This window comes from Sparus aurata, chromosome 15 (genome assembly GCF_900880675.1).
Source record: "Sparus aurata chromosome 15, fSpaAur1.1, whole genome shotgun sequence".
In the NCBI taxonomy this organism is placed as follows: Eukaryota; Metazoa; Chordata; class Actinopteri; order Spariformes; family Sparidae; genus Sparus; species Sparus aurata.
In genome coordinates this window covers 4,030,453-4,102,541 of record NC_044201.1, presented here as the reverse complement: position 1 = coordinate 4,102,541, position 72,089 = coordinate 4,030,453, and the positions used below count along the sequence as shown (strand labels likewise).

At 41.0% G+C, this 72,089-nt stretch overlaps 2 protein-coding genes across 5 annotated transcripts; both read right to left on the bottom strand.

The window, feature by feature from the left end:
* Nucleotides 1-21,045: 21,045 nt before the first annotated feature.
* On the bottom strand, nucleotides 21,046-41,376 carry galm (galactose mutarotase). The gene is made up of 9 exons (XM_030441875.1): nucleotides 41,251-41,376; nucleotides 39,758-39,962; nucleotides 38,223-38,377; nucleotides 33,089-33,202; nucleotides 32,673-32,765; nucleotides 26,840-26,921; nucleotides 25,993-26,143; nucleotides 25,691-25,865; nucleotides 21,046-22,150 (listed from the first exon to the last, which is right to left on the bottom strand). Exons 2-9 carry the CDS (start codon nucleotides 39,942-39,944, stop codon nucleotides 22,073-22,075), a joined length of 1,035 nt encoding a protein of 344 aa, XP_030297735.1. The 5' UTR covers nucleotides 39,945-39,962; nucleotides 41,251-41,376; the 3' UTR covers nucleotides 21,046-22,072.
* A 1,121-nt stretch (nucleotides 41,377-42,497) lies between these two features.
* On the bottom strand, nucleotides 42,498-70,383 carry LOC115596630 (rap1 GTPase-GDP dissociation stimulator 1). 4 transcript variants are annotated; one of them, XM_030441871.1, is made up of 14 exons: nucleotides 70,085-70,381; nucleotides 63,547-63,651; nucleotides 61,043-61,165; nucleotides 60,360-60,485; nucleotides 60,031-60,159; nucleotides 59,428-59,553; nucleotides 58,843-58,986; nucleotides 54,179-54,310; nucleotides 50,894-51,028; nucleotides 50,449-50,574; nucleotides 48,478-48,617; nucleotides 48,190-48,316; nucleotides 46,116-46,244; nucleotides 42,498-45,565 (listed from the first exon to the last, which is right to left on the bottom strand). In XM_030441871.1, the coding sequence occupies exons 1-14, from the start codon at nucleotides 70,095-70,097 to the stop codon at nucleotides 45,438-45,440; spliced, it is 1,683 nt and encodes a 560-aa protein (XP_030297731.1). In that variant the 5' UTR covers nucleotides 70,098-70,381; the 3' UTR covers nucleotides 42,498-45,437. The 4 variants fall into 4 exon arrangements, with proteins under 4 accessions (XP_030297731.1, XP_030297732.1, XP_030297733.1 ...); XM_030441872.1 differs by lacking the exon at nucleotides 60,360-60,485 and having other exon boundaries at nucleotides 70,085-70,382; XM_030441873.1 differs by lacking the exon at nucleotides 54,179-54,310.
* Between the last annotated feature and the right edge of the window lie 1,706 nt (nucleotides 70,384-72,089).

Here is a 72,089-nt window from a genome sequence, read left to right as displayed (position 1 = left end):
TTAGAAGCGGCAGCTCCTAAAGAGACGGGGGAGGGACTCACGGCAGCACCCGCTGCTCGTTGAGCACAGTAACTGCGGAGTGATACGTGCTTTTAAGTCAGAGTCTCCAAACAACACAAAAGTCTCCAATAACACCACTAAAAGTCGCTAGATTTGTCGGTAGTCGCTTTTGACAAAAAAAGTTGCCAGAAGGATGATTTGTTTGTGTGTTATAATAGTCCAACCACATGCATTTCGACATGAGGGGAATTTTCGTGATTTTTTTATTTTTTTTTATTTTTTTTTTCAGATTTTTTTTCCTCCCATCCTGTAGCCTACTCGCGCCCCCCGGGAGAGTGTCCGCGCTCCCCCCAGGGGGGCGGGCCCCACCGTTTGAGAACCAATGCCCTAAATCATTCTTGCCTAACAGGCTCCCTGTCCTCCCTGACCTCGAGTCATCTGCATTGCCAAAAAGGGGGGAAAGAGAGATATAAAGCTATGGCCTCACTCACATTCTAGTTCGAGAGTTCTTGCATAGATACTTTTACAAACATGATTTAAAAACTCCTGTCATGTCCACAATTTGCAATAGAAGGGCCCTGGCAAGGCTGTATACTGGGGCACAGTGCTGAATACTATAACATGCTGGACTAGAGCTATTGATGGGATAATCCTCACATAGCCTTCACTACACTACAGGTACTTGCATAGTCCTCACTCTGGTCAGCAGCATCACTCGTAGCCGCATCTCTGTCTGCTGAATCTGCTCTCATTTCTGAAAACTTACAAAAAAATGTTAAGCTGTAGCCTACTGTAAATTAAAGATTACATTTAATAGTATAATCCCATTATTGCTTTTACAAATGTAAAACATAACTGGGCTACTAAAAAAATGATTTTCTAGAATGAAATTCTAGCAAAAAATGTATGTGATTTTTTTAAATGTTCAATACTGTATAGAGACATTCACCACATAGCCTACAGGTACCTGCTCTTTCATTGTCCTCCCTTTGGTCTGCTGCAGGATCCCTGAACACATCCCTATCTGCTATCATACCTGAAAATTAAATGTAAACATAATATTTTTTAGCTTACTTATGAATGTATACTTATAGTCAATATTGGTATCCCATTGCTATTAATACAATTAATTATGGGCAAGTTTGCCACTAACTTATGGCATTTTCACATGCCCAAACACTGGACCAGTTACACCACTCTAGTGTAGCATAAAAAAGAGATATCTGAAATATTTTATTTTCCTGCATAATCACCAATCTTTTCCTCTATTTTGCCATCTGTCGAGCTTCATTTAAACCCAACCAACTTTGGGGAACAACATGTTAATCTGTCTTAATGCTACTAACAAGGTGTGGAGACACACCTTGAAACTATGGTGAAACATTAAAAACCACAATACCCACAATGCCAAGTGGATCATTCCATGTCCTAAAATAATCACACACTGATTTTAACAAACAACAAGCTAACTACCTCTTCCACCATCCCTTGAGTTTGTCTGTCTGGTGGCAGCAGCAGTACGACTAGCAGCAGCAGCAGCAGCAGCAGTACCATCTTGATTATCATCATCTGAGAAGAAGTGTGTTAAATTATTTTAAGAACACACAATTCACACTACACTTGCAAGGTGACAACGATGCAATCCCATAATAACAGATCATCAAACAAATGACCCATTTTGAATTTAGTTTGCACCCATGTTAGTAGCCACTGACATTAGCTAGCTAGGTAACAACACATTGTTTTTCCATGTAATACATTACAGTAGAAGAGGCAGGCTGTGCAGGATCCCTGTCTGCTAGCTATCATGCATGAAAAAGAAATGTAAACAAGATGGTTTAACATTATAGCCTAATGTTAATGTTAGCTACTTTCCCCTCTAGAGGAAGCATAATGGTTGTTGTGGTGCAAAAAAACAACTGCTGACCCTCCGCACCGCTATCACACAAATCTGAAGAAATCTGGATTTATTGCTCATTTGTAAACACAACACTTATCAGTCTATAGGCAAGAATCTAAAGCTTTATATATTCAATTTAATTCAAATTCGCTTTATTGGCATGAATGCCATAACAACAGTATTGCTAAAGCACCAAGAACCAAGAAAATTTGTGTGCTGGCGGGTGAATCGAATCAGTTTACCAGCCACTGTGGCGGGTTCATTCCAGTCGGATCTGATCCAATTAATCTTAATGATGGATATCTTGGTTAGGGCATAACAGTGGGTTTTCCATGACCCTAGAGTTAGATCCGGTCAAATGATATGTTTATGATTGGACCAAAGTGTCAGTTTGACCAAGTTTTGTCGGTTTGGGCCAGAATTCCAACACTACTAGAACGTCCGTAAGCGATCATTGTGACCGCTAGATATCAAACTCTATAATCTCTCATGTAAATACCCAATTGAGTGAAGAATGCATTCATTGTGTCATGATATATATATAAAAAAACGAAATAACACCAAAATGTACATTTTAACAAATTAAATTACACATTTATCAATACTCATATCATCGCACATAGTAAACGGTAATTATTGCATATATTTACACAATATTTTCCGTTGTGTGATAGCGAAGAGTGGGAAAATAGTGCCAAGTCAAGATGTGCCATGCTAATAGATTCCTACCCAAAAAGACTGAGTGCTGTAATAAAATCAAAAGGTGCTTCAACAAAGTGGGATACACATATGGTGTTGTTTTCGCAGTTGAGTCCGCAAAATTCCTCCCAAAGACAATATTGACATTTTTAGCAAAACTGACTCATGGTCTTGACTTTGTCTCAAAAGGGGGACTGTTTGATATTGTTAATAAATTGTAAATTGTAATTAATTTAAAGAATGTGTCATTTGTGCAATTATGAATATTGGCCAAAGTGTAACAATACCTCTATCAGCCCAACCTAAACCTCAAAGTCTCTTTGAGAACTTACTGATGGACTTTACTGAACTTACTCCGTGAAGAGGTTATACATACTGCCTCTTTATTGTTGCAATTGAGTGTGTCCCATGTAAAAATGCTATGGCTATCTCAGTAGCAAAAATGTTTTGGAGAAGTAATTCCACGATGGGGGCTTTCACCAAAATTCATCGGTGATTATGGGTCTTGTTTTGTAAATAATGTATTTCAAAGTCTCTCCAAAAGCCTGCCTATAAACATAAAAACCCCTTTTTCCCTAGCATCCAGCTAGTGGAGGTATAGTGGAAAAGGCTAACCAGACCCTGAAGACAAAGACAAAATTAATGGGAAAACAAATTTATCATGGGTTAAGGTTTTACCACTTGCATTAATGTTTATGAGGGCCACCCATATAAAACAACTGGACTCTCTCCTTATGACAGACTCACTGGCAAATCTATGTAGATGACCAACACCATGTTTTCACAAAATAGGTTAACTCTGACAGGAATGGATGATGACATGTTAAGATATTGTTGTGCTCTTGAAGTCTTGAAACATATCTTCCCTAATGTAAAAGCTACCCTTCCTGTGCCTATGTTGGTAAAGTTCGACAGCATCCATGCATCCCATTGCAGACCCAGCATAACCAGACCCTGAAGACAAAGCAAACAAGATGAAGGGGAGAAAAAAATTTATCATGGGTTAAGGCAGGGCTGGACTGGGACAAAAAATCGGCCCTGGCATTTTGAGCCAAGACCGGCCCACCAGGTATTGATGGAAAGACAATGAAGCCTGTGAATGAAAACAAACTTTCTTGTGACAATGCTTATACAATTAACCTTATAAATGTGAACCTACACCATCCTCCCATAGGGTTGGGCAGCGTTTGTATTTGAACGGTTCCGATTCTCAATTTCGATTCCTGTTCTAAACGATTCTCGATTCCGATTCTTTGAGTTGTGCAGGTCAACAGGTCAGAGATTTCACAGGAGAATTTTTTCATTTGAAAAAGCCTTTACACAGGCCATTTTAATTAATTCACTTAGTTGATACAGTTTAATGTGCTTGCTGTACTGTAACTAGGGTATTCAATTACAACGGTCCCCAACTGTAACTGTAAAACTGAAACTTGCTGAAATAACATACATACACACACAATAGTCAAGATGGCAGCACGTGTATCTCCGCGAGCGTCTCCTGAGTTTTCAGTCTGCATTATGAGCTAATTCCCGACCTCTGAAACTTTGTTTTGACTCATCTCATCCTCACTTGTTAAACATTTGGATCAGTCTTTTTTCATACCTCTGCTTCAATTAAGGAACTTCTAAAGGCCGATCCGCTCACCTCATCCTCTACAATGGCCTCTAACAAAGCTCTTTTTGAGGCCATGCAGCATTTGAAATCAGAACTGTGCTCTCATATTGATTTGAAAATGAATCAGTTACAAAGAAGTATTAATTCATTGCAATCATTGCTGACTACCCTTGATGACCATATGACTCTGATCGAACAAAGAGTCAGTGGAAACGAGGACATGATAAACGATTTGGAAAAGTGAGTGAAAGAGCTGGAGAAACAAAATAATTACCTGACAGACAAAGTTGAGGATCTCGAGAACCGCATCTGCTCCTCAAATCTGCGGTTCCTGAATGTCCCTGAGCGTGCCCATGGCCATGATATGCTTGGCTTCATCCAGCAACTTATTCCACAACTCCTTGGCAAAATGAACTATCCATCGCTGAACGGGCTCATCGCACTGGCACCACACACAGGGAGGGTCTCCGGATCTCTAGTCCACGGCCAATACTGGCAAAACTTCTTAACTTCAAGGATAAATTGAAGATACTCCGACTTGCTCGAGAGTAAGGGGATCTCTCATTCCAAGGCTCGAGGGTGTACATCTACCCAGACTTCAGCGCTGGAGTACTGGAGAAGCCCCTGCAGTTTGACCCAGTAAAGAAAAAGCTCTGTGAGCTGGATATAAATTACTCATTACAATATCCCGCCTTGCTGAGAGTTATCCACGACAGAACATCCATCCTGTATCGTACTCCAACGGAGGTTGAGGCTTTCCTTAAAGTCTGTGATACCACCATGAGCTCCGCAACTTCTTCCCCAGCTTGATGCTTCCTTCCATGTGCGAGTAGAAACTGGCGTATGTGGGTAATGTTGGCGTTTTTCTTTCTTTTTCTTCTTTGCATCACACTCACCAGTTTCTCTACTTCATGCGCAGAGTTAAGTATAAATTTGAGCCGTTTAGACTAATCTCATGCGGATATATAAACTTTTTCATGACACTAACTGTTGAACAGTAAGGCAGCAGCTTTGTTTGCCGTTAACCGCTGTGGAACTGTCGCAAAGCGGAATCCGCAATCAACCGCAATCTGTCGTAAAGACTACACTCTCATTGAGGGACACTTTCTGTTCGAGTATTGACTTTTTGGTTTCCCTTTCGTGAAATCTTTATCGGGACTTATAAATGACTGTCTTATTTCTACTTATTTATTTATTATAATTATTTTTCCTCTCCTTCTTTTTATATATATTTTCTCACAACCCTGTTTGTTTGCTTATTTTCTCATCTAAGCTGATGTATCACCTGGGAGACTCCTTATTAATCAGCCCTCATTAACCTTTACCTTTGTTTCTCCCACATTAGTCCAAACCCCTTCTCACTCACTCGTTATCATCTTTCTTTTTCCCTATTCCCTTGTTTAATTGTCTGCTTAGCAGGATCCCTAACTGCAGGGACTTAACTTAACTGACAGTTTTTTCTACTCTTTTCTCTCTTTATTTCTTTTCTCCTACATCTCCTATTTCTGTAAGGTCAGCTCATTATGATGGGAAATAAATTGTCTTTGTTCAGCTCCTGTGTGTGTGTGTGTGTGTGTGTGTGTGTGTGTGTGTGTGTGTGTGTATGTGTGTGAGGTTGTATACCTGTGTGGCATGTGTGTGTGGACTTGTGTCTGTATGTGTTTGTGTGCTACTCTCCAGCTGCTGGTTCCCACCACTGCCCCCTGCTCTTCTCACATATTGTACAATCTGTGATGCTGCTTACAAGTTTTGGTATTTATGTATATCTCTGCTGTCACAATAGTGGATACTTATTTGTCTCAAATTAATAATGAACTCAGTTAAAGGTTTGCAAGTTGTTCACCTGAATATAAGAACCCTGCTACCTAAAATTGACCTTTTAAGAGTCTGGCTTACTTACAACAAACCTCATGTAATCACTCTCTCAGAAACCTGGTTGAACTGTAATATTTCTGACAATGATGTTAAACTTTACAACTATGTCTTATACAGAAGTAATAGAGGCTCTATAGGAGGGGGACTTCTGACCTATATCTCTTCAAGTCTGACTTCAGAACTAGCCATACCAACTGAAAATCCTTTGTATTTTGAATGTCTCTTTGTTAGGATAATTTTTCACGAGAACAAAAGATTAATTATTGGAAATATCTACAGACCTCCTAAATCTCCTACAGAATCTACAAATCATATGTTAGCTACCATTAACTCCTTAGACCACTCTGGTGAAAAAATTATTTTAGTGGATTTTAATTCTAATTGGCTTGACCGGTCATCTCTCAATGATCGCAATCTTTTTAATAGTATAAACCTCACACAACTTATAACTGAACCCACCAGGGTGTGCTCTAGCTCAGCTTCCCTGCTTGACTGGATACTAGTCACCCATCCTGATAGAATTACTCAATCTGGTGTATTATCGGATTCTTTTAGTGACCACTCCATTGTCTTTTGTGTTTGGAAGATTAGAATGCCTCATCTTCCTCCTAAATTTATTAAAGTAAGGAAAGCTAATAACATTAATCCTGATCTCTTTAACCAGGACATTTTAAACATAAAATGGGAGAGGTTTCAGTTAATACCGAATGTTTAAGATGCATGGCATTTCTTCTACACCGAGTTTTTTGAGGTCATAAACAAACACGCACCCTGGTCTACAATCAGAGTTAAGGGTAGACACCTACCCTGGATTAAAGGAGAACTTATTAACTTATTCAAACAAAGAGACAAGGCTTGGAAAAAATATCAAGCAACCAAGGATGTCTCTGATTGGAATACTTACAAAGATTTGAGAAATAAATGTACAACCAAAACAAGAAACGCTAAAGCCAATTACTATAAAGACTCCCTAACAACCAATTTTAAGAATCCCAAACAGTTCTGGAAGATAATCAATAGTGTAACTAATAAATCTACAAAAAACTTCACTACTCATATTAAAATGAATGATGAAATTATAAATGATTCAATATTAGTTGCAGAAGCCTTTAGTCAGCACTGCTCAGTCATTGGCAAGTCTCTGTCCAGTAATCACTGCTCTGACCTTAGCCTGATTAATGAAAGGTGCAGAAGCTCCTTCTCCTTCAGAACTATCACCCCAACTGAGGTTCAACAGGTCATTGACGGCTTAAAGTCCGTGTAAAGCGGCAAAAAAATTGTGTTATGAGTTTGTCACACCAAAGAAACATGTATCATTGACCACTGAGCCAAATTTGAAAGATTAAAAAAATTGTTAAGTATATAAAATTAGGTCTCTAAATCATGGAAAAACAAGCACTTCTTTCTGCTGTGAAACGCTGGGGGCGTGTCAGTTAGAGGCGCTGGAACCACGCCCATGCGGCGGGGGCTACACGTCATGTTAATGACGTCGGTGTCTCCCCAGGTGTTCCCCAGGTGTTCCCCTTGTCTATCTAAACCCGCGGACAGTTTATAATCATATAGATGCTGTTATAACGTGTATTGATTGAGATCCTGACCCACTAAACATCCTGGAAAGTGACGGAGTGAAGTTTTTCGCGCTAAATTACATATATATACATAATCACCATCAGTAAACAGGACGCTGTCTGACTCTGTCACTCGCGGGGACGGAGGCTGTTTTCTGGGGGACAGTTCCCTGTAGTCTCGGTCAGGAGGGCTGGCGGTCGCGGTGATTTATTTTCGTCAAACACTCGGTGAGTTAAACACTCTTGTGACAAGCGTGACAGACGCTGTTTTGTGAGCAGAAATGTGAGGAAGAGTCGGGAGGACAGGGAGGGGACGGACAGGAGGACAGACGCTTCTCCACATACAGCTGTGGGATTTGTTTTCCTCATAAGTTGCTAAAGACAGTTACAGTTACTACGTTACTTTTGTTCGGTCATGTAACGTTGCTTTGTGGGACATTTCTCTGTATTTAGTTGAGTGAAGGACCTGTGCAGTTAGACTGTCAGACCGACACGCCCTCGCTCCGCGCCTCCGGATTATCCGTTCACACTGGGACGGCTCACCAATAATGCGGCCCTGATACTACCGCCACATACCGCCGGTGGGACCCGCCGTCAGCAGGACGGAGAGGGTCGGCTGCGGCGCGGCCACATCATGCCGGTGGGACCCGCCGTCAGCGGGACGGAGGGCCGGCTGCGGCGCGGCGGCCACATCATGCCGGTGGGACCCGCCGTTAGCGGGACGGCGCGGCCACATCATGCCGGTGGGACCCGCCGTCAGCAGGACGGAGAGTGTCAGCGTCGGTCAGCAGCGGTCACATCTCCTCGTGGCGGAGGAGAGGATGCAAGCCGGGGATGGAGTTGACCAGCGTCAATGGACTCCCCCGTTTCCTTACGTTTCATCCGAAGGAAACTTAAATAAGATAACAGCGCAGTCACCCTGCACACTGTGGCATCCAGGAAAGATACAGAGCGATGTGGAGGAGACATGGCTGGTTAGCTGACTGGTTGGCTGGTTAGCTAGCTGCAAACTATTGTAAGCAATGCAATCCGAAACTGGAGAGTGAGTGGGAGAACCGCTGAAGCCGATGCGCTGAACGTATTTATACCACTTCCGCAGCAGGGCGGGGTTTATGCAAATCATGATTTCTGACCCGCCTATTAAATCCTGAACACAGAAATGTTGAAAAACTGTTTGTGAGCCTAGCTCCAAAATTAAATTCTACATGGCCGAATGGCTTTTACATGTTTTAAGTAAACACATTTATGACCCGTTTAATGTGTTTAGAAGAAAATGGCTGATTTTGGTTTACACGGACTTTAAGCTCTGGAGGCAGTTGTGGTCTAGATGGGCTGGAGATAAAGTTCTTTAAATTGGCCTCTCATGCCTTATCTTTTCTGCTGTCTGATCTATTTAATCTATCGCTGACCACCTGTGAAACCCCCTCATCTTGGAAACGTGCCAGAGTAACCCCTCTACATAAAGGTGATGACCCCCAAAATATCAACAACTATAGACCCATCTCAATCATCAATAATATTGCAAAAATATTTTAAAAACTTATTTTTAACCAATTATCCAACTATCTCAATGACTGCAATATTTTATCTCCACAACAATCTGGCTTTCGACCCAACTTCTCAACGACCACTGCTCTCACAAAATTCTCCGATGACATACTATCCTCCTTTGACAAAAATATGCCTACTGGTGCCGTATTCATTGATCTATCAAAAGCCTTTGATATGGTTAATCACTATCTCCTCCTAGACAAGCTGTATGCTGTTGGTCTCTCATCAGAATCAGTTTTATTTTCTAAATCTTTTCTTCACAATAGAAGCCAGTGTGTCTCTTTTCAGAGCACTCTGTCTGACAAAAGGTGTGCCTCAAGGCTCATCTTTGGGTCCTCTTTTATTTTCTATTTTTGTCAATGATCTTCCACAAATCTGCTCAGACTGTCAAATACATCTTTATAGATAGATAGGTAGATAGATAGAATTACTTTAATGATCCCAGACTGGGAAATTATTTTGTTACAGCAGTAGTGGGTCAGCAAATAAAACACTTCGTACATAACATAAATAGAATCCAATATAAACATAGTGTATATATACAGTGCACAGTGTGCTATAAACAATAAATAATAATATATACAACAAAACAAAATATACAAAATATACTATAACAATAATAATATATACAACAAAACAGTAGAGAGACCAGAGTTTTCTGTCAGGCAGAGGTGAGAGAGTTATTATATAAAGTGATGGATTGTGGCAGGAAAGATTTCCTGTATCTGTTGCTATGACAGCGAAGCTGAAGCAGCCTTCCGGAGAAGGTGCTCCGCTGTCTGACCAGTGTGAGTTGGAGAGGGTGGAGAGGATTATCCATGATGGATAAAAGTTTTTTCAGTGTCCTCCTCTCCACCACAGCCTCCAGAGTGTCCTGTTTGCAGCCAATCACAGAGCCAGCCCTCCTCCAGTTTGTTGAGTCTGTTGGTGTCACTGGCTCCAATGCTGCTTCCCCAACAAACCACAGCAAAGAAAAGTACACTGGCCACCACAGACTGATAAAAGATCTCCAACATCTTGCTGCACACGTTGAAGGATCTCAGCTTCCTCAGGAAGTAAAGTCTGCTCATCCCCTTCTTGTAAACAGCTTCAGTGTTAGATCTCCAGTCCAGTCTGTGGTTGATGGTAACACCCAGGTACTTGTAATCCTCCACCGCCTCCACATCCCTTCCCAGAATGCACAGAGGTTGGAAAGCCGTCTTCCTCTTTTTCCTGAAATCTATCACCATCTCTCTGGTCTTGCTGATGTTCAGCCACAGGTGATTCTGTCCTTCACTTATACACCCAACAACAGCCGAGTCGTCAGAAAACTTTTGCAGGTGACACGACCCGGTGTTGTACTGAAAGTCAGTGGTGTATAAGGTGAACAGGAAAGGAGACAGCACAGTCCCCTGTGGAGCTCCTGTATCACTAACCACCGCATCAGACAGAACACTGCCCATACGGACAAACTGTGGCCTGCCTGTCAGGTAGTCAGTAATCCAGGCAAGGCAAGGCAAGGCAAGGCAAGTTTATTTGTATAGCACAATTCAGACACAAGGCAACTCAAAGTGCTTTACAGGCACACACAAATTACATTAAAAGACAAACATTTCATTTAAAAGACATTAAAAATTGCATTATAAAAAAAAAAAAAAAAAAAACTCAGAGTAATAATGCAGTTCAAAGACTTCAGTTAAAAGCAGTGGCAAAAAGAAATGTTTTAAGTCTTGATTTAAAAGAGGTTAGTGTTGGAGCAGACCTGCAATTTTCAGGGAGTTTGTTCCAAATATGTGGCGCATAGTAACTGAAAGCTGCTTCTCCATGTTTACTTCTGACTCTGGGGACTGAAAGCAGACCGGTACCTGAAGATCTCAGAGGTCTGGATGGTTCATAACGCGGCAGCAGATCAGAAATGTATTTTGGCCCGAAACCATTCAATGCTTTATAAACCAACAACAGGACTTTGAAATCTATTCTTTGATAGACAGGAAGCCAGTGTAAAGATCTAAGAACTGGAGTGATGTGATCTACTTTTTTGGTTCTTGTTAGGACTCGAGCAGCAGCGTTCTGAATCAGCTGCAGCTGTCTGATGGAGTTTTTAGGGAGTCCTGTAAGGACACCATTACAGTAGTCGAGTCTGCTGAAGATAAATGCGTGAACAAGTTTCTCCAAATCCTGCCGAGACATAAGCCCTCTTATCCTGGATATATTCTTAAGGTGATAGTAGGCTGACTTTGTAACTGTCTTAATATGGCTGCTGAAATTCATGTCTGAGTCCACAGTCACACCAAGGTTTCTGACTTGGTCTGTAGTTTTCAACATTACAGACTGAAGCTGAGCAGAGACTTTAAGTCGTTCTTCCTTGGATCCAAAAACAATTATTTCAGTCTTATCTTTGTTTAACTGAAGAAAACTCTGACACATCCAATCATTGATTTGTTCAATGCATCTACTCAGGGTATGTATGGGATTATAGTCCCCTGGTGATATGGTTATGTAAATTTGTGTGTCATCTGCATAACTATGGTAGCAAATTTCATTGTTTTCCATTATTTGAGCTAGAGGGAGCATGTAAATGTTGAATAGTAGAGGCCCCAGAATGGAGCCCTGGGGTACTCCGCTTGTCATTTTCATCCGTTCAGATGTGTAGTCACCAATAGACACAAAGTAATCTCTCTCATTTAGATAAGATTTAAACCACTTTAGTGTTGTACCAGAGAGTCCAACCCAGTTTTCCAGTCGGTCCAGTAGTATATTATGGTCGACTGTGTCAAACGCAGCACTGAGATCCAGTAATACTAAGACTGAGATTTTTCCGCTGTCTGTGTTTGAATGAATGTCGTTGAAGACCTTAACGAGGGCCGTCTCAGTGCTGTGATGTGGTCGAAATCCTGATTGGAAAGCATCAAAACAGCCATTTATTATTAAGTAATTGTTCAGCTGTTGAAAGACAGCTTTTTCAATTATTTTACTTAAAATTGGGAGGTTTGAAATGGGCCTATAGTTATTCATTACTAATGTGTCTAGAGTTCTCTTCTTCAGGAGTGGTTTAATGACTGCTGTCTTAATGGCTTGGGGGAAGACACCTGAGAGAAGAGATGTGTTAACAATCTGTAGCAGGTCTGGAATCATGCAGTCTGAAACTTTTTTGAAGAACCCTGCTGGTAAAATATCCAGGCTGCAGGAGGAAGACTTCAAATGCTGTATAATGTCTTGAAGGTTTTTGTCATTAATTGGATCAAATTGTGTCAGGGTATTAGAGTTGGGTTTAGGTGGACAAAACGACAACACACCTCCAGTACCTGGTAGAGTGGCACTGACCGCTTGTCTAATGTTCTGAATTTTGGCAGTGAAGAATGATGCAAATTCATTACAGGCCCTGGTAGACAGATGTTCAGCTGCTACTGGCACAGGAGGGTTTGTTAACCTGTCGACAGTAGAAAACAAGGCATGAGCATTATTTTTGTTCTTGGTGATAATGTCTGAGAAGAAGGACTGCCTTGACTTTTTTAATTCTAAATTAAAAATGTAAAGTCTCTCTTTATAAATGTCAAAATGAACCTGGAGATTTGTTTTTCGCCACCTGCGCTCAGCTTTTCGACATTCCCTTTTTTCCATCTTGACAAGCGTGGCGTTTCTCCAAGGAGATTTTTTCTTACCAGAGACCACCTTCACTTTAGTGGGTGCAATGGCATTCATGACATTTGTAATTTTGGAATTGAAATGAAGTACAAGGTCATTGACAGAGAACCTAGAGAGGGGTGGTGTGGAAGAGAAAGCATCAATGAATATGTCACCAGTGTTTTCAGTGATGTATCGTTTTGAGACAACCTGAGTTTGAACATTTGTGTGCACTGATATATCACTCTCAAAGAAAACACAGTAATGGTCGGAGAGAGCGACATCAGATACCAGAACCTTAGAAATGTTCAGACCCTTTGAGATAACTAAGTCCAGGATGTGGCCCCTGTTGTGTGTGGGTTGTGTCACATGCTGAGTGAGTCCAAAGTTATCAAGGACACAGCACAGTTCTTTAGTCCATCTGTCCTCAGGCTTGTCGACATGGATGTTAAAGTCACCAACAATTAACACACAATCAAAGTCAGTGCAGATAAGAGATAGTAACTCAACAAGGTCATCAAAGAAATATGTGCAGTATTTAGGTGGCCTGTAGATGTTTAGAAATATAGCTCGAGAAGATGAGATTACCTGAAGAGCAACATATTCAAAAGAAGTAAAACTTCCATAAAACATCTGCTTGCATTTGAGTAACTCATTAAACAAAATACTAACACCTCCTCCTTTTTTATGCATTCTAGTTTCACTTATGAAAGAGAAATTTGGAGGACTTGATTCAATGTGAACAGCTGCACTGTTATCCTGGTCTAACCAAGTTTCAGTTAAAAACATAAAAGTAAGATTGTGTTTGATGATAAAGTCATGTATTAAAAAAGATTTTCCTGCCAGAGATCTGATGTTTAATAGAGCTACAGTTACAGTATCAAAACCAACTGTGCAGTTTTTTGCGACAGTTAGTGGCTGACGAGGAATGGGAGCTAAATTGAATGGATTGGCAGATTTAGTCCCGCATTTCCTGTTTCTCAACAAATTCACAATTTTTCTATTACCTGTAAGCACAGGAATTGAGGAGGCAGCCTGAACTCCAGGGGGCCCTGGCTTTTCTCGGGGGAAAACAGTAGTGATATCAACTTCATAGCCCGGACCCGGCACATATCAGTAAGCGTTAATTGTACTGTCAGCATGGACAGGATGTACTTCGCTGTTTTCAGACTGTAGAGGCCAAAGATTATTCAGAGGGGGCGGAGGGGCACGATGACGTTTTGGCGATGGTGGTTTCAAGCGTGGCAGATTTGGGCGGGGTGTGAGTCTGAGTCCAACATTGACCAGCTTTTTCATCTCATCCGTGAAATCGAGGAGGGGGGAAGAGGGGGAGAGGCTGAGGCTGATCCTGGCTGGAGAGGGCGGAGAGTTGGTTGGGGTTGGTGGAGAGTGGATGTTCCCTCTTGTTGCGACTGGGGGGGACTCCTCCTTGCGGAGCGAAGATGGCAGCAAGGACTCCTCCTCCTGGCACAGCTGACTTGTCTGTTCGAAGCTTATCTCAGGCACAAGTATTTCTCCTTCCAAGGGCTGTCTTATCAGTTGTTTTAGTTTGTTTTGCCTGGTGTCCTTGAAGGGAGGAACTGGTGTGTGGTGCACAGAGTAGAATATGTTGGAGGTTAACAACCTTACTCCTGACTTGTTAAGGCAGAATCCATCTGCCTTAAAGAGGTGTCTGCGTTCCCAGAAAATGTTAAAATTGTCAATAAAGTTCACCGATTGAGCGGCACATGTAGCTTTGAGCCATCTGTTCAACATCAACAACCTGCTGAATCTCTCATCACCTCTACGGACAGTTGGTAGAGGGCCACTGACAAACACCACAGTATCGAGAGATCTGACTTTGTTCAACAGATCAGTGAAGTCTTGTTTCAATACCTCAGATTGTTGTTTCACAACATCACAGGCCCCTGTGTGTAAGATGAGAGATTTCACTGTTGGATGTTCAGCGACAATGTCCAGAATTTTTTCTGAGACGTCAGAGACCATATCGTTGGTAAAACAGAGTACTTTGGTGTTCTTCTTGCTGCAAAAGCTGTTTACCTCCTTCACAGCAACATCACCCACAATCAGTGTTTGTGGTCCAGTCATTAGCTCTTTCTGTGGTCTTTTACTTTTGAATTTGGTCTCATAACTCTCCTTGTTCATTGACGGAGAGCTTGCACGGTCTTGATAAAGTGGAGCAAATCTGTTCTCCAGTTGTATTTTTGTTATTTGCGTAGGTACGCTCTTACTTTTTGTTTTCACCATTGTCCACGGTTGTTTCCGCTTTGGTACGGGCGTTGAGGAGGCACTCTTTTCAGAGGAAAGTGCAGGCCAACCAGTTGCATCACAGATCTCAGGACGCTGGGCTCTGCCTGTTACTCGTTCTCCCAAAAATGATTTAACTTTAGGCTTTGCTCCAAGAGTATTCCAGCAGGGATGATTGTTCATGGGCTTTTTATCCAGTCCCCTGAACTCCTGTTTTGTCGAGTCATTGTCGGGGCTAATTAGCCGTGTGTTAGCAGGCTCTTGTCTGCTGTTTTGATTCCATGGGAGAGTAGTTTCGTTCCCAGATAGTCCATTCACTTCCACATTTACTTCTATCCGGTGGATCTTGGTTTCCAGCTCAGCAATTTTCTGTAGGATGCTCTGAAGGTTCAGGTTAACAAGAGGCATTTTGGTGCTAGTTAGCTTTAGCTGCTAATAGGCTTGTGCTACTTCGAAGGCCTCGTTCTGAAAGTGCGGAGTTCGGAAGAAAATTTTTTAAAAAAGTGAAATAAGGCAGCAGCAGTCAGTTAATTGTTGTCCCAGTGGTTTGTAAATATCCAGGAGTTGCTGCCTGTAATCTTTCAGTGAAGAAAAATAATAACAGTGGAAAAAATAGCAAGCAGAAGCGAGAGCAAGCAGAAAAGCGTCTGCACCCAAGCAGATACTGTCTACTACAGTCAACCTACAGAACTTTTGACATGCAGGATGCAAATCATCTTTTCTTAAACCTGACCAAATATTTGAGTTGCCTAAACCTAACCAAACTGCAATAGAAAACAAAAAAAGGGGGAAATAAGTGGTAAACTTACAGTAAAAGTACAAGGAGAACAATATCCAGGAGATCCAACAATGATCTCCTCCAACAATATCCAGGAGATCATTGTGTCGTCTACACCCATCACCCGCAGCTTCTCCCCCAGTAGCAGTGGCTGAATGGTGTTAAAAGCACTAGAGAAATCAAAGAATGTGATTCTCACAGTGCCTCCTCCACCATCCAGGTGCGAATGGGCTCATTGCAGCAGGTAGATGACAGCGTCATCAACTCCCAAGTGGGGCTGGTAAGCAAATTGCAGAGGGTCTAGCAGGGCTCTCACCTGCGGCCTCAGGTTGGCCAAAACCAGTCTCTCCAGCACCTTCATGACGTAAGATGTGAGGGCCACTGGTCGATAGTCATTGAGGTCTGATGGTGTCGACTTCTTTGGAACAGGATCCAGGCAGGAAGTCTTCCAAAGCACCGGTATTCTCTCCTGACCCAGGCTCAGGTTGTAGAGGTGTTGTAGGACAGGAGACAGCTGGCTGGCACATGTCTTCTGGATCCTGGGGCTGATACCGTCAGGGCCTGCAGCCTTCTGCTGGTGGAGTCTCTCCAGCTGTCTCCTAACCTGGCCTGCAGTCACAGTCATGCGGGGGAGGCTGCTGGTGGAGGAGGAGGAGGAGGTGGAGGAGGAAGAGGTGGATGAGGAGGAGGAGGAGGAGGAGGAGAGGTGCTGCACAGGAGAGCTCACAGCAGGGGAGTGAGGGGGGAGGGGAGGAAGCATTTGGGGCAGTGAGGGTGTGTGGGGGTCTGGAGGTGTCATGGAGATGACAGAAGGCTGTGAGCTGAACCTATTGAAGAATCTGTTCAGCTCGTTTGCCCTCTCCAGGCTGCCCGATGACTGTCTGCCGCTCACCTTACACCCAGTGATCTGCTTCATGCCAGTCCACACATCCCTCACATTGTTCTGCTGGAGTTTGGCCTCCAGCTTCCTCCTGTAGGCGTCTTTACAGGCCCTCAGCATATCCCTGAGTTCATGCTGCACTCTCCTCAGTTCTTCCCTGTCTCCAGACCTGAACGCCCTCTTCTTCTTGTTAAGAAGAGCTTTCAGGTCATTGGTGATCCACGGCTTATTATTAGGAAAGCAGCGTACAGTCCGGGTTGGCATGGTGGTGTGTTCACAGAACCTGATGTATTCTGTGATGCAGTCGGTCATGCTGTCAAGATCCTCTCCATGTGGCTCAACAAGTGCATCCCAGTCTGTCGACTCAAAGCAGTCCTGTAGTGCGTCAGCAGCCTCCTGAGTCCACCTCCTCACGCTCCTAGTGTGGACAGGCTGCCGCTGAACAAGGGGGATATACTTAGGGGTCAGCAGAACCAGGTTGTGGTCAGATCTTCCAAGAGGGGGGAGGGCTGTGGGACTGTATGCATCCTTAGCATTTGCATACAACAGATCCAGTGTGTTACAATCTCTGGTGGGGCAGTCAACACTCTGGTGAAATGTTGGGAGGGTTGTGTCCAGTGAGACGTGATTAAAATCCCCAGTGATGACAATAAATGCGTTAGGATGCTGCGTCTGTATCTGGGCAACAGCGGAGTGGATGACGTCACAGGCCAGCGCTGCATCAGCTGAAGGAGGAACGTACACACCGATAATGATGGCGGACGTGAATTCCCCGGGCAAATAATAAGGCCTCATCCCCACAGTCAACAGTTCAATGTCCGTGGTACAGAGACGTTTCTTCACGTGAACATGTCCGGGATTACACCACCTCTCACTCACGTACAGTGCAATCCCTCCTCCTTTCTTCTTTCCGCTGCTTGACACGTCCCTGTCCGCCCGAACAGTGCTGAAGCCGGGAATCGCCACGCTGTGGTCCGGGATGTGCGAGTGAAGCCATGTCTCCATGAAACACAACACACTGCACTCACGATATTCCCTCTGAGCCTTTATCAGCGAGCGAGCTCGTCTGTCTTGTTCCCCAGAGACCTCACGTTACCCATGACGATCGCCGGTACAGCCGGTCTGTGTCTCCTCCTCTTCACCCTCCACCTCACTCCGGCTCTGCAGCCACGGCGTCTCCTCCGCAGCTCCTTCAGGACCTCAGGCCTGGCTCCGGGTAGCAGTGCAGGTTTACACAGCGCAATCAGCTGGTCGCGTGTGTAAACGATGCGCTTAGTGATGCGCACCTGACCCTTCGTTGCTAGGGTTAGCAAAAACATCACAAAAAAGTGCCGCAAAAGTGCCACAAAAGTTCAAAAAAGGAAAGTGTCCATCCTCTCACGCTCACCGGAGAAGAGTTGTCTTAACTCACAACAAAAATCTAAACAGAAATACAAAAAACTACAAAAAAAAACTACGAAAAGCTTGGAAACCCACAGGAGCTGCTGCAACAGGCTGCTAGTATGGCTGCCACCTAGTATGGCACCATGGTAACATTATGCTGATGATACTGCAATTTACTCATCTAAACCTAACATTACACAAATTCAGCACTCCTTACAATCCAAATTTAACTCAGTTCAAAAATGTTTTTCATCTAACAAGCTTCTACTTAAAGAAAAAATCACATAGCATGTTTTTCTGCACCAGATCTGATTTACTACCCAAAGAATGGTCCTTAAATTCTCTTGATCGTACACCACTAGAAAATGTAGCTGAATTTAAATACTTGGGACTCTGGCTTGACTCTCAAGCCAGAGTCCCAAGTGAAGTGACGATGATGGATCGCCGTGCATTAGAAGCAGCAGATCGTACATTTCAGTGGCTCCGAGGATCAGCCAAACCATTCGGTGGCATCACAATGGTCTTCAGTGGTGATTGGAGGCAAATCCTTATCGTTGTACCACACGGTAGCCGCATCGAGATCATAGGAAGGTGTTGCAAGAGGTCATACCTATGGAAAAATGTTGAAACTCTTCGTCTAACAGAAAACATGAGGATCTCTCAAGCTGCAGAACATCAACAAGCTGAAGAAGAATTTGCCAGATTTCTCTTAGACCTTGGCGAGGCTAAAATTCCAGTAGTGCCAGAAGAGGGTGAGTTTGCCATTAAACTCAATGACACACTGACAATTCCTGGTGACAAACTGAAAGACATTGTCTATTGGGTGTATGAAGACATGCTAGCCAACATTTCCATTCCAACATGGCTATGCGAACGTGTCATTTTATGCCCAACTAACTCTGAAGTCGACATAGTAAATGAGTACATGTTTGCAACAGCGTTGACACTGCTGATTCTGAAGGTCACCATATGTACCAAACTGAGTTTTTAAATACACTCTGCCCATCCGGAATGCCTCCTCATCGCATAACTTTAAAGGTGGGAATGGTGATCATGCTACTGCGACATTGCAATGGCTCAAGATACATCATAGAGCAAATACTGCCACACCTCTTAGTTGCAAAATCTGTAATTGGTGTCAATGTCGGCCGCGCTCTCTTAATTCCATGAATCACCCTCATACCATCTGACAACATCTTTCCATTTACCTTGCGATGGAAACAATTTCCAGTGAGACCCTGCTTTGCCAGGACTGTGAATAAGTCACAGGGTCAGTCTTTACAACACGTTGGTGTTTTCTGCACAAGAGATTTCTTCAGCCATGGACAATTCTACGTTGCTGCCAGCAGAGTTGGCAGATCAAACAGACTTCGCATACTTGCTCTAGACGAAGAAACAAAGAAAAAGCGTCACTTTTTGAGCAATGTCGTCTTTACAGAAGTGCTGACACAGTAAACACACTCTGACAACAGAGCATTTAACACAGTTCTCTGGAAGTTCATGTTTCAGCCCAGAAAAATGAACCTACCAGATTAAGTACGAGTAAATAACCTGTTTGGACTACAGTGTCAGCCATACAAATGATTCTGAATTAGGTACTACTCAATGTAAAGCTGTGTGTGTGTGTGTGTCTATGTGGGTAAGTACACGTGCGCCAACCTGTATGTTCTTGCATGATGTGACATGCATGATGATTCAATTACTCCCATTTTGTTACAAGCATGAATATTACATATATTTAATCATTTACCATTTATGATTTAACTCACTGCATGACCCTTAATAACACTAACCCTCACCATAACTGAACAGACAATTTCTCATTCTAAAAAAATCATCACTGTGCTACAACAGCCGTCATTCTCTATCTACCTTCCCAATTTCTGTCTTACAACGAATTATTCAAAACTTAACATGTTTGTTTAACCATACTAAGGGTTTGTGTTTAACACCAATGCAACAGCATTACCATGATGGATAACAAATTCATACTTATTACAATATTTGACCATACATACCCTTTACTTATCCTCAAAACAGAAATCTAACCAGATTTAGCCTTCAAAACACTTTCAAATACCATCCTGTTGCATTAATGTTTTTGCTTTTTCCCAATGGCTCAAAAAGCAAAAAAAGACACCAGTAGTGGTACTTGGGGTTCAACTCCCTACAGTGTCCTTGCTAAAAGCCAAAATATATGAAAACACAATAGTTATCCCACCTTCAAATACAACCTCATTTGGCCATCCATGAAAAAGCTACTTAACCTCCCACTTTTCTATAGCAATACATACTTCCTATGGACACTGCACTAGTTAAATAAAAATAAATATAAATAATCATAATTTCCTGTGTCAACAAAAAGCCTTGACATTGGCACGGTCTTCAGATATGACAAAATGAAAATTAAATTTGACAAATCAAACAATGAAACATATTACACAGTTAACACAGTCAACTTAATATCTCAAACTATTGCAGAGTCTCCACATTTTAATCAATCAGATATATATTGAAGTAGCCTAGTAGTTGTATCAACATCTGGATGTAATTAAGAACCGACTGTCAAATCAATTAAAGAAAGAACATTTTGACAATATTCATTGTTACTTAACATTTCATTATACACATATTTAATACTGTATCTTAACTCGCATGCAGTAAGTCTGTGGATTTCCTGATCTGCAACAACTAAATTTAAAATACTTATACTTATTCACTATAGGTTCAGGTCTGTATAGGATGACATCTGGGCCCAGAATCGGACTGTCTGCTTGTCCAAAATGACAACAATAACGGGTAGTTGCTGATGTCAGGCAGTGCATGTTCATGAGTTCTGGAGGGAGGAGGTGGAATTATTTTAAGTTGTATACTTAAGAAATGTAGCATTGTTTTACTGGTTTCTACAACCTTATCAATTCCAGCTTTAAGAATATGATCCACTCATTTGTGGTAGAGGAGATTTATTGTTACAATAATTACTGAGATAGTAAAAACTACAACTTATATTCAGTTTTGTAACAATTTACTATTCAAAGTTTAGGGGCAAACTGATGCTCCAAAGAAAAACTAGTTCATAGTAGGAAACAACCCAACTAAACTGTTTTACCTGATAGGTTGTCAGTGTCCCACCCTCTGTCTGTCACTGTCTCCTGCATGAGACTCAGCTGTGGCTTTTTCATGGTGCAGGTTATCTCACACTACACTCCCTACAGTCAAACAAGAAAGCCTGGAAGCCACAGCCAGGTTTTGATTTGATCAGTTTTCTGTTCTTTTCTCCAGTTCTCACAACTTCTACCTTTTATGCAGTCTCAGTGGTTAAAAGCTTCCCTAAATGATGGATAAGAGGTTGCCATAGCAATACATCCTGTCTCTTAGCTGAGCAGTAGGATGCCCTCTCAGCCAAACCTGCCTCCTCACTTAGTGTTCTAGGAATAGTTCAGCCTGTGTAAAGACTCACACATCGCAATGTTACATAACATACATACTGTACAACACTGCATTGGCAGGACAGATGGACTGCAATCAATTATAGACAGGGACCAATCTTATGCTGATGAATACAGTGGAACACATGGCAGTAACAAGCTTGGGTGCATAAGCTCTTTATTAGTTTTTTGTTTGATGTAAGAATTATTTTGCACATGACCATAAATCACATTATAATTAACAGTTTTTGGTCAGGTGGGACCTTGAGTTTCATGTCACGACCCCTCACCTTACATATACAGGCCGTAATAATTCTGCCTGCAGATCATTTTCCAGAACTGGAATGACAAAGTTCTTCACATTAAAACTTTTCACCAAATTACACATTTACACATTCAGGAAATTAAAGCTAATGCTTTAAACTGCCCCATGCAGTGGCTGATGAAGATGAACAGCATGTACACGATTGTGCTTGTAGACCAATGTGACTTCAAAGTTTTCTTCTAGCTTTCTTCTTTTCATCTTCCTGTTGGTTAAAGTCGCATCAGACAGTGGTGAAGGTAAATCGAGTGACATGTCGGTAGTCCTCACCAGGACGCAGGAGAGAGTCAGGAAATGAAGGCTGTAGAAACACACACACACACACACACACACACACACACACACACACACACACACATCATTTTTTTTGCTGGCATTTGCAATCTGTTTACACAGCTATAGAACAGTTTCTCAACCTTCATAACAGAACTTTTCAGGTTTAAGTTAAATCTGACTCAGTCAGGCCACAAACAATTAAATTGTAGACATACTGTATACTCCAAAAACACAAATCACTAATTTGCCTCAGATAAGCAATTTACATTACTATGTGTACAACATACAGCACCCTCTATCATTACAGCCTTCTATCTCCAAATATATAGTAAGGTCTGGGTGAATACTTCATTCTGAATGGCTGAAGGGTGTTGATGAAATTCTGATATACAGGCACCCAGAATATCTTACTTACACCACTGGGTGTAGCCGTTTAGTGAATCATTCATTGAACACCACAGTATGGCCTCTGCAACACACAAGCTGCAGGAAGACATCTACACTGTTCATCTGAACACAAGCACTCATCTCACATCCCAGTTGTTCCTCAACTTGCTCCTTCAGGCTGCAGCCAACAGTAACACATGGTCTGTCATTTGTTCTACAAAATCTTAAGACTGATTTACGGACAGTGACATGATTGGACAGCTAGCTATACTTGCTGTCCAACATTGCTGTGAAATTATTTTCACTATTTGTCAACCATACACAATGTGATTATGGCTTATAGTTGATGCTTCTATGTGTTGATTGGACTAGTTTATCCCATTGCTAAGTCATGCGCCTAAAGCGCCTCCTGTTTACTGGAGTAATGAACAACGTCTTCATTGCATATGAATGGTTGATGATGGTTTCAGCTATAGTTATATGCCCAGGTGTTGCAAGGGAAACAAAGGTATTGCTTGTAAGATTTGGATCACAAAACTTGACAATGTAAAAATATATGTTCTTTTTATTTCTTTGGGAAGTGACCATGGTATAAGAGGGATAATGCAGGATAACGAAGTATAGGTTGGACCGTTCTGGCCTCCACATCGTTGATAAATGGACACCTTGTTGGCAATTATCCCTTACATGTATCATCCTCATTTCATAAATAAAAACATATCTACAAAAATGTGACCTCATTTCCTCATGATATTTTACTTCAAACAAAGGTTGGGTTTTGTAAATAGTAGACCGATACAGTGTTAAGATGATGACTTTTACAAACCAATATGCCTAGAAGTTGCTTGTGGTGCGAAGAGCTTCGTTCCTGACCTCAGGAACACATGTCCATGGTTTTCGACCAAATCCAAGTAAAACTCTAGTTCATAATATTCTACCACAAACAACTTTTCACTTTCTGTGAAAACCAAGGTTCTGGTCTCTGTTGTGTACATTAGTAGTGCAGGATTGGTTTTTATCAGTTCATAATTACGAATAGTAATTAACAAAAATTATAATAAGATCATGAATATAAATGAAAAATTATGGGGCAACACCCTGGAATCATGGACCAATATCCAAATGGAAAAACTGTCTCAAATGACAGATGTTCATTTAAATGTAAATATTTAAACTGAAAGGAACCGTGAATGTGAAAGAAACGAATCCGAGCACTGGCCATCACAACCAGCTTTTGTAAATGTAAATGTGCACAAAAATCACAAAAAACTGCTCTACAGTTATAAAAGATTTAAAGTTAGAAATATTGATCAGTAATAGGGCTGTAACGACACACGTATCAAAACCGAAATCGCGACACTCAGATGCACGAACCTGTCTCGCGGTGTGAGAAGGCAGAATCGCGACACAAGTTCCTGTCCAGATCCATCCCTATGAGTAACAATAAGTAGCCCCTTTCACACATAGACGCCGCATTAACACCACAGGTGGTTCACCAAATCTCCACCGATGGTCGTTCACTCACAGCGAAGCACCCCCGGAGTGAAGAAGAACCAGGAGAAGACACATAAAAGCCGCAGCCGCGGTTCGCCAATTCTCCGCTGATGGTGATTCACACAGAGCAAAAGATCTCCGCCGTGAATTCACACAGAAAGCCGGCGCTGCGGGACGGAGGCTGTTTTCCGAAAGTTCACTGAAGTCTCGGTCCGGAGGGCTGACGGTCGCAGAGATTTTTTTTTTCATCACGAACACTGGGTGAGTTAAAGTTTTTTGCCGGTGACAGACGCTGTTTTTCGGGCAGAAATGTCGCGAGGAGTTGGTAGGACAGACGGGAGGACGGACACTTCTCCACTATATCTGTGGTACCTTTTTCCTCATATAAGTTGCCAAAGACAGTTACAGTTACTACGTTACTTTTGTTTGGTTCTGTAACGTTGCTTTGTGGGACATTTCTGTTTATTAAGTTGAGTGAGGGACCTGTGCAGTCATCAGACTGTAGGACACCCCCTCCATATGCGCAGCAGTTTCCCAGTACTGCGCCTCTGATACTATCAGACGAGTTTCATATACAGAAGTTACTGAAATGTTACATAGATAAAATGTTTAATTTTATTCTAAAAAATCGAGGTTTGTATCGAACTGTGGGTCAAAAATCGTGATACAAACCGAATCGTGAGTTTGGTGTATCGTTACAGCCCTAATCAATAAGCAATACACTTTTACCAACAAACATCTATTTTTCAACTACAGCAACAGCAACTAAACTAAACACTAAAGTACCTCAATCAATGTGGCAACTGGTAAAGGAACTCAGTCATTGTTCCTGGATAAAAAGGTGCACTGACACACTGGCAAAGCTAACACTTGGCTCCACAAAGTAGAAAAGCTTGAATCAGCTCGTAATGAGCACAAAGAAAAAGCAAACAGTAATCACAATGTTTTACAGTGTGAAACAGCAGACCAAACCAGACTTGGCAGTCCACAAAACTCTCACATTAATGCAGCTCAAAGCACACAAGACACACTATCAATATCTAGTATCTGCCCTGACACTAAATTAAGCTTCACTTGTGATTTCGCTGATGGTGATTAGCGTGTCCGTCAGCCTTGTTCTTGCCGCGGATGAATGGCGTTGCCATGGCAGCGCCCTACTAGCGGGCTGACCGTGGCGTTTCTCAGTGCTGTGGCTGAGAGACAGCAGAGTTAACATGGGCAAGGAAAGCGGGGCTCTGTGGCAGTGGGTCTCACTGAGGGAGGTCCTCACATCTGCAGGGATAGGAGGCTACATTGTGCAGCCTCTCCTCTGGAGCCTGAACGTGTTTAGTTAACACAAAGCAGCCTGTGGCTTGTCCAGGTACCAACATCTCAAATGTTTCCTTCGAACCAAATTCCTCTTTTACCTGCTTGGCATGCAAAAAACTGTGGCACACCATTCTCATGAGGCACCTTTACAAAGCTGTAACTAATGGCTTCGTTACCGGCCAAAAAATCTACTGATGCTTTAACTGTATTCCCAGATTATGAGCTAAATCACAAAAAAGGCAATTTTAACTTTCTCAATAATATAATAAAATCCTACGAAAGATCAACAACAGATCACTCCATACAACAACTATGTACAGCGAGTTTCTGTGCAGCATCATCATCATTATCATCATCATTATCATCGTCATCATACCTGGTTCACAGCATCAGGCCAATTTTGTGTCTCCAGACAAAAGGAGCAGTGCTGCATGTATCTAGTCCCGCCCTTTCCTGTTATTGAGCCATCCAGGAAGTTGGCAGTGTAGAATTGGACTCCTGGTTGGCTTGTAGAAACCTCCAGGACACGCCCACTGGCTGGGTGACACACTCTGAGAGATGAAGAAAGAAGTTTTCCTGTCAGTTTATATTAAAGACAATTTTATGTGTGTAGTGTGTGCATGTGTGTGACTGTATATACTAAAGTGTGTTGGTGAGAAAACAACTTAAGCAGTAAACCTTGCAGCGTGCCTCTCTGTCCAGGCTTCTCCGGGTGATGACAAACAGAAGTTGTGGTCAAACCCCAAACCAGGAACTTCTCTCAGCCGAGGGCCAATCAAAACAGGCTTTCTGAGGTCAAAAGGCGTGCCTTCCACTCCTCTGATCTCTCCTATGGATAGAAAAAAGTCTGAGTGAGCAGCATGTTGGCTACAGCGTACTGAACACAGGAATATACAAAGAAACTAAGTTCTTCTCAGAAACATTTTGATGGTTTAATCGAAAGGCTCTCTGTGCCTGTGTTGGAGTGCACAGAGACCCACACACAGACCCCATGACCCCTAACCTTAAGGAGGAAGGATATCAAGGGGGATGAGGAACAGACCTGAGAAATCCAGTCTCATCCCACCAACTCTGGAGGAGAGCACTTTGTTCCAAATAAATAGTTTATTAGAGCTCTCTGGGGCCATGAATTGTGGGGGGATGACCAAAATTCCTCTTCTGTTATGTGTGTGATGTTATTTTGCTCTGACCTCCAAGCGATTGCATATTCCACCGAGAGTGTAAGAGAAGCAGAGCGTGCTGCTGGCCGATACAGTAAACTCCTGAGATTTTGCTTATTTCATTGTATTCTCCTTGATATTTGTGCTTCTGCCATGGGTGAGTAGGTTACGGACTTCAATGCCTTATATTTTTGTCGGTTTTAAATGGTCTTAATTGTTGTTATTAATATTTATATTTATTTATACATATATATATATATATACATATATATATATATATACACACATATATATATATATATATATATACATATATATATATATATATATATATATATATATATATGTATATATGATTATTTTACCTGTAGGAATGGATGTGTCATCCACAGGCAGGTAGGACTGAGCACAGATGGACACTTCATGGTCATAGATATCTGCTGCACCCTGTATGAAGGCACACACACACACGCACACACACACACACACACGGTGACCCCCTGACCCAAACTCTGACCACTTACTTGCAGACTCACACTAGCAGAGGTATTCACCACCATCTTCAACCTCTCGCTTCTACAATCTGCAGTCCCCACCTGCCTGAAGTCAGCAACCATCACCCCAGTCCCAAATAAAGGTACAGTGAACTGCCTTAATGACTATCGCCCAGTTGCTCTTACCCCCATAATTACCAAATGTTTTGAGAGACTCATCCTCTCTCACATCAAATCAGCCATCCCTGCTGACCTGGACCAGTTTGCTTACCGAGCAAATGGGTCGGCAGAGGATGCTATCAACACAACACTCCACACAGCCCTTACACACCTGGATCAGCCCAACACGTATGTAAAGTGCTGTTTGGAGACTTCAGCTCAGCATTCAACACAGTCAACCTGGACAATAACCTCGAAAACCAAGGAACTGATTGAGGATTTCTGGTAATCCAAACGCACAGAGTTCTCTGCCCTCTATATGCTGGGGAGGAGGTGGAGAGCGGGGTTCACATCTTGGCTAACCTCACTTGGACCACACACACCTTACATCAGGTGGCGAAGACTTTATTTCCTCAGGAAGCTAAAGCACGCTCACCTCCCTCAACACCTGCTGACCAACTTCTATAGGTCACTAATAGAAAGCTTCTTCACCTACCGCTGCACAGTGTGGTTTTCCAGCTGCACAGCACAGCACAGGAAGGACCTGCAGCAGGTGGTGAGGGCAGCGGAGCGTGTCATCAGGTTGACACTACCCCCTCTCAGAGACATTTACACTGGCTGACTCCAAAAGAAGGTATATATCCTACAATTTTTTCGATTTCTTTATATACTTGTTTATATTTGATATTTATTGGTCAAATGAAGAGCTGCTACCTGTGTTCTGTTGATTCTGAAACAATGACAATAACATTTATTCTATTCAATATATTCTATTCTTTCTTGAAGAGGATGAATCCTCTCTGGAAACACTGAGTTGACTTCATTGTGTTTTGAGTTGAACACAACTGTTTTAACTTCTAACTATTTTTGTGACTGTCGGCAAAAGGCTGCTGCTCCTGGTAATTAATGCATTTGACCAACACTAAGCTGAGGTGGTATTGTATATCTCTCTATAAAAGCAAGTAACCTCTGTCTGTCTGTGTGTGTGTGTGTGTGTGTGTGTGTGTATTCCTCAAATATCTCTGCGGATCAGGATCAGACTGACCTGAGAGTTTCAACATGGCTGCTGCGTGGTTCAAGGGTGTGCTATTTCGCATTTGTTTGGACTGCAATTATACCGTTAATAAATTATTTCATAAATGCTTTACAAATTCCATGAGCATTGTCCACCGGAGCCACCACAGTCACGTGCGCACCAGAGCCAATCACTGCAGAGCCCACCCCCCCATCTTAAGAAACAAGCAGATTTATACCTGCAGCGGCGCTAGCTGGACCGGGATTTTGCCGGCGGTTCGGTCCCGTTCTGTTCTGTGCATCTAAACTGACTGTTGTGGATTAATGAGACTAAACAAGTCCAGACCGAGTCTGTTCTCGGGGGAGATCCGGAGCAGATCCGGAGATGTGCGGACAACAAAGTGGAATCGGAATCTGTGGATGTTCCTGTGTAGCTAGCTGCTAGCTGCTAGCCACTAGCCAACCTACACGGCCCACCTCCCGAGGCGACCGGATCCACCGGCACGTTCAAAACGGGACTTAGGGTAAATAATGTCCGCCACGCTTTTTCGCGAACATTGCCGTCACATTTGCTTTGTGTCTGGTGCAGGAAGAAACGGTAAAAACGGGCTTTTGTCACGAAAGTGTCCAAGCAGCAAGTTTGGTTGTTGAGGAACAGGAAGTTGTAGGAGGGACGTAGGCAGATGAATGACAGGACAGTCGGTGTATAGACAACAATATTGAGAGTTGAGAGATTTGTGACATTTAGCGTGTCTGGAGTGTATAGTTAGTGTGTTATGTAGTGTTTGGTGTAGTGTGTTAAGTGTGTAGTGGAGTTGGTTTTTTGTTTAATGAGTCAAAACAATGAGAAGATGCTGAATGTGGAGCAGGCAGTGCAGCTCTTCATTCAGCTGGAGGGAGCTCAGGCAGACCTGAGCACTGCCTGCATTTAAATGTAAATAGTTACATATAACTTCGGACATTTTTTAAATGTATGCACATATTTAGCAAACAACAATTTATATTTGCATTATAAGTAAAAAAATATTAAAACATTAAACATATTTGTGGTTTTCACAGTAAAAAAATCTAACTTTTTCTATTTGGATTTTATGGTTTTTTCTGTGATTTTAGGTCCATTGTGTTAATACAGTATGTCAAAATGAAAAAATAACTGTACAGTCACACATGTGAGGTTGTGCTGAAAATAATCACACCAAGTAAATAGTTTTTAGGGTGAAATATAATAGCAAAATCAAAAATAGTCAAAAACAGCCAATTAAACCCTGGAATATCGGATTTCACGACAAACCTAAATATCCGTGACGTCCCACCTTCAAACACAGCCTCATTTGGCCATCCATGAAAAAGCTTCTTAACCTCCCACTTTTTTATAGGAACACATATTTCCTACGGGCAATGCACTAGTTTCTCAAAACAATAATTAGGGGGCCAAGCCCGAGGGGCCGAGGGAACATACGCGTTTCCTAGGACCAGCAGTGCTAGGAACCCTATTGTAATTGTAAAGATTTTTAGGGGGCCAAGCCCGAGGGGCCGAGGGAATGCGTATGCAAGCATACGCATTTCCTAGGACCAGCGTTGCTAGGAACCCTATTGTAATTGTAAAGATTTTTATTCTTATTTTTCTCCGGCTAAAAGTGGTGGCTAAACCGTTCAAGGGAGGGAGGTGCAATTTGGAAGGTTTGGTCCAGACTCCTGCGAATATCTGAGACACAAAAAACTACATATATCCGCCTGCAGGGGGCGCTATAACCTAGGCCAATACGTTTTTGCCTATTACTCCCAAACCGTATGTCGTACATTCACAAACCTTGTATCCCCAGATTCCCTGAATGGAGCTGAATCACTTTGCGATTGACCACGCCCACTTCCGGTTAGAAAGGTTTTTCGCTAAATCGCAAAAACTGGAAAACCTACTTTTTTGAACTCCTCCTTGGGATTTTGTCCGATCTGCGTGAAACTTGGCACGTACACTCTTTAGCTGGACTTGATCTAAAGTTATCAAAAGTATTTTGCTCGGCCAAAAAATGCACAAATTATTAACGAATAAATTTCGGTAGCTAGCTATAAAAACGTAAACTGTTTGATATCTCGGTAAAACTAAATGTTATTAACACCAAATTTTAGATCCTTGGTTGCCATGAGACTGGGAAGGGATGAGCTGAATTTGGCGAATTTTGGCCACTAGGGGTTGCTAAAAATATGGGAAGTTTGTATCTCTTCAACGGCTTCACCGATTTTTACGAAATTTGGTCGGTATGATGAAGGGCCAATCCTGAGGCCATATCTTCAAGGTGGTCATGACTGGTCAATGTGGGCGTGGCTTATTACAACATAAACAACAAACATTAATTTCAGCCAAACTACTATGCTGAGAGCTTTGAAATTTATATGGTTCATACAGAATAGGACACAATTCATCCATACCAAAAATTGCACTTGTACTCCACTAGGTGGTGCTATAATGGATGCTATCGCGTTTTTGCCTGTAACTTCCACATTTTGAATAACACATTTGCAAACCTTATATCCATATGTTCCCTGAATAGAGCTGGGTTTTCTGACATAGGACACGCCCACTTCTGCTGCACATTTCGTTCACTAAATCGCCACATATGCAAAACCTACTTTTTTGAACTCCTCCTACAGTTTAAGCGCCATCTGCCTGAAACTTTGCACATAGAATCTCCAGATGTGTTTGATGAAAAGTTATCAAAAGAATTTTGGCACTCCAAAAAATCTGCTAGTTATAACCAAACAATCTGTTTTGCTAGCTAAAAAACACATATTGTTTCATATTTCGGTCAAACTAAATGCTTTCAACATCAAACTTAAGTCAATTATTCCTGAAGTCCTCCAGAGGCTCTGTGCCAAATTTGGTGCAAATTGGAATATAGGTGGCACTATAATGGATGCAATCGCATTTTTGCCCGTAACTTCCACATTTTAAATAAAACATTCGCAAACCTTATATCCATATGTTCCCTAAATAGAGCTGGGTTTTCTGACATAGGACATGCCCACTTCTGCTGCACATTTCGTTCGCTAAATAGCCACATATGCACAACCTACTTTTTCAAACTCCTCCTTGGGATTTTGTCCGATCTGCATGAAACTTGGCACGTACACTCTTCAGCTGGACCTGATCTAAAGTTATCAAAAGAATTTTGCTTGGTCAAAAAATTTGCAAATTATTAACGAACAAATTTCTGTAGCTAGCTGTAAAAATGGAAACTGTTTGATATCTCGGTAAAACTAAATGCTATTAACACCAAATTTGAGATCCTTGGTTGCCATGAGACTGGGAAGGGATGAGCCGAATTTGGCGAATTTTGGCAGCTAGGGGGAACTAAAAGGATAAGAAGTTTATATCTCGTGAACGGCTACACCGATTTTTACTAAATTTGGTCGGTATGATGTAGGGCCAATCCTGAGGCCATATCTTGAAGGTGGTCATTACTGGTCAATGTGGGCGTGGCTTACTACAACAAATCCAAATCAGCACACATTCAGCCTTTTGCTCTTCCGGTACACTTCCCATTACAGCGAATACCACGGCTCAGACGTTGGCCTGTGTCTTCACTTTTACCCCGAGCCGTCATCCTTTGGGCCAACTTCCGTGGGTTCTGCGGTGCGCGGGGTCCGAGTCGCGCGGGGGGGCTTGGCCCCCTTTCATAACTGCTTGCAGTTCTAGTTCAACTTAAATTTTTTTCCACTAAAGTAACACAGCAAAATAGTAAATTAAATTGGATTTCAGCTTAGTACTCACATATGCTAACACTGCAAGTGAGCAATTTCCAAAACACATTCCTGATAATGTTTCACAATGAAAGCCCTGAAAAGGGTTTGTATGCGCATACACATGACTTTGAATAAGAAACATATATACTGGAAGAGCTGAGCTCATATTAACAGTGTAATTAAGTAAATTAACAAACAGGAGCAGATAATAACGAGGCTTCGTTCTGCAGACTACAAAAATAGTATGTTTTTGTAAGCGCTACCAACTGCACCAGCTTGTTATCGATGAGCTTTCTCTGTTGTGTACTTCAAGCCTCAGAAGTATAGTGTTGCTGTGTGCACAACTGCCAGTTTTAGTATATCATAAGAAGACATAAACACCACACAACCCACTGAGCTGAGGTGAGCTGATTTGTGATCTGCCCCTGCTAATCTAGCCACATGCTGCTAGTTCTCTCCATCTCATGTTGCACCTGACTAATGCTAATGTTCACTGTACCCCTCCAATATCTGCAAAATGCTTGTACAATTGTGCACATTTTATACATCTTTACCAATCTACACATCTATTGATCTATTGTAATTGCACATTGTTTTCAATCTATTGCTTATTAAACATTTTTAAAATCCATTGTCATGAAAATTACTGCTTATGTTGTTATGTTTAGCCTTAAAACCTAAAGGTGAATTGAAAGTGGCCTATTTCAATATTTCTCTTTCTTGTTGTATTTCTTCTATCTTTTCTAAACCAAATACATCACTAATATGTTGGATGATGATGTGCCCTTACCTGTCCAGCCAGGTTAAAGTAGGAGTGGTTAGTGAGGTTGATGGGGGTAGTTTTGGTTGATCGGGCTTGGTATTCAGCAGTAAGTGAGTCCCCCTGAACACATACGTTTAATTTTAACAAACCGATTTCTGCCAACAATTCATTAACATGCAAAATGAATAAAATGTCTGGCTAGAAACAGCGCATCTTCTGTTTATCTGAAAAGTCCTATTTCATTAAGGTTGTTTAATTTTACCAAAAGATGTTTGGTTTCCAGAGCTCTGTGCTGTCCAAAATGTGCTTCGGGGCAGCAATTCATTGAGCCAAAACACAGTCGTATCATCCCAGCCAGATGTAAATTTCAGTAAGAAAATAGAAAATGTTTAGGATGACGAGAGTGAGAGCTACAGCATTTTAAAGTGTTGAACCTGGTTTACCTCTAGCTTATAGGAGACAGAGACCTGAACCTCTCCAGGATAACCCTGGTCTCCATCTGGACTTGTCATTTGCAGCTGTACACCATTTTCCAGTGCTGTAGCAAACCAGATAGCCTAAAGAGACAAACACATACACATGTGTATATAATATATACATATAGGATTACAAAATCATTGTCGAGTCATTGTTGCAAAAGATTAATAACGTTCCATTCAATCAATCAATCAATCTTTATTTGTATGGCGCTTTTCATACAGAGGAGTAACTCAAAGTGATTACATAGATTAAAAACAACAACAGAAAAGAGAAACTGAAAATAAAATCAAGAGAAGAAAATTAAAAGAACCCAACCCCCCCACCCCCACAGACATGCACAGAGACATACACACTCAAACAGACAATCGCACATACGCCCGCAGACACACAGACTCACACACTCATACCCACACATACACTAGTTGTCACTGAAGAGACATGGCTGGGCAGCGAGACCTGATGCGTGTAGGAAGCTACCTTTGTGGGGGACAGCCACACTGAGAGCGATCCTGGTCCAAGGCCGCAGAGAGAGCCACCACAGGGACCACCCCAACCCGGGCAGACAGGAGGCCCCACACCTCGGTGCGGAGCCCTCTAACCGCCCAGGCCGAAACAGCCCCCGAGACAGCACCCCCACCGGCCAGACCAGAGACAACTCCCAGCCCGGCAGGCCCCCATGAGGAAACACAGGAGACTAAAAGCTGACAGTCTGAAACAGTAAAATAAAGCAAAAAGCATAAAGGCTAAAAACACAGAGGACTAAAACCTAAAAGCATAACGGCTAAAAACACAGAGGACTAAAACCTAAAAGCATAACAGCTAAAAATACAAGAGACGAAAACATAAGAACATAAAAACAAAGAGGCTAAAAACAACACAGAGGACTAAAACCTAAAAGCATAACGGCTAAAAACATGAGAGACTAAAACATAAAAACATAAAAACAAAGAGGCTAAAAACTAAGTAAAAGCCTGGTTAAAAAGGTGGGTCTTGAGCCTCTTTTTAAAAACCTCAACAGTCGCCGCAACCCTGAGGTTCTCCGGCAGGCTGTTCCACAGTCGGGGCCCATAATAACTAAAAGCCGCCTCCCCGTGCTTTTTTGAACTAACCTGTGGTATGGTCAAAAGGCTGGTGCCGGAGGACCTCAGGGTCCTCGAGGGCTGATAGACTAAAAGCAGGTCAGATAAATAAGAAGGCCCAAGACCGTTAAGACACTTAAAAACTAGTAAAAGAACCTTAAAATCAATCCTTAAAACGCACGGGGAGCCAATGCAGCGACTTTAAAACTGGTGTAATGTGCTCCCGCCCTCTGGTCCTTGTCAGCACTCGTGCGGCTGAGTTTTGTAGTAATTGTAAAATCGAGATGCTTTTTTTGGGAAGGCCAGAGAGCAGGGCATTACAGATAAGAGACAAGAGATAAAAGCATGCATCAGCACCTCCGTGCTGGCCTGAGAGAGAAACGGGCGGACTCTGGCGATATTCTTAAGATGATAAAAACCTATCTTTGTTATATTTTTGATGTGTGGAATAAAACTGAGCTCAGAGTCAAAAATTACACCCAGATTTTTTACAGATTGTGATGGTTTAAGATTCTCTAACTTTGGTAAAAGTTTCTCTTTCTGGCCATCAGGACCAATGAGTAAAACCTCTGTTTTGTCCTGGTTGAGCTGTAGGAAATTCGCTGCCCTGTAGGCCCTGTGTCATCAGGAGACACGGCGATGTACAGTTGCGTATCGTCAGCATAACTATGAAAGCTGATGCCGTGCCTCCTGATAATGTCCCCAAGGGGAAGCATGTAAAGATTAAAAAGAGTTGGACCTAAAATTGACCCTTGACCCATTAACTCTATCCACTCATCTTTGGTAGTCACAGGGGGCTGGAGCCAAATCCAGACTGGGCAAGAGGTGGAGGATAATGGGCGATAATGTCTGAAGAATCCTGTTAATGTGCCTTGATATCAATACTGCATGTATGTGATGTATTTGTATTAATGGAAGAGTGAAAAGCAATATATACGCAAGAATAAAGCATACAAAGCAGCTTACCTCCCTGAGTCATAATCATTACACTCATTAGCTTGCTGTGCATTCTCTGAATTCTATGATTCTCCGAAAATGAGTTGCTCCATTTGTACATAGGTATGGGATGATGTAAAATGGGACATTGAACACATGCATGCAGTTTGTCCCTTTTCTCTCTGCTATACAGCTTCTGCTTAAACCTTCACCACGTGATGTGCAGTCAAATTCCTTGAGCAGTGCTGTGATAAAAGTTTGTTTAGTTTTAGCCTCATGAGACATCTAAATTCAATAAACAGAAGCCTATGAACTGCTGTCACACAAACAAACATGTTCAGCAAGATGCACAGCACAGACATGCACATATATACAGTCCTCATAGTAGGACTAGAGTCCTTATCTCTGGGGAGGGGGGTATTTACAATAAATGCACAAAGACACACACACACCCCTAAAGATAAGGACTAAAGATAAGGATACACACACACACACACACACACACACACACACACACACACCCTAAAGATAAGGTCAAGGCCCGTGCTATGTAGAATTTAGCCCTCAGTCTTAATAAGCAGACTGCTGCTTTAAGAACAAAACCACACTTACAGCTTCACTGATGTGCCATGTTCACTACTCTTCTTGTGTGTTGCTAAAAGACATCACACATCTGTTGAATATGTTATCATTGCATGTGGAATGTACTGTATGTAGAATGGCAATAACTAAGCAATGCTAGTGGAGTGATAATGTTGGGTCAGTTTGACCACCACTTTGGCCAGACTGATATATCTTATGACTATTGGATGGACTGCCATTACCTGTGTGCACCCTTACACGTGCATATTTGACTTCATTTGTACGCGTTTGTACCACTACAAAATGAAACCACCTTATTTCGGCGCTCACCTGACTTTTCCACTCATACCACCTGTATGGAGAGAATGTTGTTCCTTTATTATTCAATCAAATAGAATAGATTTGAAACCAAAAAAGAGATTTGAAACCAAAAGAGAGATTTGAGAGCAAAAAAGAGTAAGTGGCAATCAAATTTTGGTTTTTTTTGAGACTTCAATCAAAACTTGAGTTTGGTAATATGCGTGCATTTGTTAAATTATTCGCCACGTGTGTTTGTTGACATTAGAACAGCTGTAGTGAGAACTGGAGCCGGGTAGCGGCAGCCCGCTACACAGTGGAAACTGGCATCGCGTTCAGCGGTAGTTTAGTAATCCACGATCAGGGTTCTTCCCAGACGGTGGAACAACAGCGCTGCTAGCTCAGCGCTACTGTACTCATTTGCAATGTTAGCTGCTTTATAGCGAGTGTTTGTGGGCTGCCACAGTCTTCTCCGTTCGTCCGTCCCCCGGCTGACAGTAGTGTTGTGTAGGAACTGTGATGTTTTGGCACCGCGAGTACCATGCAACACTAAATGTTTAAATCACAACCCTACGCTGTATACGCCTCCCTGTAATTCACTCACTCATTAGGCTACTCTGCTCAGGCCGTGACTAGCAGAGACAACCATGTTGTTGCTAATCAGTGTGCTTGCAGCAGCAGGGCATTATAATTCATTACTTGTTTTGTTGTTGTTGTTGTTGTGAATGTACGGCTGGCTGTAGCCAACGATATGTAGCGCAATTCATTACTTATGGGAAACATTTCCAGAGCGACAGGCTTGCCTCCAAGTAGCACAGCACAAGGGAATGCGGAAGACGTAGCTGGCGCTGGAGCCAGGTCAAGTTAACCAGTAGAAACTCTTCTCTCATCCACCAGCGTAGGCCCCGCCCATCAAGTGCAGTTGAATTCGCAAGCAAAACTTTAGAACTTGCAAGCAAAGAGGACTGATTTGCAAACAAAACTTTATGACTCGCTAGCAAAGAGGACTGATTTGCAAGCAAAGTGGTCGTATGTTTTTACTTGCAAACATTAGTTTTGATTGAAGTTGAAGAAATATGTTCTCTCATATTTTTTTTCAATTGCAACCTGTTCTTTTTCGATATAAAAAAAAAATAATTTGATTGCCACTTACCCTCTTTTGCTCTCAAAGCTCTTTTTTGGTTTTAAATCTATTCTATTTGATTGAATAATAAAGGAACAACATTCTCTCCATACACCAGCAGCTAAAAATGTTCTTAATATCTACTTGATGGATTGGAACAGAATTTGGTACAGGGATCCATGGGTCGTTAATGATGACTCCCTGAGGTTGACATTTTAGGGTGATATACTATCCTATTCTATCAAATGTTAGATGGATTGCCATTAGATTTGGTGATTGCATTCATGTCCTTCTCAGGATGAAGAATTTAGCATTTAGCTCAAAGCACAGAGCCCTCGCACCCCCAACGCGAGTACGCCAGCCGCTTCAACAGCCCCATCTTCACTTTACCTGTATCGGGACAAACTGCAATGGGCCCTCCTCCCCAGTCCCCTGCTGGCCTGCACTAAGTCGTGTACATACGTCATCAAGTTGTAGCATGGTTGCAGCACAGGGTGGACCAACTGAAAGAACATGACTCTGTGTAGTTTTGGTCACAGATGGCCCCATCACATTCATGGATTTCTTGTTTATGCAAGGTGGACACACATTATTATGCTTCATGTCCACTTTGCGCACCTGTGCTTGTGCTCGTGCATGAGCAACCATACATGCCGAAGCATACCTCTTCCAACCGTCCCAGGGCCAAGGAAGTTTACTGTGCTTGAGAGCTCACACTAGTCAAACAAACTGGACTTTGTGGGTCAAACATGCTATGGCACGGTACAGCCTTAGTGTGAGTACGCCCTCAGTCTCCAAATGTTCTTGTGCATGTTCTACTTAGTTGTATATACAGTACCTATGTCATTTATTTCTCTTATTTTCTATACTTATCTGCAATTATTTCCCTTATTGTGTAATTGCAAAAGATGATGTGGATCAAGAAAGATTTGTCTTATTTTATCAGCAGCTGGGTGGTGAAACCCCTTTGTGCCTAAAAGTACGAAGAGGAAAAGCTAATGGTATTTTTCCACAGAGGTTATACATAGTTTCTATAAGCTTTCTCAATGCTAAGTTGATCATCCACAAACATATACTCACCTTATTGAAGCCATGTAGCCCCCCATGCAGTGCATTAGGTCCATTATTGACATCTAGTTGGTAGTCTTTTCCTTCCACTACAAAGTGTCCCTGTGCAATCCTGTTGGCCACCCGACCCACCGTGGCTCCCAGGTAACGCTTATCTGACACATAAGCTGCAACACAACACAGGCTATTCTTATTCAAATTCACTCAGTAATGTCTCACATTAACCTCACTTGTTCTTCCTCAGTTCTTTCCTGAAGCATCTGTCCTTCTGTCAAATGCGATTTCATAGAGCGTCAGCATAGAGACTATGACAATGAGAATAATAATAATATTTGAATAAATTATAAAAAACAGAAATAACCAGGGGCTAAATAAGGATGAAGCCAACTCCCTTTAAAATATGTCATCTTAGAGTCCCCATGAATACTGATGCAAACATTTTCTATTTAAAATCAAGGAGCAACATATAGGGACAACAGTTACTTAAAGAAAAAGGTCATCCAAAAACTCCCATGCCAATAGAAAGTCAGGTGAAGTGTGTAGTCCACAAAACAATTCTGGCACTTCATAGCTAAACAGCATCACAGCAACAACTGAAGTTGTACTTTCAAACGTAAAAAAACAAGTGCGTGCCACTGCTTTTAGCACAGCAGCTTCAGTGAAGATTCCATCTAAAAAGGGTGTAAATAATGTCTTCTCGGACTTGGATTACACACTGAATGGAACCATTTTATGTTCTTTTGTGTTTTTGCGTTTTAAGTCCCCATCTGCCTCAGTTGTTTAGGAGAATGCTGCAACGCTGTTTTGTTGTGAAGCTCCACAAATGTATTGTGGACTACAAAACTTCATAGGCAAGACTAGATAAACATAATTTTTTCATTTTTGAAAAATGGTTCCTTTAATTTCTGTATAACAGTTCTGTGATTTAAGAAATGTCCTTTAAATATTCTAAGGCTGTGCGATATGGCCTTAGAATAACATTGGATATAATTTCAGGTTATATTCATATAGATCTATATTCTTAAATCTCATCTGAAGCACTTCCTAAATGGACTATAAGACGCAATCAAATATTATATTGTTTTACAAAATTAATTGATATTGATTGTAGATATGATCTCAACAAAATATGGACACAATGAGAGCTCCGATAAATACTTGTTAGCAGTGATGTGCACAAAGGGGGGGGGGGGGGCTAAATGCGCGCTAAAGTGCCCTCCTGAGAGCCAAAAAAGCATGCCAAAGTGCCCTCTTGGTTGGCAAAACACACTAAACTGCCCCCATGGCTGGTTTAAACATGATAAACTGCCCTCTTGGGAGCCAAAACACGCGCTAAAGCGCCCTCTTGGGAGCCAAAACGCGCACTAAAGTGTCCTCTTGGGAGCCAAAACGCGCGCTAAAGTGCCCTTCTTTTCGCTCCTGCCCTTCAAAAAGTCTGCGCACGCCACTGCTTGTTAGTCATGTGGATATATTGACTTTCTTTTGAGGTCTAACCATTCATTACTTTTGATTTGTTAATGGAGTCTAACAATTATGTGCCTTCCAACCTTCAAGGTCATCGTAGCCCAGGACTATGTCTTCCATTTGACCATCCTTCCCTCTGCTTTGCACAGACCTGATGATGGCACCCAGGGTGAGAACCTCAACCCGCAACTGGGAGGACTGCAGCACCCACAGGTCCACACTGCCCTGGCCATACCCCTCCCCCCAACGCTGATGGCTTATCTGAGTCATCCTGGAATGTAGAGCAACCTGAACAGGACAGTAGAGGACAGGACATCACCTTCACAAAATGTTGCTTCACCGTACATTTCATCTGTATCATTCGGAAGCCCTAAAAGGCCATGCATTCATATATTTTATTTCCTCAGTTTTCCCGTGATAACGAGTTAATTTCATTCGTTTTCCCGAGATAACGGAACAATTTTCTCGAGATCTCGTGATAACGAAAATGTGTTTCCCCGAGTTAACACACTTTCAGACACACCGTAAGAGCTTGTACCCTTTATCAGCCAGGTGCACAGTAAATCATTTAATCACGTTCAGCAAAAATCATGCAGGCACACTTCAAACACGCACGCACACGATTAACAGGAACACAGATGTTCTCGGCTCACAGCGAGACGCTTTGAAAATAAAAGTCCCACATTTAGTGTCTGATATAATTAATGAAATAATAACCTGGCTTCAAAGAATATCAGTTAACTAAATTAAAACAAGATGTTCTTATTAACAATTCACATTAAAGGCCAATTACAGTCGTTACACTAACTGACTGACTCATTCACTCACACACACACACACACACACACACACACACACCTTATTATCCTGTTATCTCGGGAAAACAAATGAAGTTAACTCGTTATCACAAGAAACAAAGTTTCGTTATCTCGTTATCTCGGGAAAACGGACAAAATTAACTCGTTATCACGGGAAAACGGAGGAAATAAAATGTATGAATGCATGGCCGTTTAGGGCTTCCGTAGTATCAGCTAACAGGATTATCAACAATATTCTGACCTAAATTTAGCTTTTTTTTAGCTACAGTGTAATTTATTACCTATTTGACTACAGTATGACGTCTGTGTGCCCTTTTAGCTTTTGTCCAAAACGACTTACAATGAGTTCATGTGTCGCGAGAAACAAATCACGACTTGTCACCGTCGATAAAGTAAGAAAGGAAAAATAGAAACAACAGTGGTGAGGCTCACATCTTAGCTGCTATTTATCAAGGATACCTAAAGTACACAATTGCTATGGTTAAAGTGCTGAGGGCAAGAACATACAAGCGCATATACGTGTTTTTAAAGATAAAATGTGTTTTTACGTGCCGCAGGTGAACAGTCTCTCTCTCACACTCACACTCACACACACACAGCCAAATAGTATACACTCGAAAACTTCCGAGTACCGGTGTGTTAACTGGCTGACTGGTGTTAACTATGTGGGGTGTTGACAACCAACATAATTCTACATTAAAAGAATTTCACAAATCGTCACCACTTGTCACTCATGTGTCACACTCATTGTTTCTCACCTGAAAATAGTTTAGCAACTAAAAAAGCGTCCGGTCTTCTTCTTCTTGGGCTTAATCGTGGATCGTAAACCACTGTAAGGGCGGCGTACCGCCACCTACTGTGATCGAGTGTGTAGATTACAGTACTAGGGCCAGGGATGAGGGGGAAAATGAGAGGGAGGAAGTTTTTTTTTCATTATGCCCTTCAAGAAAAATGTCGACAATAAAGTCAACTCTTCTGGTCCCTCAAATCCAGTTAGGGGAGGACTGGCAGCTGTGTGAGCTGCCCAGCTTCAGGTTTCTGCCGTCACTCCATCCTTTCAATCTCAGTTTGCACAAATGCAGCCACCTCTTCCATGCTTGGGTAGTTATGCACTGTTTGTTGTAGTCTCAAAAGGTCGGCATTATTCTTGAAGTGTAAACTTTATTCTCGACATTTTGACTTTTCTCGAGGTGTCTAATGAAAATAAAAAAAACTTCCTCCTGATTTTTTTTTTCTCACCCATGGACCCAATACTCTTTCGTAGTAGATTCATGCCTAGTACCAGAAGTAGCAGTATTTTGAATCCCCATTAAGACATTATGTTGTTATTATAATAAAATAAATATGAACAGTATAAAGTATAAATGAAGTCAACATTCTATGAATTAAAGTGAAACTCTCGCCAAAAAGCAACCAAGGCTTTATTTGTGATTGAATATGAGTCAAACCTTTGTGTACAAGCATAATTACAAAGAGATAGGCACTTTTAAGATTTACCTAGTTTCATTTTCGGGCAAGCTAATTTTCAATGGGGTGCAGGGGCACTCTGACGCTAGCATCAAAATCACTATTTTTAAAACACTAAGAAGACTCGACACAATATTAAACTTTGCTCGTAGTATCACCAAGGTCTCTACACATGAACACAAGCATTGACAACATTGTTTATGTACACAGAGTTAACTAAAAAGAAGGTTTTTGGACAACTCACGTTAGCAGTAGCACCTCCGGCGCGCCGCCGTCAGGGCAGACAAAAGTGTTGATCCCCAAGTGAGACCTAACAGGTAGAGGTCGACACTTTTTGTCTGCCTTGACGGCGGCGTGCCAGAGATTCAGCTCCAATGGTGAGTAGTTCAAAAACTTTAAAAGTATCTCCTGTGTAAACTTACCAAAAAAAAATGTACAGCACCGGCGTTTGTTAATAAAAACGTCATGCATTACTCTGTAAGCATCTCATGAGTGAAAATGTTGCCCTTAAAAAAGACAGCCACTGAGCAAATTATGATCTCATGAGAAAAACAATTTATGAATGACCTTTATCCTATGTATGTCAGTATACTAAAAAGTCTTACAGAGAAAATAATACATTGATTAGACACCAACTAGGGGAAGACATTACATACCTTTATTCTGCTCTCTCTAGAACAAAGCTCAAAAAAATTCAGACATTCCCTTCCTGGAAAATAGACAGGTTTGTTTCATAAATGTCAAGTGATGTCTAGTCACGTATATACAGCATAAATATGCATACAGAATATGTGATAGATATTACAGATAATAGGCTACAATAAACAAGAGCAAAATGTTCATTACCAGATTATTTATGTTGTAAAGAACACACATGCTTACACTTTCCTTATGTATACCCAACTATAAATTCACACTTAATTGCTTAGAGCACTACTGTACAGTTTAAGTATCTGTATATACTATTGGCTGTAGTTCAGCTTGTTGTGGATGTGGCCTCTTCACATTGTGCTCCTACAGTATTCCTCTGTCTTGCTATTTTGTTTTCTGCACAAGATAAAACAGGAAGCTTTCTTAACAGAAGACAGTGAGCTAGCACTGTTAGGCTGAAGCCACATATGCAAGCAACTTGCTAAAAGGTCAGTTGGGTAGACCAAACAAAATAATTACACTGTAAAAGTTTGAAAATATTCTTTATGCTTTTCATCATTCACCTACATCATACTGATCATCTCGGTTATCATTATCATGGAGATTTTCATTTAAATGTCACTGCAGTCCTTCACCCACACACTCTACTACTACTGTTAAGCCTCCATTACCCCATTATTGGTTTCTTTCAAACATGACAACATTCCCTATAACTTAAAGCTATAGTAGACATTTCAAGAGAAAGATATTTAACTAATGAGTATCATTCCCAGGTCAGGGTTGAACAGCCCTTCAGCTTTAAGCTTTTTTTTCAAGATGTTTCATCACTAACAACTTTGGACTACTTATTTTAGCCAAAGTCCATCATTCAATGTTATTAAATGCTACACTGTCAATACACAGTATTTTTACCCCTTATACTACCACTTCTGCATAGGCAAAATACAACCATCTGATCTGAATGCTTGCAAGTCATAAACATTTAAATCTTTCTAATCTCTACCATCCATCACATATGACATGATAGCTACAGTGTGTTAAGTCTGAGGCTGTGTTAAACGATGCTTTAAACTGCAATACTTAGCCCAGTGACATGATGCAAATAAGACATCCCCCACATATGTACAATACAACTCTTACTGGATGAGCTCAGGAGCCTTGGAGAGAGACAACATCCAGAACAATAAATTTTCATGCACTAGGTCATACCACCCAGATTATTACTTGTTAATGCAGTTGCATGAATATCTTCATTTGAATCATGCCGGTGATTTACAGACAGTCTGTTTTAATATGCTCAGATATTGGTTAATGAGCTGGTTATATTGTAAAGATTCTGATGATGGAAGAAGTCCATGTTTCAGCCTGTCAAAATACCTTGGTCTCAAAGTAAATTTAAACCAGTGATTTGCCAAGCCCAAAGCATTGTACATTTACTTAATATCAACAATCTTAGCCAGCCACATTTTAGGATTAAACAATATTGCTATTCAATTCCAAACTTTTAAGTGTCACCTGTTTTGTGAAATTGTTACTATGCAGTACAAAATAAACTTATTTTACTTTACATGGATCCTTGTATTGATACTTATTCTATAACTTGAAGCAATGGCTTCTCACATTTTGTCTTTTAATGTTTTACCTGTTTTCAATTTTATAAGTATATATTTGTTTGATTTGCTTATATTTGGATGAGCTGACATTTTAGTAAATCATTTTACTACATTTCCTTAGATAACATTTAAGACCCCTGCAATTATATACTTGTAGCTGAGCCTGTTATAAAAGAGAACAGTTTGATATCTGTTACGTTCACTGTATAATGTGTGGCATGCAAGCCCACGTTTGCAATCAAGGATAAGGGTCATTCTATATCAAATCAGGTTTTTGTTTAGATTTTAGATTTGCATGTGCATAATAGTTAATACATAACAAAAATTCTGGAAAATATTTTTGCAGAATTTTGAGAATTGCGTTATTACAGAAGACATTACTAAGAGTTATTTTTTGAAGATATTAAACCCTAAAAATGGCTTGCCAAAATATCCAGGAATAAAACAAGAACATTAAATTCTCAAAATTGACTGGAAATATGTCTTTCCTTCTTTGGTGTTAAATAGAATACACAAAAAGTTTGACAGTTATTTGCCCACACTTTTTTACACCTATATTGGTGGAGCCCAAATAAATTGACCTCAGTCTATCTGTCCTACCACCATCCCTTTAGTCGAGAGCAAGACACCACAACAACTACTAACTGGATGACAGTCAAAATGTACTCAATGATTGCGAACAAAGAATGTAAAAATTCTAATGGACAGATTTCAATAAAATCTACTGCGTGTGTTCATATTCCCAAGGAATTAAACACTTCCCATGCTATACACACTCTGACCTTCCCTCCCTCACTCCAAAATGTCTTCCATGGACATCACATTATAGGGCCATCTGGAAGATTAAAAAAGAACATTTTGAGTACAATCATGCTCCTGATTGAATGGACCATTTTGGTTTTAATGACCTCATGGGTTTTCCCTGTGAGCTATAACTCATACTAACTGTACACTTTCATTCCTACTTTCGGTAAGCCTTAAAGAACTGAAACACATTTGTTGTTTAATGCTTCTGTGAGCATTGCAGCCACTTAGGGGCTGCTATTGGTGAAATAGAGCCTTAGTCTTGTTGTAACAAAACAGGTGACATATTTAAAAGCCAGTTAAATATTTAGCAATATTTGTGGGGTAAGATAATTTGAATTTAAGTATGGCATTGGATAACCTCGATAAATCAATACTCTAGATTAGATCTTTTGTTGCTGCATGCTGGTTTAGCTGGTGTCGTCAAGGATGGTCAATATGGAGCTGGCCTGCGAGGCAAGTTTGCTGCTGCTATGATCTGTCAGTTTACTGAGGCTTTCCTTAATATCTGCAGAGTTCAACTCCTCCTTCATCACACCTGGAGCAGACAAGAGTAGAAAGAAGAAGAGAGACATGTGAGATGACTGCAGCTAGTGGAGTTAAAAATGTGTAGTTAAGATATATGTGGGTTATATATGCATCTAGAAGAATATTGCACAGAAAATGTTATGGAAGTGGAACATTTTGAAAAAACTCCCTTTATTTCACAAAAAAGTTTGAACAATAGCTTGAGGTGTTTTTTGTTTTCTGCAAATCAGAGTTAATGTGCAAAATGATTGATGGAAACAGTTTTACCAAACAAACTCTGAAGCATTGAACATTAAACCCACATGACTGATCAGCTGTTTAAAAACATGTTTAGTAGCTGTTTACTCCCACATCCACGTGTGGCCATAGCCATGTAGCCTACTACGTGTCCTATCCTCTGACGAAGTTATGCTTTACGTAGACTAGTCCATTGACCTCAAACTGTTTAAGTTAACGCACCACATTTGCATTTTAATTTTTTGCAAACATTCTAAAGTTTGCTTAAAATTTGCATTTTAAGGGAACAAGGCATTATCAGTGTTGCAAAATCAAACACGTACTGGAGTTAGCCAGGCTGCAGATGAGTCCTAAAGCACTAAACTTGACTTCGACTGCCTCTGATGGATCCTCCAGCATCCTTTTCAGCATGGACAGCAGCTCAGCATCTCTAAATGGATCTTTCATAGACTCTGTGGTGTTGACACGCACACGCACACGCACACGCACACACACACACAACACACACACACACACACACACACACACACACACACACAACAATTTCAAAATTGTCATTATTACTTTATTTCATTCAAATTTCTGTAATCACAAAATAAACCAAACCAAACTATTAAGAGGTGATTGGTCCTGTGTATTCCTTCGTGTGGAGCATTGATTACATTTGGCTGCACCTATTCTTCCCATGCAATCTTCTCTGGTCTCTCAATACTATACAGATACTTTGCCTCTGTCATTTTGTGTCAGGTGGTTCTTTGTGACTGCCTCACACATTACATCAGTGGAAAGTTAAGCCCTTAGAGCCTTACACATGTTTAAAGGCCTTTACACTTTTTTTGTGCGATTATACAAGTCAATCATTTATTTATTTCTTTCATTGAGAAAGTGAAAATGATGCAGCAAAAAGCAAATCGGATCAAGATTAATTTCTCTGACCTTTCGTAGCACGAATGAAGGCATCAACCAATCATGTTTAACGAAACAGATGTCATGTCTCAACTCATGACATTTATGGACTGGAACTCTTGCTTGTTTATGTTTGTCATCAGCCTATATTGTATGACAAAGGACACAAAATTATAAAGACAATGTGTCAAAGTCGACTTAGGATGAGTATTCTTATTGCTCTCTGTACAGACTGCTTTAAATGTGGATTTTGGAGAATTGAAGCTGTTATATTCATCTGCAGGCAAACGTGGGAGTTGCTGCCATGATCAGTTAGTTTGTTTGTAACTTTGGTGTTTTAATGTATAGTATATTAATACATCTTAACGGACTACACTGGAGCTGAGATGAACCTGGTGAATATGACCTGTAATATCATACCTTTCAGTAAGCCGGTCATAGCTGCATGCTCGCCTGTCACTTATTTGCATATTGGAGCATACTTTTAAAAATGTGCTTCACTGTTGGTGTTAATAGTTTTAAAGCAGCACATTCACAGCAAATTATTTCACATATTCATGTAATTTATTTGTCATGGCCTTGGTGTGTAAAGGCCTCGAAAGTGTTCATTTTTGGTCCTGGGCTAATAATAAACCCTGTTTAGTCAGAGGTGCAGCCGTTTAACCATTGTGGTGCTGGTTACTGGTCATACCAAGCAGTTTCTTTCTTCCACTCCGTGTATTCTTTAGCTAAATTAAAACAGTTTAGAACTTGCCTGATTTTGTTTTTGGGCTTTAATGCATATAAATCCAACCCAACCCAGTCCCATGACTGACAAAACAAGCTTTGCATTTGTGTGTATTTGTTGCAGAGAGAACCCGTAAGCCAAGGACACATCCAGAAATGAACAGTGTTCCAGTTTGGTTACAAGTGAACAATTTTGAGTTGCTTGTACTTTTTATACATACAATTACAATAGATGATGCAGTTAGAATTTGTTTTTGTAAAAAGAAAAACCATTACAAGTGAGCATATTGTAGAATACACAAAGTAGGGTTGAGTGATTACTAACATCAAGTAGCCTACAGATACCATACTCTTTATTAGTACAAGTATTATTCAGTTTTTCAATTATTCAAGTAAAAAGTGACAATACTGTGATGGAGGAAAATCCACATTTGGTAGCTGACTGAAATGTATGCATTCAAGTTCATACTTATGGTGTAAGCCCCGACCATTCTGAGTACAGACATGAATAGTGTGCTTGCTCATTCCATATATGAGTTATATTGCAAGGGGAAGGCAAAAAATATAGCAAGAGACTGTAAACAGTTGAAGCTGTGTTCCTCTGAAAAAAAGGAGTCTATGGAATAACTTTGGGGTCCATATTCATCAAACTTGGTCCTACTTCTTTGGGATTTAAAAAAGCTGCAGAGCGTTTCCTGTTGTATTCCAGGCATTCATGCCCAGAAGTCATTTTAGGAATTTTCATAATCTCAGAGATTACATTACCAATGTCAATAGCAGATGCTATCGCCAGGGCAACCAGGGCTTCGTTTTGCATGATGACATGCTCACTTGTTGTCATGGAGATAAGCTGCCGAACCCCAGCTGCTTTGGCTACAGCACTGACAACTTCCTGTCAGAGAGAGGAAATCAGCCCATTACAGATGCTGTCGTGTGTGCATATGCATATACAAGTTAAACTTCAATAAACTGGGTATGGCTTCCAAGAAGTAAGCAATTGTAAGTTTTAGCTCAAACCCATACTAACATTCAGATCAGAATAAATTGACTCACAGGGTTGCGGCTGTGTCTGATAAAGGCAGCCAGTAGGCGACTGGCTTCTCCTCTGACCCCTGCATGGTCTTTAGCTTCACACCACTCCATGACCCGAGCCAGCAATACAGCATCTCTTCCCAGCACCAAGGCTGCCTCCTCTGACACACATAGCAAAGTGGAGAAAACGAAAAATACATTAGAAATATATAAATATATATCTATATATATAGATATATATTTATATTTTGTTCTTAATATATGTTGCTTGGATAATATATGTTGTTTGTAACAAAAAATAATTTCCCCCTGGGATTATTAAAGTATTTCTGATTTTGATTCTGATTCTGATTCTGAAACACCTGTCTTACCTCTAGGCTTGAAAATATTGAGATGAAATATTACATTTAGCCGGATTTATCCTCCCGCGACTGGAAAAAACAACAGCTTGCTAGACAGATCTAGTCTGTCTGATTCCTCTTTTATTAATGCAAATTTCGGCCTGGTCTGTATCGGACCAATCACACCGCTTGTCTAATATGTGTAAAAAACAATGTGTGAAAAAAAAGGAATGTCATAACTACAGGCAGCAAGCATGTTCCTCATGTCCTGTACATCCCCCAACATGTCATGTTTACTATGCACTGCACGCAGATGTTTTATTTAGTATACATATCTTCAGGAAAACAAAAACTCTTTGTATACAAAAGGCATCTTTTATTTATCTACAAAAAAATAGTTTAAAGGAGTCATCACCTGGTTTTTTACATATCCAGTCCCTCTTGGATCGCTTTGGATCAATTCTTAAAACTTATTAGAACATTTAAAAAAAAAAAAAAAAATCAAACATAGAGCTTGTTCTGACACTTTTTCATACCGCGACTTTCTCACGCGAGATTATGCGCGAGGTTTTGACCGGTCCGGATGTGCATTGTATTAATATGTAATGAGGCGCGCGTTGATTGGCCGCAGGAAGGACAGCGCCGGAATGGGGGGCGAGCCTGCATGCACACAGACTCCAAACATAAACAGCCCCCTGTCATGGCGCACACACTAAATGACGAACCTTACGGAATTCAGGCATTTATGTACGAGCCGGAGTCGGAAACCGAACGGGAGAGTGAAGAGGCAGAGACGGTGGAAGAGACACGTTTACAGCAGGACGTCTCTGAATGGTAAATTCTTTTTTTTTCCGTCTTACTTTTCACACTCGTGTTTTACATGTAAGACCTGAGTTTAATGCTGGCGGTGACGATGTATGGCGTGAAAATGACAGAGAAATAAGCAGATTCGGCGTGCTCACTCTGGCTGAGGACGGCTGTGAGCCGATGCTTATGCAAGTAGCCTCCTGTGGTAACGTCACCACAGGAGCAGAGTCAAAATCTTGTGCTTTAGGAACGCGCACTACTGTGCGCTATTCCTGTTCGGAAAAAGAGCCAAAGCGAAAAAAATAAGCCACTTTCAAACTCCAGCTTTTCAGGCAAGTTTCAACAGAGGTCCAACACCAATATGCATGATTTAACGAGAGAAATTGCGATTTTAATAAAAGTTATGTTTGCACCTTATCATCCCAGTGGGGAAATTGATCTGTTTTTGTAATAGCATGCAATCTGACATGTTAAATTTCTGTTTACAAAAGCATTTTATCAAAAAGATGAACATATTTTCTTTTTTTCAAGTGGTGGCACTTTATATATATTTTCAAGTGAGATTAAAGGTGGACCATTTACAATAGCAGGGACATTTTGTTTACAATAAAATCAATCCTTTGAATAATTTCTTTGTAGTTTATTTTTAAGAAGGAAGAAATCGAGTCTGGTGTGAAAAAATCTGAGATTACATTTTATGGTCATGTCGGATCGGACTGGATCGTATTAACTTACTGACGACCTGTACTCGGTGTGTGATTGTACTGTAAATACATTACTTTTAAATGTTGAAGGTAATTACTGTCAGGCATGAACATTTACAGTCTTTAAACACAATGCTCACCTTGTCCATCCACCATCATGCGTAGTGTACCCAAAAGTTTGAACTGAACTGGCGGCATGTCAGAGCGCAGCAGACTCTTTATCCTCTCTGTCACTCCGTCCTCCAGCATCCGCACTTTGTTGGTAGCTGGAAGACACTGAAGTCAAACTGAAGCCCTTCACAATGTAATTTAAGCGGTGTCTGTATATGCATGTACTGCTTTGTGTGTTTTAAGCCTTTAAGTTTCAAGCATTACAGTTTTCGTCTTTTTTCTTTATTTACCCATGTAAAGTATGTTTCTGTAATCTGCCCATTATACCCATCTGAATTGTTTCAGTAGGTTTTTGAAGATGACTCAGTGACTGTTATGTCACTTGGTGTGAAAAAATGTCCATGATCTTTAAAAAGTGTTAAACTTCCAATTAATAACTTCTGTATATGTCTTCTGTTTTGCTTTGATCAGTACCAGGAATGGCCAGGTTCCTGAGCGCGCTCAGTCCAGCATGTTGAACAGACACGTCTCCTTCATCAACATGCTGCTCCAACAAAGTCAGGATGTGTGGAACCACACCGAGGTCCAGCATCTTCACACAATTACTGTCTGAAAGAAACACAGCAGGCCAACAAAGACACCTTAAAACCAGATTACTGTATTACATTACATATCCCACTTCAAAGTGAAGCCATGTTAAATTATTAATTTGATTAGCACAACCACTTCTTGAACAGAAAGTCTGAAGCCCTCACAGCAGTTATTCACATTGCCTTGTTGGTAATGTAGCCTTAGCACCAAGAAAGCTGTATTGACATTAATGGCAATATTCTGGATATTTCCTTTGGAAAATAAAATGAGGAATTGTTTTTTCTACAAGAATTTAGGGAATAAATACTTTTGTCTTTGTGATGATTTTGAGGTTAACAATTACAGGATGCCTGTGGAGTCAACTGCCTGATGCGCAGTTGAGGATGGTTCCGACCTCTACATTATCCAATAATTCCTCATAATGGACGCCCCAAAAGGCATTATCGTGCTTATACCATGGTCCCTGGGCAAAGAAAAAAATAGAAGACTATTTCCATGCGTACTGTGAGCCACACAAAGTTTTTTAACAAGCAATGAATCAGTTTCCCTGGCAAAACTTGAGGCTTTGAGTAGAACTGAACCAAAAATTATCACCCCATAAGCTTCTTGTGCAATGGAAACATTGTTCACTACTCCAGTGAATAGGGTTAACTTAAATTCAAGTCATTTCAGTGCAAATAGAGCTTGATAAATAGTAAAAAAAAAAAAAAAAAAGTAGAAACAACACATAAAAAACAATATAAACCCCGCGCACTGCAGAGCCCACGGAAGATGGCCCAAAGGATGACGGGCTCAGGGCAAAAGTGAAGACACAGGCCACTGTGCAGTGGAAGTGCAAAAGGCTGAATGTGTGCCGATTTGGATTTGTTGTACTAAGCCACGCCCACATTAACCAACTAATGACCACCTTCAAGATATGGCCCAAGGATTGGCCCTACATCATACCAACCAAATTTCATAAAAATCGGTGTGGCCATTCAAGAGATATAAACTTCCCATCTTTTTAGCGCCCCCTAGCGGCAAAAATTTGCCAAATTCAGAGCATCCCTTCGAAGTGTCATGGCAACCAAGGAACTCAAATTTGGTGTTAATAGCATTTAGTTTGACCGAGATATCAAACAGTTTCCATTTTTATTGCTAGTTACAGAAATTTGTTAGTTAATAATTTCCGCATTTTTTGACCGAGCAAAATTCTTTTGATAACTTTAGATCAGGTCCAGCTGAAGAGTGTACATGCCAAGTTTCACGCAGATGGGACAAAATCCCAAGGAGGAGTTTGAAAAAGTAGGTTTTGCATATGTGGCGATTTAGCGAATTAAATGTGCAGCAGAAGTGGGCGTGTCCTATGTCAGAAAACCCAGCTCTATTCAGGGAACATATGGATATAAGGTTTGTGAATGTGTTATTTAAAATGTGGAAGTTACAGGCAAAAACGCAATGGCATCCATTATAGCGCCACCTAGTGGAGTACAAGTGCAATTTTTGGTATGGAAGAACTGTGTCCTATTCTTTATGAACCATATAAATTTCAAAGCTCTCAGCATAATAGTTTGGCTGAAATTAATGTTTGTTGTTTATCTTGTAATAAGCCACGCCCACATTGACCAGTCATGACCACCTTGAAGATATGGCCTCAGGATTGGCCCTACATCATACCGACCAAATTTCGTACAAAATCGGTGTAGCCATTGAAGAGATACAAACTTCCCATATTTTTAGCACCCCCTAGTGGCCAAAATTCGCCAAATTTGGCTCAGCCCTTCCCAGTCTCATGGCAACCAAGGATCTAAAATTTGGTGTTAATAACATTTAGTATGATCAAACAGTTTACGTTTTTATAGCTAGCTACCAAAATGTGTTCGTTAATTATTTGCGCATTTTTTGACCGAGCAAAATACTTTTGATAACTTTAGATCAGGTCCAGCTGAAGAGTGTACATGCCAAGTTTCACGCAGATCGGACAAAATCCCAAGGAGGAGTTCGAAAAAGTAGGTTTTCCAGTTTTTGCGAAAAAAACTTTCAACCGGAAGTGGGCGTGGCCGATCGCAAAATGATTCGGCTCCAATCAGGGAATCTGGGGATACAAGGTTTTTGAATGTACGACATACGGTTGGGGAGTTATAGGCAAAAACGTGGCCTAGGTTATGGCGCCGCCTGCAGGCGGATATAGTTTTTTGTGTCTGAGATATTCGCAGGAGTCTGGACTAACCCTCCAAATTTCACCGCCCTCCCTTGCACGGTTTAGCCCGCAGCACCACTTTTAGCCGGAGAAAAATAAAAATAAAAATCTTTACAATTACAATAGGGTTCCTAGCACCGCTGGTCCAAGGAAACGCGTATGCTTGCATACGCGTCCCCTCGGCCCCTCGGGCTTGGCCCCCTAAAAAACACGTAAGAACAGGCATGTCCTGTGGAAATAAAAAAAAAAGTATTTCAAAAGAAAGAAGTGCATTTCAGGGAAAGGAAAAGGTGAGTGAGGATTTTAGAGGATGATGCACTTAAAGGACTACACTCAGCATTGTTGTTGGTACTCATTTTATATTTTTGCAGACTATAGCACATTAAAGTGACTACAAGGAACTTTCAGGTTTTGTTGATTCTAGTGTCCCCTTTTGACAAAAGCGGTCTGATAAGTTGTAAAGATCTTTTTCTATCACGTGCTGGCTTTGCGTACAATCGTTGTGGAAGTGAGTGACAGTGAGACCGCAGGATGGATTGTGATGAGGTTATGTATTTATATGTGATTACATATGTGACATATGTGATCAACCCGAGCCCAGGCATTAATGATTATTATAAGAATAGCAGACTTTCGCTGATGGTCTCAATTGCCGATACTGGTCATTAGAATAATCACAGGAATCTCTGATTATTGTTTCATAAACACTTAAAAGTTCCCTGCAGTACTTTAATTTAGAACTGTGAAAATATTTACTTACTACATTATAGGTGGCCTATGTCTATGTGTTCTTCACCACAATTTACACTTTAAAATGAGCCCAAACTAACCATTTCATATGATCAAAATATAGTTTATAGCGGCATCAAAAATAAGTACTGAATATTTTTAGGTGTATTTGCCTCGCAGGAAATATTCTTTCTAAAACCAGTGGGTTTTATCATAGAGAGCTTGTTATAGTCTGTGTTCTTTGCAAACAAAAATCTCACCGTTCCTTGCAAAGTTGGCAATGGCGAGGGCTCCAGACAGCTGCAGCTGGGTATTGGAGCTCTGCAGCCAGGAGAGAACATCCTGATACACCAGACCTGATCCCTCACCAAAACACTTCTGCATGGACTCATCTGAAACACACACGCACACACACACTGCTTTCAGACATATAACACATGCAGAGACAAACAATATTAGTCCTCTGCTTGTTGCACACTTTCACCCACAAAGGTCATAATTATGTAGATCAGGGCCGCCAAAAAACTGGCCCGCCATAAGGTTCAGTTTGGTTTGCCAGATATTTTCTTTCATCAACAAAAAATAAATAAATATATATACTGTATATAAATAGAAAATGTTTGTGCTGTAGGTAAAACAGTTATTTTTCATAGTCTAAGCATAGAGGGCAGAGTGACACTTTGCACAGGAAGTCAGTCAATTAAGGTAACTTTTCTCCTCAAACTTAAAACCTTTTGGTTTATTTTTTATTTTTCTTCATCTTTTCAACCCTTTCACTTTAAACTATACCACCTGGAACAATACATCAACGAGTACTTCAACAGAATCTGCACCATGAACAAGGACAATATAATCATGAAACCGGGCAAAGCTAACTCCACTCCTAGCAACAACAGATTCCGGCTGGTTTCACTCTCCAGCTCGGGTACACCAACACTATCTACATCACCAAAACCCCCACTTTGAGGAATGGACCTTGGACTCAGTAATCAATACCAACAAGAAATCATGCCAAGACCCAAAACAGCTACTCTCAATATGGAAACAGATGTCGACAGATGGAAGAAAAGCAGTATCTCTGTGGACAAACTATACATCCAGTAGATGGATAGCTTTACAGAAACAATGACGTAACCCCTAACTCACCCTGCACACACTGACACACCTTCATATCAACATTAACTTCAAATGTATATTATTGCTTTTTAAAATGTCATCTCTCAAATTTGTAATGCGGAAGTCCGTGAAATTGGTTTATAGCCAAAACTACAAAATTACAAGCAGACATATGTTTATTGCAAGAAACATATCTTTCTGAATCAGACCAAATACATGAAAATCATCACAATTCAATCAAATGTTTTTTGCTTAATCCAAAACAAAGCGGGGTTTTAATATAAGAGCTACAAGAGCATGGCCGGCTTGTGTCATAGGCCATACAGGAGGTGATATATAGAGTGCCACATACTGGAGGGGTGCCACAATGCTCATCTCAGGTCAGAGAGTGAGAGAGAGACAGAGTAACAGGTCAGACTGACAGATTTAAAGAGGCAGGTTATAGGCTGTCTCTCTTTACTTTTCATTTTCTCAGAATGAAAAGGTCCAAGCTCTCTGGTGCGAAATTTAGAAATGTAGAAAAGAGTTCCCAATATATAGGTTTAGCATCTTTTATATCATTAAAAAAATGGTTTTGTTTAAGGACATTTTATTTGTACTAGCTAGCTAAATTGAAACAAAGCAAACCTAGCTAATACTGCTATATAATGAAGCTATAGCTGCTAAGGATGTTTATGAATCATCTAAATGTCCAGCTGCTGTCTTGTGAACTGCTAGCGCGCTTGAGTGTTTCTCCTCCTACCTAGAGTGTTTGACATTGTGCTGAAATCTGCTAAAATCCACTGACCATTGTGGACAAATAATTACCCACATTGTTGGGCAAGTGTAACTATTTAATTGTAGTGCAATCTCTTTTATTCTACTAATGCATAATCACAAGTAGGTAATAATTTGTTATGTTGAACCACTGGTGCAAGTAGCACTGTGTAGGCTGCAGCAGTTGTATGTCCATCTCTGTCTGCTGCAGCTACATATATTTGCTTGTAATACTGTACATACAGTAATACTCAGGCTAATCTACTCTTTAACTGTCGAGATGCACTCAGAACATATTTGAAGAAGCCTCCAGCAGCTGCTGGAGAGCAGCACTCTAATCTGCCATCTACACCACTCTCTGAAGCCTGTTAATTCAGATAATTATTTGTGGTCTCTGATTAACTGCTATGTTGTTATCATTTGAATTTTGGTTGATGTACCAGGACATGATGTCTTCCCTGCTGAGTTCTATAAACACTTCTGGACCAATTTAGTGCGCAAATTATTAATGAACAAATTTCTGTAGCTAGCTATAAAAATGTAAACTGTTTGATATCTCGGTCATACTAAATGCTATTAACACCAAATTTGAGATCCTTAGTTGCCATGCAACTGGGAAGGGCTGAGCTGAATTTGGCGAAGTTTGGCCACTAGGGGGTGCAAAAAATATGGGAAGTTTATATCTTTTGAACAGCTACACCGATTTTTACGAAATTTGGTCGGTATGATGTAGGACCAATCCTGAGGCCATATCTTGAAGGTGGTCATGACTGGTCAATGTGGGCGTGGCTTATTACAAGATAAACAACAAACATTAATTTCAGCCAAACTATCATGCTGAGAGCTTTGAAATGTATGTGGTAAATACAGAATAGGACACAGTTCTTCCATAACAAAAAATGCACATGTACTCCACTAGGTGGCGCTATAATGGATGAAATCGCATTTTTGCCTGTAACTTCCACATTTTAAATAATACATTCGCAAACCTTATATCCATATGTTCCCTGAATACAGCTGGGTTTTCTGACATAGGACACGCCCACTTCTGCTGCGCATTTCGTTCGCTAAAGCGCAACATATGCAAAAGCTACTTTTTCGAACTCCTCCTTGTGATTTTGTCCGATCTGCATGAAACTTGCCACGTACACTCTTCAGCTGGACCTGATGTAAAGTTATCAAAAGAATTTTGCTCGGTCAAAAAATGCGCAAATTATTAACAAACACATTTCTGTAGCTAGCTATAAAAATGTAAACTGTTCTATATCTCGGTCAAACTAAATGCTATTAACACCAAATTTGAGATCCTTGGTTGCCATGACACTGGGAAGGGATGAGCCGAATATGGCGAATTTTGGCCACTAGGGGGCACTAAAAAGATGGGAAGGTTGTATCTCTTGAACGGCTACACCGATTTTTACTAAATTTGGTTGGTATGATGTAGGGCCAGGCCATATCTTGAAGGTGGTCATTACTGGTCAATGTAGGCGTGGCTTAGTACAACAAATCCAAATCGGCACACATTCAGCCTTTTGCACTTCCAGTGCACTTCCCATTACAGCGAATACCGCGTCTCAGACGTTGGCCTGTGTCTTCACTTTTGCCCCGAGCCTGTCATCTTTTGGGCCAACTTCTGTGGGCTCTGCGGTGCGCAGGGTCCGAGTCGCGCGGGGGGGCTTGGCCCCCGTTCATAACTGCTTGCAGTTCTAGTCTATCTTATATTCTGTTTGGTATTATTGTATTGTATTGTATATAGCAACGCTGATTTGCATTTCCATCAACAGTTTTACTGCACTTAGAGCCAAGCCATGCCTGGGATAGACCTATATTTTACCTTTTCATTGTTTTCAGCTGTTTCAGGAGTTGTGTTAAGTTACTGTTTCCTGAATTTGTAGTAAAGCTTTTAAATAACAATATAGAAAAAGTTTAGAAAAATTCTTGACAGATATTGTGAAAAATTTCTAGGAAGTTAAATGTGTTTGCCACTGAATTCATAGAGCTTCGTATGCGTTTTTTTGAATAGTGCTAGAGGAGAAAGAGTATCAACAGCCATTCCTCTGACCACTATACAATCATGCAAGCCATCAGTTAAAGACATACATCCCTGTCGTAATGGTAATGCAAATGTCTGTGATGCTGGGCTGATGTGCCAGGTCAAACCGACAAGAGCCAGGATGACAACGTGATGGATAAACACCAACTGACGCCTGCTTACCAGCCTGCATGTGGTCAAACTAAAGAAGTGTTAAAACTTAACAATATATTGATTTCAGCGGAGCTCATAATAACCCTGCTTAATGTGACACCAATCAGGCTTCAACCAATCGTGGCAACTCGAGGTGAGGACATGTTAGATTGTCACCGAGCAAAGATATTCACATCCAGCCAGCAGTGCAGTATGCTACTGCCAGCTGTAACTCCAGTCAGCAGAGAATGTGCATTATGGGGGACTGTTTAGCACATGGCCATCAAACACAAGAAGAAAAACGTAATTATAAAAAGTTTGAAATCTTGTATTTGTTGCCCCACATCATCCTCAACTGAATACTTGCAATGCTCAATGCTTAGGATGATTTGAATAATGTGTTTTGATATTCAGGGCTAGGCGATACTATATGTATATCCCAGCAAACAATTTAATGTTTGCTGGGAACGTTCCACGAAGGTTGCCTCAAGGGTGGGGGAATGTTCCCTGGACCCCCTAAGTGAACGGGCCTCGACCATAATTTTGGAAAGCTAAAAAATAAAAACATGAGACTGTATTTCATTAAAAAAGAAAAAAATCTATTATGTTTTTTATCGCACTCCAAAAGTCAAGTCAGGATGTGTAATTGCAGCTAACTTGCATATACATACACATATCCAAATATCAGCTAGTCCTTCCTGGAATATGTATCAGTTTTGTCAGTTTTATCAGTTTTTATAAGCAACTATAATTGTCTATGAAGGAGCTAATAGTTAATTTATGTTCAATTTAACTTACATATTTGAAGCGTCCAACAACTACCATAGTACTGATTTTTATCACAACCATCAGATGCAATTCACTCACCTCCTAAAAGCAGGGACACTATGAGGTTGGATGCGATTTTGATGCTGCAGAGGTCGTGGGGGTCAGAACCTCCCTGTAGACCCCGAATCATCTCTGATAAAGCCTCAGGAACTCCTGACTCTGCAAACTGCAGCTTCAGTGTATCTGGAGGAACATCACAACCAGGCAAGACTTACTTTTGACTTTTTAAAGATTCATTTCACCATCATTATCATCATTATGTTATGGCTCATCCATACCATACTTTGTTCATTGATTGTGAGTTACTTCCATCTGGTCACTGCTTTATAGCTCAAGCTGTTAGACTAGAAGGACTAAATCTGCCCTTGTCTTGATGTTATAAGGCTGGTCTACCAAAAGATTTTCTGTGCTTTTGCCAGTGCTTTACTGCATGATTGACCATTGATTCTTACTAAGTGTAAGTATCTGGAGGTTGATCATAAAGCCTCACTCTCTTAGTCTAAATATGATATGCTTAAATTAAAGATCTAAGCTGAAATAACAGGTCATGTTGGTGAAACCAAAGTTTCATCAATAAGTCTTCCCTCTCCCAGACTCCTTGATGAAATATCCTGCAGGTCTTACCATTCTCGCCCAGTGAACCCAGTATTTCCAGAATGACATGCCGACGTTCTGCATCAGGCGCCCGTTTCAGCTGAAATGTCAGCACATCTGCCACACCCTGCTCTGCCAGGGCGTCCCGCGCAGAATCTGAAAACACAGGGCTCTATAACTATGGACAGTGATGACTGTAACTTACTATCCTGGGCACCTGTTTAAGTCATTATACATTTGACTTCTACAGCCAATTAAACAGAACAGCTTTTTGAAATGGTTGATTTCCTGCTCTCTTCTTGAAAACAGTTTGACTTTTACCATCTTTGAACTGTGCTAGCCTCTCTTTATCGGACCAGTTTGGTGACTTCATCCTGGTTACATCGCTGCGTAAGCTCTGGCTCATTGTTTTACATACATTTTCCACAATTAAATAAATTAGGGAAGTCCTGAAGAATGAACTGAAAGACTATATTTGTTTGTTCTTCCCAATGGCCCTGTACACAATCTTTTGAAATACTGATAAGATGTCATACTGATAAGATGTCATTCAAATCACAGCTGTATAAAACAAATATATTATTGCAAATAATATAAAAAAATATGATATGATAAAACAAATACAATAATTACCCATGTCAGCCAGATTACAGAGGGCCAGCAAGCAGACGTTGACCAGCAGGTCATTCTCTGGATACTCCCTTACTATGCTCACCAGTCTGGGGATCACTCCATTCTGGACTAACTGGTCCTGTTGGTATGCTGTGCGGGAGGTCAGACAAAAAGTGATGAAGGATAAAGTGACAAAGACAAACACAGAGTTTTATTATTATTCATTCAAATTCATTTTGAAGTCCATAACTCTTCATAGCCTTCAAAAGAAAGCAGGCTCTGCTTCATAAACACACTGTTTGTCATCAGTGAACCCAGCTGACTGAGTCACCGCTGTCAGAACAACTCACAGTTGTCAAAGCAGATGCGTCCGATGGCCCTGCCAGTATTCAGCAGCATCTCCTCATTATTGCTGTTCAGATGGGGAACCAGCACCTTCACCAGGTCTGCCTCAATGCACGGCTCCCTAACTGATGCTACAAAACACACACAGGATGAAATTTCCATCTTAACCTCTGTCCAACCTGCGACCACACCTAGATACTCTGAAAGGGTGAATCCAACACAAAGACCAAGTTTGACTGACACGCTTTTTTTTACAAACAAAATTACAAGCTATCAGAATAATTCTACAAATAAATGCTTTTAGGCATTTCGAAAATAAAAAATCCCCTCTATGCTGGGAAAATATCCTAAGCACGAGTTACACACGTTATGCTGAATGTGGCTTCTCAAAAACTTTAAATTGTGTAGTATTGTTACCATAAAAAAGTCATGGTGTAAAGAAACAAGTATGTTGTCCTCAAAGTCCTCAAGAAAGTGGAAATTTGAACATTTGTGATTCCATTACAAACTCCATCTGTTGATAAAGACCATGTCATAAGAGATGAGGCTCTAGCCCAGTCATCTAATTGACCTTTTGTCAACATTGACAACAATAGGCAACAATATGGTCGCATTTTATCATTTGTGGGTGAAATATTGTAGAGCTTATCAGATTTTGTCTTTTCAAAGAGCATAAGCAGTATCCTACCTTCGCGTGCCATCTCTGCCACCACCAGAGCCACCTGGCAGCTCAGACTGCTTTTACACCGTAAGGCCTGAGCCAATGTGGGTAGAATACCACTCCTGGCAATCTCAACAGCAGCATCTTTCTCTATTGACACACAAATCCATTTGTTCAGAATAAAAACAATGGCAGGATATTCAGTCAAAGCATACACTAGAAATACAGTATGTAAAGTTAATTTGGATACAGTTTTTAGTTTGCACAGTAAATTCCTGCAACCATCAGACTTTCACTTGTACCTCATGTGACAGTCTAACAGGCAACGGGTCAAATCAGACATATCCACCGATCAGTGCACTGCCTTCCTGGACTTCTTCAGCTCTAAAATCAATACCATTCACCAACAACTGGCCTCATCCTGCACTTCGTCAAAAGATCCAGCCTGGATGATCACCACTGGCCAACCTCTCATCAGCTCCCTCTCTGACTTCACCCCAGTATCAGAACACACCATCTCTGACCTCATCCACAAAGCCAAAACCTACACCTGTCAGCTTGATCCTCTCCCCACCTCCCTCGTCAAAGCCTGTCTGCCATCCATTTCTCCCATGATCACCAACATAATTAACTCCTCCCTCACCACTGGCACTGTGCCCCCCACTCTTAAACTGGCTGCTATCACACCCATCCTGAAAAAACCTGGTACTGACCCAACTGACCTTAACCTTTACCGGCCCATCTCCAACCTCCCCTTCATCTCCAAAACACTTGAAAGGGTGGTTGCCGCACAACTACAGTCCCACCTCGACACAAACAACCTCCATGAACCTTTCCAATCCGGCTTCCGTCCAAAACACAGCACTGAAACAGCCCTTGTCAAAATCACCAACGACCTCCTCTGTGCAGCTGACTCCGGACTTCTTACAATTCTCATCCTCCTTGACCTCAGCGCAGCATTCGACACTATCTCCCACACACTACTCCTGGACCGCCTGGCTGGCATTGGGATCACTGGTGCTGCACTCCGTTGGTTTACATCCTACCTCACTGACCGCCAACACTTTGTGCAAATAAGGGACCACAAGTCTGGGTGTTCGGGTGTTTCACTGGGTGTCCCCCAGGGGTCAGTCCTGGGTCCACTCCTCTTCATCATCTACCTCCTCCCCCTGGGCACAATCCTCCGTCATCATGGGATTCTCTTTCACTGCTATGCTGATGACACACAGGTCTATATCTCCTCCAAACCCAACGCCGCCATCCCTCCCACCTCCCTCATCACCTGCCTCGAAGACATCCGGAGCTGGATGAGCAGGAACTTCCTGAAGCTCAATGGCAATAAAACTGAGGCCCTGCTCATCGGCTCCAAATCCACCCTCACTAAATCACAACACACCCCAGCCCCACCCATCATCATCGACGGATTCCCTGTACCCTTCTCCCCACAAGTCAAGAGCCTCGGCGTCATTCTGGACAGCACCCTCTCATTTGCACCCCACATCAAAAACATCACCCGGACTGCCTTCTTCCACCTCCGAAATATCTCCAGACTCCGCCCATCACTGTCCCAGTCCAGCACCGAAATCCTGGTTCATTCATTTGTCACTTCCCGCATCGATTACTGCAATGCCCTCCTCACCGGACTCCCCACCAAACTCATCAACAGACTGCAAATCATTCAGAACTCAGCCGCCCAGATTATCACCCGCACCAAATCATCTGACCACATCATCCCTATTCTCATCCAACTTCACTGGCTCCCTGTACAATACCGCATCCACTACAAAAACCTCCTCCTCACATACAAAGCTCTCCACCATCTAGCCCCCACCTATCTCTGCAACCTCCTCCACGAATACAGCCCCTCTCGTACCCTCCGCTCAACCTCTGCTGGACTGCTAACCATCCCCACACCACGCCTCAGTACCAGACTATGGAACTCTCTCCCCCCACACATAAGACAGTCAGACTCCATCACAACATTCAAATCCAAACTCAAAACCCACCTGTTCAAACTGGCATACTCACTCTGACTGGTCACTGTGCACTACACTTTTCTTTTCCTTTTTATGTCAATGTTTGTTTTTGATATTCTTTGATATTATGTGGTGATATTACTCTGTGATTTTATGCTCTTATCCTATGTAAGGTGACCTTGGGTGACTTGAAAGGCGCCATCAAACAAATAAAATGTATTATTATTATTATTATTATTAAATCCTTACACTTAGTAATCAATGCAAGGGTTTTGAAACTGAAGACAAATGAGGACATTAGCTGAGCTGACCCTGTGCTCCTCTTCTGAGCACAGTAAAAAAAAATTCAGATGACAGTATGCAAATCTTGATTAAAACACAGTTAGGAAATAACTATTGAGGGGTGGTTTACTGTTTGATGTCCAGATCAGATGTGAAATCTGATAACAAACAAGAGTAAATCGATGGATGCGTGGAAGGCAGGCGTGTGTGTGTGTGCGTGTGTGTGTGCGTGTGCGTGTGCGTGTGCGTGTTTAGGCAAGTTACATGACTTACTCTTTTCCAGCAGCGCAGCCAACACTGTGTCCAAATGAGGCTTGAGCTCTTCCTCAATCAGCTCTGTGCTTACACTGATAGCCTTTAGTGCCTCACTCAGGGAGTCTGCAACACACACACAAACAAAACACAAAAGTTAAGAATATGCCAGCTTCAAAAGCCCCACTTATTCCACCTGAAAAAACATGTAAATTAAAATAAAATATTAGTTGAATGAAAAAAGTAGCAGAAGGGGCAATACATGGAGGAAACATGAGGGCATCAGCAGAGCAACAGTGAGAAGATCCAGGTTATGATAATGGTATGTTAGTAGGCAGCCGATAGCCACACAGCTGTGAATTAGCATTGTGAAGTGTAAATGAAACAGCAGATGTCTGATGCTCCTAGAGGCTCTCTAGGAGGACAGTTGGTTGTATACTGCGCATTCCAGTGTTTTAGAGAAGAATGAAATGACGCACAACAATCGCTGATGTATGAGACACAACAATGGTTGAAGTGTATAGGAAGCTTTACATTTATCCTGAAGCAGATGTGGAGATGATGGAAATGTTGTTTTGACTGAGATCACATGAAATCTTGTGCCTGCTACAACTGTGACTATTGTTTTCTGCTATTATAAAGGATGAGAAGAGACTGCCTTTCTTCATTCATCATCTATGCGCTGCTGATGTGTGACTTTTCCGTGCAAGAAGTAAAGAAATGAAACAAAATATTGTGACAAACTCAAGACTGATTTTCAGTTCCTACAACAAGAGTGTTCTCTGTGCAACACTATGAGAGATTTCCTCTTGGTATTGTTTGTAATGCGGCAGATGATTGTGGTGTCATCCACACACTTAACAGTAGGTCCCCTTGGTGTCTGGGAGTGCAGCTGTAGGTGTACACTGTTAACAGGAGGGGGTAGGAGGAGGGCTATATATATATATGTATGTGTATATATATATATATATATATATATATATATATGTATATATGTGTATATATATGTGTGTATATATATATATATATATATATATATATATATATATATATATATATATATATATATATATGAATATATGTATGCATATGTCAGCTAGCTGACACATGTTTTATAGTATATGTTAAAGTTATATTCCTTTGTCCTTGTCACACCGCGGTGAGGGATGTCCTGTCTTGGTTTTTTTTCTCTTGTGAATTTCATGTTTTATTTTGAAAAGTAACTCTCCTCTCGTTTCAGGTCACTTGCCCTTCCTCTTGTGTCACCGGTCTGGCGTCTTCCCTGATCCCTGATTGTTTCCACCCGTGCTCCCTCCCTCATGTGTATATAGTCTTTGTCTTCCCCTGTCTTCGTTGCCAGAGTATTTCGTTCGTTTCGTCGAGTACATCCAGCCTTTATCACAGCCTTGATCACAGCCTTGTCATTTCGAAGAAAGTTAAGTATTGCCAAGTTTTGTTTTTGCATATAGTTTTCCTCTGTTGTAGAGTGATTTTGATTTTGATTACTTTTTGGTCAGAGATTTGTTTTGTTGGTTAGTTGAGTTTTATAGCGTTTACTTTTCCTCCTGTCGGAGTGTTTTCTGTTCTTTAAAGTTTTTCAGCCTTATTCAGTGTAGATAATTTCATGGCCTGTGTGCTTTCCTCCTTTGTGAGCGACTTTTATTTTGATAAGTTTTCATAGCGTCAAGTTTTCTAAGATCAGTGTAGACATCTCTTTTCCTCCTGCGGGAGTTCTTGTTGTGTTTGTGTTTTGTTAGTTGTCCGTTGGACTCATAGTGTTTCACAGCCTGTTTATTTATCACTCTGTCTACAAAGAAACTATATTAAAAATAAAGCCTGTCTTTACAACTGCCTTCCTGCATCTGAGTCCTCAATTTCTGCTTGAGCCTGACAGTCCTCTGGAGTAGACCGCACAGCTGATGAGATCAAAATGAGCATAAAATGTATTGAGCACAGCTGGCAACATTGCCACACATGATTGGGGCGCTGCTGCTTTTGTAGCCTGGGACATTTTGAAATGCCTGCCATATATCTGTAGTGCAATTGGTATTAATGTCTCATTACTGTTGTCTCTTTGATGTCAGCTTTGATACCAGTTTTCAGTCTTGCTCTGATGATGTTGTTTGCTTCCTTGTCACCTGACAAAAAGGCAGCTTTTTTGGCTCTGGAAAATTTGCTGGCAGACACTACATCTAAACAGTGTTGTTTTCGTCGACGATGACGATGACTAAATTATTTCGTTGACGCCCCTTTTTTTCATGACGATAACGAGACGGTGACGAGATAAACATGGCTCTTTGATGACTAAAACATGACGAGACGTGTGTGAGTTTTCGTTGACGAGACGAGAATGGACGTAAATGTTAGGGTGTTTTCACACCTATAGTTCGTTTTCTCTGGTCCGAATCAGGGACCAACTTGTTACAATGTTGCATATTGCCTCGAGTTTGGTTTGTGTTCACACAGCAGCATTTACAAGTGGACCAAAATGTGTGATGCGCAAGGAAACTGCTCTCTAATTGGTCTAAATTTCGAAAACGAGGCAGCAATTCAGCTGAATTTAGCACCGAGCAGACAGGAAGTCAAGCACTGAAACAACAACAATTTGACATCCAGTTACTTTTCAAAATAAAACACTCCGTGTTTACACCAGCACACAAATCTCAAAAAAGAGACAAACACAAACTCTTCTTCTGATCCTTCGGTCGGGAACACTTCGTGTTGTTGTTTTTATGACACAGACTTATAACTGCGGGCGCGAGTGATCATGTCATTATCGCGGGAACTCCTTGGCCTCGCGACGCCAGCTGCCTACCATACTGCACCGTGTCCGACTCAAAACGCAACCGGGGGTTACCGGACGGCGTAGCAAAACACCTGATCTAGCCGTAATGCAGCGGACACTATCCAGTGGAAATTTGGGGTTAAGCACTGATGCTTCCTGCAATTGGGTCGGATCGAGTTGGATCATGTTCTCACCACAAACGAACTGTACCAGAGTTTGTTTGGAACCAGACCGAGACCACCTCCTCAACAAGGTCTCGGTCCGGTTGTTTTGGTCCGCACCCGAATGTGATTGATGTGTTCACACCTTCCCAAACGAAGTGCACCAAGGGGGTAAACGCTCCAGGGTTCGATTCAACCGAACTAAACAAGGCAGGTGTGAAAACGCCCTTAGTGGGTGGTCTGTCAGACGTTTAAAATGCATGACATCTCTGCTTAATGTTCGTGTAGCAACTGGACAGCCGCTGAGACCCGGGAGATGCTAGCGTCTCCTCGGTCTCTGTCTTCGTTGTTCACTTGCTGTTGTAGCAGCAAGCTAGTAACGGTCGCTAATTTCAAATTAAAAGCCCCCCGTTAAGACCCCAGTTCTAAACTCAAATAGGGTGCAATGTAAAGCTCTTATTTTGAAGACAAATTTGTTGTCACTTTTTTTATTGAACAATGTAAGTGTACAAAACCACAAAGTATAGAATAACAATCAGCACATATCAGAACATTTCAACTGTTTTTTCATGAATTGATGCCCTACTTCATCATACAAGAGTGTCACACATAAGTTGTGAAAATGGCAGATCTACAAGTTCAACACATTGCAACACATTGTGAGCTTGTAGATCTTCTGGTTGACCTAAATTAATTTGATAAAAGACTATACTTCTTCTTTTGTTTTTGTTTTTTACTTAAACTGACTAAAACCTGTTTGAGTTTTCGTCGACTAGGACTGGACTAAAACTATCACATATAGAAGTGACTAAAATTTGACTAAAACTAAAAAGCATTTTAGTCCAAAAGACTAAGACTAAATCTAAAATGGCTGCCAAAAACAACACTGCATCTAAAGGACATGATGAATACTTTAAAGTCCTAAGTGCAAGGGCCTCAAAATGATTGGGTAAGGCAGAGAGAATGAAGCACACTTGACTTCATGCACAAGTTTGCCTCTTCCTCAACAGTAACCACAATGCTTAGCCAACCTTAGCCAAGTGTTTAAATACAATCAATCAGTGAATCTTTTGTAGAATTGTCCAATATCAATGATGTTGATTGATAGAGTATTACATAAACAAATAAGCATACAGTACAATGCATTACACATAAACACATGCACACAAACAAACACACACACAGAAGAGACCTGCAGATGGTAATCACCTCAGCTAATCCCTTGTAAGTCGAATGAAAATAGCCTGAGTGGAGGGGGCTATCAGGCTGATAGCCACCTTGCTACATCAGGATCTAACCCCCATGTTCTTCTGTGTGTGTGTGTGTGTGAGAGAGAGAGAGAGAGAGAGAAAGCATGTGCATGTGTGCATGAGCTTCCATGTGTGTTTGACAAGAAAGCAGGTGAATAATTTACTAATCAGTCTCACAGAGTCTGAAATGAAAGGTAGTCTCCAGGCTTCTTATTACAGGTACTTCAACAACCATGCATGTTCACTTAACTGTTCACTTAACTTCACTGTTCACATTAACTTATATGCATCTTCATCGTCATCATCAGTTTTTTTAAAGCTGTACATTTAGAATGCTGTTTTTATGCCTCAGAGTAGCAGCTGAATAACTGTTAACAGTCAGTAACAGCTTCAGAAGAGGCAAGGATGATGGCTGGTGGGGTGTCTTCGGCCTACATGACAGTCACTGGCCACTGAATAGTTTCAGTCTCTCCACCCTTGAGCCAAACAGTGCACTCTGACTGCCTCGTGAGACAAACAGCAAAATGTTCCTGAGATTGTCTGGTCTGAGTGTGACATTGAATAGTGGTGCAACCCTGCACTTTGCACCAAAAAGAGCTGAAAATATCGAATTTACATTTTAGGCAATCCAGAAAAAAGAGGAAGTTGAGCCAATGCTGAACTATTTAAAAACTCTAATTTGTCAGGCATTGCATGTTAGAGACTGATATTTTTAGGATTTGTCTCTCCCGGTCCCAACAATAAATCATTTCTCAGACAGAAAAAGTTGTTAATTAGTTTTTACTATGTAGTTAGGTAGCTATATGGTTGAGGTTGAAAAAACAACATTAAATCAACATTTTTACAGCAGTGATAGTTATATGTTGAAAAACCCCATTAATCCAACATCAAATCATGGTCAACATTGAAAAATGAACATTTAATCAATATTTTGCCTCAATGTACCTACTTCACAGACTGATGGACAAATGTATTTTAAATAAATCATTTCTCCATTATGATGCATTCAACTAGTTTAGTTTTACATGACAGATAAAACTACATAATTGATATGGAAGTGAATGGAAAGACGAGGCAGTCAATTCATCACCTAGAAGATGCTGTTTGGTCTTTACAAGTTGATTAACGTTGTAAATGCTCAATGCATATACTATAGTAATGTGATCATATTCAGTGTTACAAATTATGTCAACTAGCATTTTACTATTGTTATCTAGAATAACAATAGACCCCATTAATTATCTGGATAAAGGTATTGATCCAGGATTTTTTTTCTCACTTTCTTCAACACTGAGATTTCTATTAATTTCTAAGGAAATAATGCATTGATGGAAAAAAAATCAGGCATATTTAAGTGGTGAGTATCTAATTGTGAGTACAACCATGTTAGAGGTATGCATCCTATTGTGTGCCATTCTAGCTGTAATGTTAAATAACAGTTATGTTTTGTTGGTTGTCCTGAAATATGTCAATGATCATAAAATATGATCATTTTTTACACTCAGTGGAAGTAGAAAAAAACAAGTGCTGGTACTGTTGCGCATCTGTCAGAACTGGCCCAATTCAAGCACTGATTATACCTTGTGCAAAAATTAATTGAAGCATTCTCAAATTTATCAACTGCACTGCTTTAGACAAAGCTAGTGTAACTGACCCCCAGCATCCACTGGGGAGAGAGGCAGAGACAAAGAGGACAGATGGAAGAAAGGAACAATGTCAGATGAAAGAGAGAAATAAAATGAGGCTAGTGCTTTGTTAGTCTATCCTCTATAAGTATTTAACTCATTGTTTAATTTGTAAGATATGCTGTGATAATGTATTTCACTACTTGATCTGCAAGTGTAGTTTAATAAACATTTAAATATTATGCACATTTTAATTGATCGTGCTGTCCTTTACTTTTTGGAAATGTTTATAATAATAATAAAAAAATGAAATCTAAATTGCCAAAATCCAATACATTAATGTAGATGAAAAAACAATGTATAATGTTGTACAAAATATCAAAATCACCAAAAATTCAATCACAGCCACCCTTTTGGATAAAGGATAAACCACTAGCTTTGTGAAATGGTAAAAGTGTTGAAAATCGGACATTTAAAAGATTAAACCCAAGGAGACAAACAATATCTATCTATCTATCTATCTATCTATCTATCTATCTATCTATCTATCTTTATATCTATCTATGTAATGCTCTTATACACAAATTCACATACATTCACATTTCCTGATGTGTGATAATCACACAACAGCTGGTATTATACAGTACATTGTCACTCATATAAACACACATCACACACACAAACACACTCACACACACACACCACACAGAAGGGGATGTTAGATTTGCAGGTACTCACCAGTGTCTGTCATGGCTGCTGGTAGGCAGGCTTTCTGCTGCCTGGCTTACTGCTTCTGCCTGTGTGTAATTGTGCGTGTGTGTGTAAAGATGTGTGTGGGTGTGTGGCTAGCAGAGGAGCTATCCTCCCTTCTTAAGGTCAGGTGTACCCCAACTTTGCCTCTCACTCCGTCTGTTTCTCTCTACTCCTTGCTCTCGCTCCCTCAATCCCATTATCCAACTGTCCCTGCCTCCTTCTCTCTCTCTATATATAAGTCTCTGCCTCCACCCTTCCTGTTCTGTGCTCACTGCGCCTGCGCTCTCATCCTGCTCATGTGTTCCTTTCCCAACTCACTCTCTCTCTCTGACTCTCTATCCCTCTCCCCTCACACATTCAAATAAGCTCTAATGTGTAAATCTCAACTGTATATAAGAGGATGGTAACAAATGAAAAAAGTATTTATTCAAATATTTATTCAAATATAATAACCATGAATCATGGCATACAAATTCAATATTTAACTAGATGGCAATTTTTTCCCACTCTGTTCAAGAAAACTAATTTTAAATGATTGTTATGGAGGCTTCTATTTTTTTTCCCAAACTGGCTAAGGGAATGTAACAAGAAGGTGGTCCATGTAAGTGAGTTACTTAAAGGAGTAATTTGTAAGAAATAGTGAGGTAATGTCACTCCCCTTCCACTAGGCCAGAAAAATATGTATGTAGTGAATGGAGGCAAATCATTTTTTGATTCCTTTTGAATTCTGCCAGTAATTACACAAGTGATATTTGTCAATTTAAAAGATAAATTTTTCATCTTCAGATTGTCGCAGTCACAAAATACATTGGCTAGATAACCCACCCAACAGCTGTGTAAGTCCTTTAACAGTCATTGAAACCCATAACTAAATCTTTATAGAACCAGTAACTTGTATTAGCATGCTCAGAGAACTGACTAACTCTCCTTTCACATAACTGTAGCTGTCATAAGGCGAAATTTACTGTGATATTCACCTTACATAATACTTTGTCAATACCAGGTTTTTATGGGATCCAAAAGTGCTGGGAAACTCCAGACCCAGACCTATGCAAACCATCAGAACAGTGTTGGATCAAATGGCCCCAAGCTAACAAGGAAAAGGTGTGGCTCCAGTTTGACAAAGATGGGGATTGTATCTCTGAAACAATAACAAAAGGGGGAAGATGATCAATGCCTCCAGACAATGATCACCATCATAATTTTTCTCGCAGCTGAGAGATTTGGGCTGGGGGAAGGAGCGCAGCACTTTTCTACACCAAGAACAGCAGGGCGAGTAAGATCCATCAGCTTAGGCAGTTCAAAGAGGCAAGGGAGGAGTAGAGGGGTCCTCTCATAGAGTTCTAAAGTTGCCCAAGGTTAATTCACAGGCTCTGGAGGATCCTGAAGGTCATCTGGAAAAGGGGCAAGGTGACCATCAGTGGAGGTATATGGACGGGGTATGGATTCTGAAGGAGGAAGAGTTGAATAACAAGGATCAGTTTAGAACCATCTTTCTCTATAGTGTTGAGGGCGAATATTTTTTCAGCATATTGCCAGGCACCTGAAAGACTACCTCCAACATTGACACTTTCGTCCCAAAAGGAAATATATTGAAAGTACTGGGCTGTCTGGAGCACATGGGTGTGGTCATCCAGCATCAGCTGGTTTTGCTGCCACTGGACCTTGCAAACACCTATGGGCCATACCCCACAAGCTGGTCGAAGAGGCACTGATTTCAGTGTTGGGCAAGCTATTCGTAATGACTTAAGCTACAAGTTACTCTACATTAAATTAAGCTTCACTACACCAAAGCTACTCCCCAGAGAAGTGTAACAAGCTAAGCTACAGCAAAATGGCAAAAGTAGCTTAACTACATCAAAGCTATTTTTTTATATATATATTGGAACAACTTCATTCCAAGTCAAAGCTATCTCAGTGATCAATAAAACTATCAATCAGACAGATAAGCAGGCAAAAATGTTAAATTTAATGTTTAACAATAAGCTGT

What these genes read in the sequence shown, in the direction of transcription:
- galm (XM_030441875.1), bottom strand. Translation starts at nt 39,944, where the DNA reads ATGACTCAGATAAGCCATCAGCGTTGGGGGGAGGGGTATGGCCAGGGC. An exon ending in GGCTACATGGCTTCAATAAG is followed by an intron (nt 33,203 to 38,222) that starts GTGAGTATATGT and finishes TTGTCTCTTTAG; the next exon opens with GCTATCTGGTTTGCTACAGC. An exon ending in ACAGAGAGGCACGCTGCAAG is followed by an intron (nt 25,866 to 25,992) that starts GTTTACTGCTTA and finishes TTCATCTCTCAG; the next exon opens with AGTGTGTCACCCAGCCAGTG.
- LOC115596630 (XM_030441871.1), bottom strand. An exon ending in CTGTAATCTGGCTGACATGG is followed by an intron (nt 59,554 to 60,030) that starts GTAATTATTGTA and finishes CTGTGTTTTCAG; the next exon opens with ATTCTGCGCGGGACGCCCTG. An exon ending in GGGTTCACTGGGCGAGAATG is followed by an intron (nt 58,987 to 59,427) that starts GTAAGACCTGCA and finishes ATGTTCCTCCAG; the next exon opens with ATACACTGAAGCTGCAGTTT.